Consider the following 72,089-nt stretch of genomic DNA (forward strand, 5'->3'; position numbering starts at 1 on the left):
TGGAGAAGATGATGAAGTTCGCTGACCCCGTACGAAAAACAGCCTAAAGATAAACGAAAAACAATCGGTCAACCATAGAAATGAGAACCAAATGACATTACAGAGACATAAACGACTTACAAATAACCTTCTTTCTTTATCGTAGTCGTCCAGCAAGAAGAAAGTTCAAGCAGAAATGGAGCCGCAAACAAACAATGAGACTGTGTTTTGTTTTTACATTCAATAAAAAACTTTCACGTCGCATACAACAAAAATTTGATGTTATGTTTAAAAACAACGCCGAAGTCCCAAACCATTAGACGTTTTCTCTTAAAACAACGCACCTTTTTTATTAATTTTTTCTTATAAATTGCAAAGGTTACGTCAAATTTGAAGGGGCTTAGACGTAGTATTGGAAGCCAAAAGTTTCTACCTTTTTATTTCTTTTTAGTTATTTCTATTAAACACGAGAGAATTAATAGAACGTCGAGTTCTGTTGGAATTCGACGTTTTATTCTTCCGCCAAAAAGTACCATACTTTCGGATCTTTTTTCTTTTCTACCCTCCCATAGAATGTCGTAGGCTGCCGGGCTGAGACGTGAAGGGAATTGAAGTACTTGGGAGCATTAATTGTGTGCTTAGTAGAACGTCATATTCGATGGGGCTTGGACGTTTTTTTCTTCCGACAATAGCAGAATGTGGCGCTCTTATGATTCTTTTTTCTTTAAAATCAAACATGAAATTTTTTTTCTTTTTACTTCTTCCTTAATCAATTCAAGTTAGCAGTGTACTGAAATTTGCACTTTTAAACCAGTGATCAGTTTTTGATCAATATCAGAACAACATAATCTTCTCTTCTCAACTAGACTGAGGGTTAGTCCACATAACAATGCAATCAACATTCACAATTCACATATCGTTTACTAAAATAAATCTTCATTTCATTTAAAAATAAAACCGAAGTAGTACATAAAACCAGAGGTGACTTAATGCCATGATTACAAAATATAAAAAAAAATTCCACATAGAAAAGTAGTCCCTATTCTTACGAAGAAGGTTCCATTCAATCTTCATCAGTTGACTCATCATCAGAATCTTCAGTTTCAAAGCCAATGTCATTCTTGTTTCCCTTCTTCTCCATTCTGAAAATAACATCTTCAACTCTCTCATCCCTTTCAGACTTCTTCCTAAATTGATCAACAACATATTTCTCAAAATTAGTTTGTGGAATGAAGGCAGTATGATCTGCAGCAGGAGTAGGCGTACTTCCAACAGTTAACTCATCTGTGAAGAACCATCCATTCACAGTCCTTTCCAGCCCAATAGAAAACAGACTTAGTATACCAATTTCTTGTGACTTGTTGCACACAAGTCTGACTTCTTGAGATACATCTACTCCTTGGAGTATCAGCACCTGGCTGATAAATACTCCATATGACAATTTGTGTTCATATTTATGACCTGCAGCGATCATACAGTCTTTTAGTACTACAACCCAGTTGGTTGGGATTCTAGTCTTGATAGCATTCAACAGAAATACATCTTCTATTGACATTCTGTCCTCGACAAATCTTCCAGGCAGCAATAGCCAAGTCAGGACATAAGCAATCAGTTTATCCTCCTTGTTTAAGCCATCATGTAAGTACCGCTTATCCACCGTGTACCTTCGTGGATATCTTAAGCAATTTATATATATAGCTCTCTTTGTTAGCCATTTGTTTGACACAGAATCACGGATATGAGAATCCAAACCTTCAGTTTTCAGTCTAGTAATATGTGACCAAACATTATTGTCAATAGTAATGTTAACACCTTTGACCCTTGAGTGAATGACCCCATTTACAACCCTCAGGTCTGTTTAGAAAACCTCTACCAAATCTGGATAGCAATCTCCTTTCATCTTGACAAAATCAGTAAGCCTTTGATATGCAATCCATTCTTGAAAAAGGAACCCTTCTTTCTTGAACAATTGCAGGTCCAAATACTTGTGAGGAACTACATATTTTATAACTCTCCAGAATAAAAACTTCCCTCGGATCTCTTCATCACTTATCCATCCAGATGGGTTTGCGTTTCTTGTAACCCAGGAAACCTTCTGTTTTCTTCTAGATGATGATGATGAAGAAGCCATGTCTGGATAGAATTCTTGGAACGTCTTTCACAATCTAGTAATTTTTAACTTCTCATTTTCGAAGCTTAAAATATACAATGGTTGTGTCGAATTTTACTAGGCTTTGACATACTAATTGTCAGCCAGAAGACAAAGAGTTTGACAAAAGACAAAGGATACGTCGTATTCTGCGGATATACGACGTTTTCTTCTTCATCCTCGCGCCTCTTTTTTCCTTTTTAAAACCTCTCATAACCTCCCAATACCATTATATTTTAATATAAGATTTACATTTTAAGATAACCTCTCATTAGAAATGCAACGTTCCGGATATTCGAGGTTTTCTTCTTCAGCCTACCACCATTTTTTGTGCTTTTTCCTTTATAAACCTCCCATAACCCATCATTACCTTTATATTTTAAGATAAGATTTACAAATTTTTTTTATATTATATAAGTTTGTTTAAATTTATCTTGTAATATTTACATATTATAAAATATAAGAACGATTTGTCGGTGAAATTTAAAGAGAATAAAATTTTGTTTCTTTAAAATATTGATTTTATTTCATATGGAAAATAATAATAATATTTTATGAGAATTATGTTTTAGTTATAGATCACAATAATTAAAATCATAATAAATATTTTTATATTATTAAAAGTAATTTGAAATGAATGTTTTAGGCTAAAGAAAGGTATGATTATACTAAAAGACTTTGATTGATTTCTAAATTATAATACTTTAAGTTTGAGAAAAAAATTAAGTTGACTGATAAACTAAAGGTTAAGATAGAATATCGTGGACAAAAATTGAGATAGCTCAGTTAGAAAAAAAATATTTAGACAAGTTAACAACGGAGATGCATCACACCAAGTCAAAGATCAAGAAGACACAACGTGTATGGAGAATAGCCAGACAGATCTAGACCAAAAATTAAAACATAATGGGTTGGGTGATGACAAATTTATGAACACCGAAAAAACGGTGCCACAAACTTGTTTAACAATCGGCAAGTGTGACCGAATCGTATCAAGTAATAAAACAAGGTAAGACCAAGTATCGTTTTCCCAAAGGACTCACGGCCTAGTTTAGCTATATGATTTGTTGATTATTTAAGACCTAAGAACAAATTGATTGTAGGTTTAAATGCAAGGGACAATAATTAAATATGTATGCATGAATTTGATCAATGGAGAAGAGGAAAACAAACACTTTAATGAATTAAATGGATGAGTATGTTGTTGGGGTTATCAATTTCATCTTGTTCACTCTCATATACTTTAGGAATTCATCATTCTTTTCATCAATTGCTAATGCCACTCTCTAAATCACCTTGCAAGAAGGCCTATCCTTAATTACGAGTTCATACAATTCCTAGCATTCCTAGTGATTAGTTCTGAAGTGCAGGAGCTTAAAGGCAACCAATATGCTATTGGGAGAAATTCCCCGGATCTAGACTTCCCCGTACGTTCCCGTATCGACAAAATCAATAATCATGGCAATGAATGAGTTAAACAAAGCAAGCATTAAGCAAAGAGGAAAAACCCTAACTAATGATGAAAGAAAGCATAAGTCTTAAAATAAGATGTTAAAACAAATTCCATATATGAGAGTTTCACAAGACTACATTGATTCCCCAACAACAATACAAGGTTTAGTTCACCATATTCATGGTGAAACTAGATGAACAATAATGAATGAAAGAAAGATAGAACCCTAGAAAGAGGAGGAGGTAGCATGAGCATCCAAGATCTTCCTTCAAGGGGTGGAAAAAAGAGTGTTTGCTTCGTCTCTGCCAAAGATACAAACCCTAGGACGTGCAAGTCCTTAAATAGGGCATAAAAATAACATAAAACAAGTCCAAGCCCATAAAAACAAAAGAAAATCGGTCCAAGCCCACTTAGAATGGCGCTCAGCGGTATTTTACCGCTGAGCGGTACTAGCGCATGATCCATTTTGCCCCCTAGCTGCTGTTTTGCCCCTCAGCGGTGATTTCGGCACCTGAAAACTGTCGCTCAGCGCCACTCGGTCACATTTTTTTCTGCATTCTGGTTGACTTTTCAGCATTATGGTTGACTAGTTGACTTTTCTGGTTGACTGATTGACTTTTTTGGTTGACTGGTTGACTTTTCTGGTTTCTGGTTTACTTTTCAGCACTCCAATCATTCGGTACTTCAATTCTTCTTTCAAATCGTTCAATTAGCCTACAAAATAAAGGGAATCTTGTACAAAACCATTAAATTCACTTTCAACTCTCTTATTCACAAAACTAAAGCAAAAATATGAGTTCAAGCTAGTTTCTAAGTCTTAAAGATTGCTTTTGGTATCAATTTTAAGCATAAAAATAACGGTTTTTCAACCGTTATCATAGGGTCAAAGAATAAGGTAGGTTAAGTTTGACGGTAGAGACTGGTTGACCCAAAATGAATGTTCGGAGATTAAGACTTAAGGTCCAGACAAACTAACATAAGTTGAAGGTCGAAATGGGTCGGCCTAAGCCAAAGGTAGGGATGGGCTGACCCGAGCCAAAGGTAGGATAGAGGACTATCTCCTGAATAATAACTAGTATAGAAAATAAAATAAATTGTATTTTTCTTATCAAAGATTAACATCTTTGTAGCAAATATTTCTTTTAGGGTTTCTTAGGTGCCTTAAACATTTATACCTATATATAGGGACACCAAATACATATGTAGACATTTTGGAAGTCATAAATATGCATTTGCAACGTTGAGAGAGGATTCTTTTGGTTCTTAGTTTACAACTCTGATTCTTATCAAAGATTAACATCTTTGTGGCAAATATTTCTTTTAGGGTTTCTTAGGTTGCCTTAAACATTTATACATATATTGTGGTGTTTCCATCTTTGTCTTATGAACCTCCAGAAAAAAATTTAAAAAAGTCGAGACGGACGGGCCAGGACATGAAAGAGATGGATCTGTATATTTAAAACGGACCATCCACGATTATAAAAAAAAACTCGAATTTAAAAAGTCGACGACGATCTAAGATCAAACGAACTCTTAGAAAAACTTGTATTGGCCACATTGAAATAAATTATTTTGAAGAATTTAATAATTATAATTAGTTATTAGTATAAATGATTATGATATCAAACAATACTATGATTAACATTATTAGAAAAACAAATTTGACCCCTCTCATGCATTATTTCTTCGCTTTTTAGTATTTTAACAAACGTGTGATCAATATCCAGCCACGTTGTCATTAATATGACCATAAATAATCATTAAAAACCTCATTTGCATTTCTTAATTTATAACGCTTTGAATCGATTCTTTATTACTTAGAATCGATTATATTAACTTAGCAATATTGAGAGGGGAATTATATGAATATAGAGTGGCACATAAAAATTTTTAACTTCAAACCCTCCAAATCTCCCCTTCTTCGCGGGTGATTGAAAAGTAGACAATTTCTGGGGACCGGAATGTCATTTTGTTTTGAAGGAATCAAACAAAATTTATTGATTTTTTTCTGAATGATGTTTAAACGTCAAATTCGGCGGGGCTTCGACGTTCATATAAGAAGGTGGAGTGTGGCAGTTAATAAGCATAATTACACGATTTACGTCATCAGTTCATCTATAAATATAGCTTGCATTTCACATAATCCCTACCTCCTGTTTCCGTATTGAACATATTAGGATTCATGTTTTTTTATCTCCTTTGCATTTTCTTTTCCTTAGATATCTAAGCATTTTTGTTCTTCATATTGCAATTTGATAACTTGAACTAGAAAGTGGTTCATTCATCGTCATTTCATATGAAGGAGCCCTTTCAAGTTCAAGTTAACAAAATGTTTTTGTAGTACAAAAATGGTTAACATATCTTACTGAAAGGGAAGTGCTTAGGAAAAAGAAATATGGTTCACAATATGTTTAATTTTGAGATCTAAAATAATTATATAAAAATGTTGTTCAACTTCATCATTTAAAATTATATGATTCTTTTTTAAATTATCCATAAGTTGCACTCCTCTGTTAGATTTCAGAGCTATCTTTTTTCTAAGAGAGGATGCAACTTAAGGACAATTTAAATTTGGAATCAATTTACACAGTTGACGTCGAATGTTGAGTACCCGTGATGCAAAGACCTGGAGTTTATTCATTGTTCACATCCATTTTATGTGATAAACGACGTTTTATACCCCCTTAAAACACAACATCTAAAATGAATCTAAAGATATTTATTACTTTTTCACTGAATGATGTTTTAACGTCGAATGCGACTGGGAATTGACGTACATTTGGATCAAAATGTACATTTCGATGAAGTACATCTCACTGGATCAAAATGTATCGTACATTTGGATATATTTTATTTTTCCTTTCTCATAGAACGTCGAAGGCAGCGGGGCAGTAACGTGAAGGGAATTGAAGTATGATGGGAGCATTAATGGGGAGCTCTTAACTTCAAATTAATGACGTGAAGGATTAGTCCACATACATCAAAATCAACATTCACAATTCACATATCGTTTACTAAATTAAAATATTCATTTCATTTCAATCTAAAACCGAAAGAAATACAGAAATCATAGGTGGCTTACTAGCATGATTACAAAATAAAAAACAAAAAACATAGAAAAGTAGGGTCTAAAATAATTATCAAGAAGATTCCATTGAATCTTCATCATCAAAATCTTCAATATGATCTTGATCAAGAGTAGGTGGACTTCCAACAGTTTGCTCATCAATGAAGAACCATCCATTCATAGTTTTTTTCAGCCCAATAGATGACAGACTTAGTATATCAATTTCTTCTGACCTTTTGCACACAATTCTTTCTTCTTCAGATACATCTACTCCTTGGAGTTCCAGCACCTTGCTGATAAATACTCCATATGACAATTTGCGTGCATAATCATCTCCTGCAGCGATCTTGTGGTGTTTTAGTACCGCAACCCAATTGGTTGGGATTCTAGTCTATAGCATTCAACAGAAATACATCTTCTGTTAACATTCTGTCCTCGTTCAATCTTTCAAGCAATAGTAGCCAAGTCAGGACATAAGCAATCATTTTCTCCTACTTGTTTAAGCCATCATGTAGGTACTGCTTATCCACCTTGTACCTTCCTGGATATCTTAAGCAGTTTATATATATAGCTCTCTTTGTTAAAAATCTGTTTGACTCAAAATCACGGATATGAGAATCGAAACCTCAGCTTTCAGTCCAACAATATCTGACCAAACATTATCGTCACTAGTAATGTTAACACCTTTGACCCTTGAGTGAATGACCCCATTTACAACCCTCAGGTTTGTGTAGAAAACCTTTACCAAATCTGGATAGCAATGTCCTTTCATCTGCACAAAATCAGTAAGTCCTTGATATGCAATCCATTCTTGAAAAAGGAACCCTTCGTTCTTGAACAATTGCAGGTCCAGATACTTGTGAGGAACTACATTTTTTATATGTGACCAGTATAAAAACTTTGCTCACGTGTCTCGATCACTTATCCATCCAGATGGGCTTGCATTTCTTGTAACCCAGGCAACCTTCTCTTTTCCTCTTGATGATGACGATGGAGAAGCCATTTCTGAATAGAATTCTAGGAACGTCTTTCACAATCTCGACTTCTTAACTTCATAACTTCTCTGCTTAAAAAATACAAAGGAGACGTTGAATTATAGAGGTCATCGACGTACTAATTGTCAGCCAGAAGACAAAGAGTTAGAAAAAGACATCCAAGTTTAGGGATATTCGACGTTTTCTTCTTCATCCTCCCGCCCTCCTATTTTTCTTTTTTCCTTTATAAAACCGCTCATAACCGCCCTCAATATAATATTTACATTTTAAGATAACCTCCCATTAGAAATGCAACGTTACCGATATTCGAGGTTTTCTTCTTTTTCTATGCTTTCGTCGGTGAAATTTAAAGAGAATAAAATTTTATTTGTTTAAAATATTAATTTAATTTCATATGGAAAATAATAATAATAATATTTTATCATAATTGAATTTAGTTATAGATCACAATAATTAAAATAATAATAAATATTATTATATTATTTAAAATAATTTTAAATGAATGTTTTAGGCTAAATATAAGTATGATTAAACTGAAAGACTTTGATTGATTTTTAAATTATAATACCTTAAGTTTGAGAAAAAAATAAGTTGACTAATAAACTAAAGGTGTTAAGATAGAATATTTTGGACAAAAATGAAGATAGGTCAGTTAGAAAAAAATTGTTGTCAAAGTATAATTATCCAGAAGTATTTAGACAAGTTAACAATAGAGCTGCATCATACCAGGTCAAATATCGAGAAGAGACAGCGTGTATGGGGAATAGTCAGACAGATCTAGACCAAAAATTAAGCAGAATGGGTTGGGTCGAAGATTAAGTGAGATTAAGTTTGACGGTGGAGACTGGTTGACCCAAAATGAATGTTCGGAGATTAAGACTAAAGGTGCCTTAAACATTTAGGGTTTCTTAGGGACTTGGCAATGTTCAGAGAGGATTCTTTTTGTTCTTGGTTCTCTGATTCTTATCAAAGATTAATATCTTTGTGACAAATATTTAATTTAGGGTTTCTTAGGTGCCTTAAACATTTATACCTATACTGTGGCGTTTACATCTTTGTCTCATGAACGATAAATAAAATTTAAAAAAGTCAAGACGGATGGGCAAGATCATCAAAGAGATTTGTCAGAATTCTAGGAACAACAAAAATTTTCTTAGGCACCAACGATATGTTAACAAAAATAAATTTTATTTTTCTTATCATAGATTAACATCTTTGTGGCGAATCTTTCTTTTAGGGTTTCTTAGGTGCCTTAAACATTTATACCTATATATAGGGACACCAAATACATATGTAGACATTTTGGAAGTCATAAATTTGCATTTGCAATGTTGAGAGAGAATTCTTTTGGTTCTTGGTTTTCTGATTCTTATCAAAGATTAACATCTTTGTGGCAAATATTGCTTTTAAGGTTGCTTAATTAGGTGCCTTAAACATTTATACCTGTACTGTGGTGTTTCCATCTTTGTCTAATGAACCATAAGTAAAATTTAAAAAAGTCAAGACGGACGAGCAAGGTCATGAAAGAGATTTGACAGAATTCTAGGAACAAAAATTTTTTTAGGAACCAACTATATGTTAACAACTTTTGACAATATACTATGTCACTATTTTATTGGTATGTACATTTGAAACGGAGTGATCACGACTACCACATAAGCATTTATAAAAAACTCAAATTTAAAAAGTCAACGACGATCAAAGATCAAACGAACTCTCAAAACAACTTTTATTGGCCACATTGAGATAAATTATTTTGAATAATTTAATAATTATAATTAGTTATTAGTATAAATGATTATGATATAAAAAATACTATGAAAAACATTATTAGGAAAATACTATGAATAACATTATTTGCATTTCTTAATTTATAACGCTTTGAATCGATTTTTTATTACTTAGAATCGATTATATTATCTTAGCAAAATTGAGAGTGGAATTATATGAATATAGAGGGGCACATCAAACTTTTTAACTTCAAGCCCTCCAAATCTCAGCTTCTTCGCGAGTGATTCAAAAGTAGACAATTTCTGGGGGGCGGGACGTCAATTTTTCTTATATGAATCAAACTCAAATTAGTTGTTTTTTGAATGATGTTTGAACGTCGAATTCAGAGGGGCTTCGACGATCAGACGAGATAATCAGTAAGCATAATTACACGATGTACGTCATCAGTTCATCTATAAATATTGCATCCATCACGTAATCCCTTGCTTCATGTTTTCGTATTGAACATATTAGGATTCATGTTTTTTATCTTCTTGGCATTTTCCTTTCCTTAGATTTTGAAACATGTCTGTTCTTTAAATTTCAATTTGCTCGGTTGAATGTCAAAGTGCCTCATTCATGTCTTAGTTCATATGAAGGTGGCCTTTGATATTCAAGTGAACAAAATGCTTTTTACAGTACAGAAATGTTTAAGTTATCTCACTGAAAGGAAAGTACTTAGGAAAAAGAAATATGGTTCACAATATGTTTAATGCTGAAATAATTTTATGATCTAAAATAATTATATAAAGAAGATGTTCAACTTCAACATTCAACTACGTATGAATCGTTTTTTAAATTGTCTTGGAGTTGTCTTCTACCATTAGATTTCAAATCTATTAGATTTTTTATGGTGGAAACAACTCCAAGACAAATTAAATTTATAATGTTGACGTCGAATGTTGAGTGCATTCGATGCGAAAGACTGCTCAATGACATGTCTACGTTTAGTCAGCAAGGAGTTCATAAGAATCCAAAGAGATTTTTTACTTTTTCAGTGAATGATGTTTGAACATCTAATTCCGCGAGGCTTCAACATTCAGAAAGTTAATGTCAAATATTTGTGCTCGAGGACGTCCTATATTATTATTCATCATAGAAATGTCTACGTTTAGTCAGCAAGGAGTTCTTAAGAATCCAAAGAGATTTTTTACTTTTTCAGTGAATGATGTTTGAACGTCGAATTGTGCGGGGCATCGATGTTCAGGAAATTAATCATGTGTATTGCTTTTAAAATGATTTAATTTTTAATTATTCATTAGCACGTCCGACTCTATGGAGCAGTGGGACATTAATGGTGTGTCTTTCAACCTTTTTGTTTGTTTTTCTATCACTCTTTCAAGCTCTTCATCATGACGCACTCTTTCAAGCTCTTCGCCATGACAAAGAATCAAACCACAAGGAAATTACTCGCTTTGGTGGACTTGAAAGAGATGATAACGAAACAGAGAAGAAAGTGTTACAAGATATTTGGTGGATGAAGGTTGTAGCGTTATGAAAGGGTGCGAAATCCAAATCTCTCAACCTTTTTCTTTGGATTTCTATTACTCTTTCAAGCTTTGCACAAAGAATCAAACAACAAAGAAATGACTCGTTTTGGTGACCTTGGAAGAAATAATAGAAAACTAAAGAAAAGAAGTTAACAGATTGTTAGGAGAAATTTTATGAACGGTGTACAGGTTATCGAAGTCTCCGAAATTGTATTTATAGAAAAAAAAAAGAATAAATGCTTTTGTTATAGAATTAATGCGCCAAACTACTTCAATGCCAATCACGTTAAATTAGGAAGTGGTTCGTCGTTAATATATAGTGGGACGTCCATTTTGAAAATATTTGACATCCTTTGTAGGGTCTGTCTTTTAAATGTTTTGAAGGAGTTTATGAAATTTATGAATGTTGTAGCGTTTTGAAAGGCCTTAGAGTTGTTACAAGTTAACACAGAAACCTTGGAGTTGTTAAAAAAAAATCTATAAATGGATGTCTACATAAATAATTACTGTTGGGAAAGGCCTGATATGGGCCTGAGATGGGCTTCAATAATAAAAGACAGTCTACTTAAATGATATATGGGAAAATGCAATTTGCTGCTAGAAACAAAGAGGTTGAGGTCAATTTCTTCAGACTTCCAAAGTGTCTTTTTGGTTTAATTCTTTTTTCTTTTAATCCAACAATAAACGTCGGATTCCTTGGGCAAATGATGTATTATTTGTTATCCGAAGGCAAAGGTCGCTCTATTTTTTCTTTTTCCTTTTTATTTGTTGGTTTAAAAGAAAAACAAATTATTTTTGGAAAAAAACATCGAATTGGTTAAAGAGTTCAACATTTTTTGGTTGGTTTAAAAGAAAAAAGAAAAAAAGAAAAAAAAGAGGGACTGAGGTTATTGTTAACGTTGTCTATTATGTTATGTGGCTTGATATGTGCCTTCCTCCGCTTAATAAAATGTTGAAGCCATGAGTACAATGACGTTTTTTCGTTTGGTTTAGAAGAAAAAATTAAAAACATAATTTCTGGAAAATACAACGTCGAATGCGAAGAAGAATTGGACATTATATGGTTAGTTTAAAAGAAAAAGAAAAAATAATAAAAAAGGAACTAAACAACAAAACGTCTAAACCAGTATAAAACTAACATTTTATGGGTTGATTTAAATGAAAAATAAACAAATAACTGCTAGCTGTAATATACAACGTTCTTTTGTTGTTACGGTAGACGTCATACTAATTAAATCAATATTTAGTATTTATTTATTTTGTATTGGACGTCGACTGCTTCCTTAATGACGTTATGTGATTAAGACAATCACGTCCAACCCCAACTTGTTCGAAGTTCTATATTACTGCTAGAAGCAAACCACTATTTTGTTATTTTTTTATTTTAAATTGAACGTCAGATGTTTCTTAAGTTGACGTTATGTGATTCTAAGGTCATTGTTTACATTGATGTTAGCCTTATTTGACGTTAATACAATTTAGATTACGTCGATATGTTTCTTGTTTGATGTTAATACTTTTTAGACGGTGCACTATTTTAGTAAATGACGTGGAGCGAATCAATTTATTTACGAACATGCCACCTGTCATTTTTAACGTTGCATATTTAGTGCTACGACGTTGAATGCGTGACGTTATACACTGTTTTTGCACTAGTGTATACTTATTCACACAACGATCCTCCTTCCATACTAAAATAAAATCCAATGTAAAAAGATAAAGAGAAAAATAATACACATTATATTCTTATAGTGGTTTGTCTAGTTCTTAATCAACTAGTTGAATTCCACTAAGTAGGCTAATATTGCAACTTGTAATGCGAGTATTATTTGGGCTCATAGCCACTCTTGGCTAACTTCTTTAGTATTGTTTAGGCTCATAGCCACTTTTGTTCAACCCTTTAAGTATTTTCTAAACAAGTACCTCCTCGTTAAACTTGAGTATTCTTCCAACTCTTAACCACTCTTAGTTAACCTCGTTCGAGTATTTTGTTTTTCAACAAGAAACTTCTGGCTTAAACGAGTATTCCTTGAACAAAAGATACTCCTAGCTAATAATCAAGTATTCTTTTACCAAAGAGCCACTCTTGGCTAAGATAACTAGGTTGTATGAGAAGTGATCAAGGATCATAGGATTGCGCACTAGAGAGGGTAATTGTTTGTTAACGTATATCAAATTTAATGCTCTTTTCTAGCTTGATATGTAAACACGAATAATATGCAATGTTTATATAATATGCAATGTAGTATCTCCTTTTCTAAAGTACACCAGAAAACACTAAAGGGGGTGAATAGTGTTTTCAAAATATTTTTGCAAGGCAACGTCTAATGACTTGTAATGAGAGTATGCAGAGGTGTACTATGTTTAGGCGTTGGGTTTATAAGATAAGCAAATAAGAATTCTTTTAGACGATGACATAGGAACCTTAACAATACTTTTTAAGAAAGGAAAACAATAAGGCACAATTTTTATATTGGCTCACTCAATCTTGAGCTACATCTAATTCCCCCTTAAGAGCTCTTAAGAGGTTCCATTAATCTTTTTAAGATTACACGTGTTTAACCCACTCTTGGTTGAGTATTCTTACACCACTCCTGGTCCCTTAGACAACACGTCTAGTTTGAGTTTAACTCTCTAGGATTTATCCCTAGACAAATGTCTAGACCAAGTTTACCCATTCCTGGTTGAGTATTCTTACACCACTCCTGGTCCCTTAGACAACACATCTAATTGAGTTTAACCTCTATAGGATCTATCCCTAGACAACTGTCTAGACCGAGTTTACCCATTCCGGATTGAGTATTATTTGCCCCTACTAGCATTCCTAGACAACTTATCTAGTTGAAAGTGTTTTAATTCTACTAGAATTTACAACAAATCCATTACGAAATTCTTACAAGATACAGATTAGAAACTCTTAATGAGAGGATACAATTTCAATAAAATATAATATGAAATCTTGTTTAGTTACAGACTTGAGTAACTCTCTAAGAGGTGATAAAAGTATTGAAGCGTAGCCTGATAATTGATGAGGTTGTTCCTTTGAGCTGAAGAACATCAGATGGTGTATCCTTGAAGCTTAGTAGTGTAATATTTCTTATGCTTGCTCCTTTCTTCTTTTCTTCTCTCTCTTCTTCTACTTTTACTCTTTTCTTCATTCCAAAAGCTTCAGACATTGAAAGTTTGGAGATGTAGTAGAAAGTGAGATATGATGATAACTTTTTCTTCATGTTTTCTTTGCTAAAGCTTGCTTTCATCATTTTCCTTTGAGTTGAAGATCATCAAATGATATAAGAGTTGAGATAGATTAGAGTTGAAATGTTATTATCTCCTTTGAGAATACTCTCTTTCTTTCTCATCTCTCACTTCTTTTCATTTCTTCCTCAACTTTTCATATCTTCATCACACTTCTTAGTTTGAAGACAATTAGACCATAGAGTTGATCATTTTTTAACATACTTTCCCTTTCCTTTTCACTTCTTTCTTTTTCACCTCTTCTCTCTTCTACATTTTTTAACAATAACTTTCTTTTGGGTTGATTTTCTTTATATATTACATCGTCAGATAAAGGTTAGAAACTAAGTTGATTTTCAAGATAGGCTTAATAGACTTTTTCAGTAGCTTGTTCAGGCTTAAGTGTACATTGTAGAGCAGTAGAGCTTTTTCTTGTAGCCCGAGGCAAAACTTGAGCTTGTATAATGTGACAGAGCAAATGGCTTCAAGGAAACATTTTCATAAAGTTCTTCTTCTCTCACAATGTCTTTTTATTCGATGCTATGATTTTAATCATATTTTTTTACTTTATTGGTCTTCACGAATATCAAGAAACAAAGTATACAAGCTGATAACGGTTGAAAATACTATTATCTGTGACGCAATTTTGATACTAAATGCACCCTTTTCTACTTAGAAACTTGCTTGAGATCATTTTTTTCTGTTAAGTTGTGTGAATAAGAGAGTTAAGGTTGAACTTGATGATTTTATGACTAAATTCCCTTGTTTTGGAAGGAAATGAGATAATATGGAAGTAGAGCTGAAGTGCCAAGGAGATGGAGCTCGAAAAGGGCTGAAAAAGCACCAAAAAGTAGGAAGGATCGAAGCTTGAGCACCAAAGCCTACCGCAGCACGCCTGGGCGCCCTTTTTGGGGCGATGAGCACCACTTTTCCTGAAGAACCATGCTTGTTTACCCCCAAGTGAAGCTGAGCGTCAGTTTTAGTACCGCACACCGCCTGGGCACCCTTTCTGGGGCGTTGAGCGCCACTTTTCCTGAACCACCCCTGCTTGCCCTCTAAGTGAAGCTGAGCGCCAGTTTTAGTATTGCAACACGTCTGGGCGCCCTAAGTGGGGCACTGAGTGCCAGCGAGATGGGCTTGGGCTTTGTTTCTGTTTTGATCCCACTCTATTTATAGGACCCAAACGCCCTAGGTTTTATATCTTTGGCAGAGGAGGCACAATAACACACTCTTCCTCTCTTTCAAGGCAGATTTGGATGCGGGAGCTTCCATCTTCAACTTTTAGGGTTTTTCTATCTCATTCTTCTCCATTGTACATATAGTTTCTCCATGACAATGGGGAACTAACTTCTATTTGTTGTTGGGGGATGATGTAACCTTGTGAACTCTCATGTATTTGAATTGATTCTTAATAATTTATGCTTCTTTCATTAACTGTTAGGGTAATTCTTCTATGATCAATGCTCGCTTTGTTTAACTCATTCATAGCGTGATGTATGAATTGCATGAGTGTCGGGAGGTTCCTTACAATTCAGGTTCTTGTAGAATTATTCCCAAGAGTAGTATTTCTCAAGGATGGGGGGTATGAGTCTTGGTCATCTTAAGCTCCTGATCTTCAGAATTAACTATTAGGAATGTTAGGAATCATATGAACTAGTAATTAAGGATAGGCTTTCTTCACCGAGGGATCGGGTTTTAAGTAATTTAGTGAGTGACGTTGACTTTAATGAAAGAAGAAGAATTCTTATATACATGAGAGTAAACTTGGTGAAATCTAACCCCAACAACATATTCATCTCATAACCTAAACCTCATATGTTCATCGTTGTTCGACTCTTCAATTGATCAAAACTGCATTCATATTTAATTTTTTGTATTTGCATTCTAAACCAATGATTTCATTCCTTTTAAGTCTTAATTAATCGAGTTATCACACAACTGCCTAGTGCCGAGAGTCTTTTAAGACGCGATACTTGGTCTTACCATTTTATATTACTTGTACGATTCGGTACACTTGCCGAAGTCTCAACACAAGCATTGAAGTACTTTTTCGTATTAAATGTTTTGAACGTTGACAAGCATTCAGTAGTGTAGCGTGCTCAAGATATTTTATCATTTGTCATTTCATTAATAAATGCATCGTTTGGTAAGACAAATCACATGTATATTCATCAGATGATATCATCAAATGTTTTTTCAAAGGCTAAAGCATTTTAATGGTCATTCATCAGACGATGTTTTCTTTAGAAAGATTTACTTGATATAACACTATATTAAATAAGAATTTCTTTTTAACCTTAGTGTTATATAAGAGACATACTTTTGTTTTCATAAGACGTTAGCTTATTTTGCTCATATAGTCTAATGAGCGATTTCAATGAGAGACACTTTCTTTTAAACGTTTATATTATGTGAGTATTTGTATAACCTTATGTTTATGTTCAATTTAGGTTACTGCTTTGATGCTAGATTATACATGTGTTATTTAGTTCACACGGTATGAGGTATAGATACTCTATCAGGAGTTTTATATCGTTTAGCGTAGGTTTTTGAGCTAGCATTTTGGTTTAATGGGATGACTATCATTTATCCCGATGTGCTATGTTCTATATATAGTTTTGATAATGTTTAAAGTATGTATTTGCATTAGAGTTATTTTCATGGTCAGAATTACTTTCATATTTATTATGTATATTTTGTCCTAATGATTCAGATACACGATTTTGTTGGTTAAGCATTTGTCTTTTGGGAAAACCCAATATTTTGAATGCTTCTTTTCATAACAATATTTAGTTGAGTATTGTTTGATAAACTTCAAAACATGGATTGTTGGACATTCTAATTTTTTCTAAACATTTTCTTCTTTTTTATTAAGTTGTTTTATATAGACTCTAAATAAAGTAGTTGTTGTGAAACTATTTATGTCTAAACATTGTTCAATACAATTAATACACTCCATGTAGCAACTGATAACAGTTGAAAAACTGTTATTTTCATGATTAAAATTGACACTAAAAGCAACCTTTACACTTAGAAACTAGCTTGAAATCATGCTTTTCTTCATGTTTTTAGAAATAAGAGAGTTGGACAGGTTTATGCTTGATTTCAGTGTTTTTGTGCAGGTTTTAAGGTGAATTTGGTGAAAGAAGTGAAGAAGGAGAGAGATGAAATCAGAAAAGACAACAAAAAGTGCAAAAAGGAGAAGCCGAAGTCACCGCTCAGCGGCAGTTTACCGCTGAGCGGCACTCAGGAGCTTGCTGGAGGTCCGCTGAGGGGCAAAATGGCCGCTGAGGGGAGAAAACAAGTCACGCACTCACCGTTGAGCGGTAGTTTACCGCTGAGCGGCACTCTGGAAGTCACGTGAGGTCCGCTGAGGGGCAAAATGGCCGCTGAGGGGAGAAAACAAGTCACGTACTCACCGCTGAGCGGTATTTTACCGCTGAGCGGCACTTTAATGGGCTTGGACTTGACTTTTTGTAATTTACGAATGATATATAAGCTTTAGGGTTTCCTAGGGTTAGGCATCTCTGGCTGGAACAAAGCAAACACTCTCTCTTCCACCCCTTTGAAGGAGGATCTTGGATGCTGAGGCTTCCTCTTCACCTTTTTAGGGTTTATTCTTTCATTCTTTCATTGTAATTCATCTAGGTTCACCATGAATATGGTGAACTAAACTCTGTATGTTTGTTGGGGAATCAATGTAATATTGTGAAACTCTCATATATGGAATCTGTTTTTACATCTTTTAATTAAGACTTATGCTTTCTTTCATCATTAGTTAGGGTTTTTCCTCTTTGCTTAATGCTTGCATTGTTTAACTCATTCGATGCATGATTATTGGTTTTGTCGATACGGGCACGTACGGGGAAGTCTAGATCCGGGGAATTTCTCCCAATATGATATTGGTTGTCGTTAAGCTCCTGCACTTATGAACTGATCATTAGGAATGCTAGGAATTGTATGAACTCGTGATTAGGGAGAAGCCTTCTAGAAAGGTACTTTAGAGAGTGGCATTAACAATGATGATTTGAATGTTGAATTCCTAAAATATATGAGAGTGGATAAGATGAAATTGACCCCCAACAACATATTCATATCTATATTTCATTGAAAGTGTTTATCTTTTGCTTTTTGCCATTGATCAAAATTCATGCATACATGTTTATTTTCTGTCTTGCATATTAAACCCCAAATATTTCGTTTGTAAGTCTTAGTTAATCAAGAAACCACATAACTAAACTAGGCCGTGAGTCCTTTGGGAAGAACGATACTTGGTCTAACCAAGTTTATTACTTGAACGATTCGGTCATACTTGCCGATTGAAAACAAGTTTGTGACATCATAATTTGGTGTTCATAAATTTGTCCATCAGCAACAAATGTTCCTTTTTGCTTTACATAACATCCAAAGAGATAGATATACTTATCTTTTCTCGGGCAGTATGTCTTTCCTTGAATTTATGTAAAGTGTAGTACTATACAAAGTAAATAGTTCTTCTAGAGTTTACAACGCATGGTTAGAGTTCATAAGGTCTTGGTCTTTTGCTCCAACAACTTATCATTTAAGAATCATCTTAAAGGTGGTGTGTTCTTACTTCATTTCCTTCCTTCAATCCATTTTACATTTCCTTTTACAACTAGTTTTTCTTAATTTGTCTAGTGAATGTACCAACCAAACTCATGTGTTCTTCATGCTTTCTACATTAATGAACCTTTCTATATAGGTCTTGTGTTCTCCAACATCCTTTGATTTGATCAATATACTCTTATCTTCTTAACAAATATGAAGTGTGAAAATTTATTATCTTTTCTCTTATACATATTTTTTATGATTTTTGTTTTTATGATTCTTGTTTATTTTCCTTTTTTTTTAATGCCCTAGGCATAGAATGTATGCACCCATGCATGAAGTTGTGTTGATATATTTTTGTGTAATTTTTGTCTTGGCTCTTTGCTTTTTGTTGACTTTCCAATTAAGGGTATAAATTTTCAAGTAAGTGGATTGGTTCGATTGTTGTACAACAAGGTCATATTCATAAGGATTTGATTTGATAAAACAATAATCTATGATTTATTTAAGTTTGCCAATAAAACAGTGGTAAAGGGTTGACCATTTTATAAATAGTTTAGTTGATAACAAGGATAAGTGATGTTGATTAAGATGTTATGATTGAACTTGATTTATTTCACTTTACTGAATTACTCTTAATTCTTTATAGGTTACTTTATTATTCCTATAAGTACTCTTTAATGTAATTCTAAACTCATCCCTAAAGTTTAGAACCTAAGGTTATCAAACCCAGTGTGATTCCTCACCCTTGGTTGAGTGATTCCTTGCATTAATGAACAAGACTCTTTAAACAAGCTAAAGTCATAGATACATTCCTTGCATCTACCAAGAATTAGGAAATTTGATTGAATATACACTCAAAACCAACATACAAATAATAGAGGGATGCTCTGTTTTTATAGAATTTGAGTGTGTTGCTCTAGTTCCCATGATGTTGATTAGTCATGAGGTTTCCTCCCTAGGTGGGTTTCCTCCATGCTTGAACTTCTAGCTTGGTGTTCAACAATGGAGCTTTTCTTCCTCGGTATTCTCTTAATGCTCAACTACCAATTTTGAGCTTGAAGTTTCTTTACAGTGAAGGTTTCTTCATGTGTGGCTTAATGTCAATTTCACTCCTCAGCCACAAACTTAACATTTGAATCTTTTAAAATCGCCTTATGGTGCTCAACATCATCTTTGGGGCACAAAACCAACTTCTTAATTCCCTTCAATTTACCTGCAAATACATTAGTTGAAGTACACAGGAAAACACTAGAGAGGTGGTGAATATCATTTTCAAAATATTTTAACAAAAAAGCGTCTAATGGTTTGTAATAAAAGTATACATAAGTGAATTATGTTTAGACACTAGGTATGTAAGATAAGTAACTAAATATTCTTTGAACAATGTTATAGGAAATTTAACAACAGTTTTAAAAGAAGAAAACATTAAGACACAATTTTTATACTGGTTCACTCAAACTTGAGTTACGTTTCGTTCTCCCTTAAGAACTCTTAAAGGGTTCCACTAATCTTTTCAAGATTGCACGAGTTTAACCCCTTCTTGATTACAAGTATTATTACACCACTCCTAGTCTCCTAGTCAACACAAATAGTTCGAGTATTATAAACCACGCTTGGTTCCCTAGTCAATCTGACTAGTTTGAGTATTATAAATCACTCATGGTTCCCTAGTCAACCTAACTAGACTGAGTTTAGCCTCTTCAAGATTTATCCCTAGACAACTATCTAGGTGGAGTTTACCTACTCTTGATTGAGTATGATTAGCCACTCTTGGCATATGAGTATTATCAATCACTCTTGGTCTCCCAGTCTAACCTTACTAGTACACATGTTTAGCTCAAGGTTACAAACACACTTGGTGTTTGTTTACAAATACAGATTGAATAAACTCTCACAGAGAGGATTACAACAATATGAATCAATTTGTGACTTCATGAGATTTCTTCTCTTAAGTTGAAAAGCATTAGACGATATGAGCTCATGAAGTTCTTTTTCTCTCTTCTTTTTCTCTTTTTTGTTCTTCTTTCTCTTCCTTTTGTTTTAGAAGCATCAAATGTTATAGGCTTGAAGATAAGATGAAGAACTAGATTGGATGATCACCTTCTCTTTATATTTTATCTTATTTGAGCTTGCTTTCATCACATATGTTGAATTGAAGAGTATCAAACGATATAAGCTTTGAGATGAGGTAAAGTTGATGAATGATGATCTTTCTTGAACATACTCTTTTTCTCTCTCTCTCTCTTTCTCTCTCTCTCTTCTCTTCTTTTATTCCTCTATTGTTCACTTCTTTTATTTCTCTGCTTCAACCACCCTTCTACATCTTTTTCAATAGCAGTAACTTTCTTCTCTTCAATTGATCTTCTTTATATAGGCCTTTTTGAAATATGATCGTTGGGTGATGAGTTGATTTTCAGGAGAGCAGACAACCTTTAGGTGAGAGGTCAAACTTTAGTCTCTTTATTAGATGTATAATGCTTTATTAGAGTTTTCATTGAAGAGTAACTTGTACAGATTTATCATAGTAGAAGTCTTAAAGAAATTTATTCCGGAATGTTTTTTTCTTCTCTCAACGTCTTTATCCAATGTGTGCACATGTTCTGATTAATCTATTATGTATTCCTCTTCTGCATAAATAACAAGGACAAGGTATACAAGAAAAGTAGCATTTTTATAGTACATGAATTAAATATTTTGAATGTTTATAGACGTTAATTTGTATTGCTTGTTCAAAACATCTTATCATACGATCTTTGTCCGTAATTAATGCTTCGTTCAAGCATATTATATAAGGAAGGTTGGATGATCTATAACACTTTTGACAATAAACAACATAAGACATTAGATTCTTATGAAAATTTGTTTTAGATGTATATTGTAGTGCGATTTTCATTAGACGATATTCTTTATGGATACTTTCACTTACAACACTGTTTTTTTATGTAAGACATTTAAGCTTCGGCGTTATTACGATTCTCAAGAAAAGATATTTCAATTTAAGAGTTTGAGTGCATATCTGATAACAGTTGAAAAACTGTTATTTTCATGCTTAAAATTGACACAAAAAGCAACCTTTACACTTAGAAACTAGCTTGAAATCATGCTTTTATCCATATTTTCAGAAATAAGAGAGCTGGACAGGTTTATGCTTGATTTCAGTGTTTTTGTGCAGGTTTTAAGGTGAATTTAGTGAAAGAAGTGAAGAAGGAGAGAGATGGAATCAGAAAAGTCAACCAGAAACCAGAAAAGTCAACCAGTCAACCAGAAAAGTCAACCAGTCAACAAAAAAGTCAACCAGTCAACCAGAATACGGAAAAAGTCAACCATATGAGTTTTGGGCCAGTTTTCTGCGATTTTTATGATCTGTTTGGGCTTGGACCCGTTTTCTATTATTTTTATGCCCTATTTAAAGACCTAGATGTCTTAGGGTTTGGTATCTTTGGCAGAAACGAAGCAAACACTCTCTCTTCCACCCCTTGGGGTAGATTGGGAGATGGTGACAGCTTTCCTCTTCTCTTTCTCGGGTTTTTCTATCTCTTTCATTCTTTCATTATTGTTCATCTAGGTTCACCATGAATATGGTGAACTAAACCTTGTATGTTTGTTGGGGAATCAATGTAATCTTTTGAAGCTCTCATATATGGAATTTGTGCTTGCATCTTAATCTAAGATTTATGCTTTCTTTCTTCATTAGTTAGGGTTTTTCCTCTTTGCTTAATGCTTGCTTTGTTTAACTCATTCAATGCATGATTATTGATTTTGTCGATACGGGAACGTATGGGGAAGTCTAGATCCGGGGAATTTCTCCCAATAGTATATTGGTTGCCTTAAGCTCCTGTGCTAAAAAAACTAATTATTAGGAATGCTAGGAATTGTATGAACTCGTAATTAGGGAGAAGCCTTCTTGAAAGGTAATTTAGAGAGTGGCATTAACAATGATGACTTGAATGTTGAATTCCTAAAATATATGAGAGTGGATAAGATGAAATTGACCCCCAACAACATATTCATCAATATATTTCATTGAAAGTGCTTGTCTTTTGTTTTAGCCATTGATCAACCTCATGCATACATGTTTATTTTCGTCTTGTGCATATTAAACTCCACTTATTTTGTTCTTAAGTCTTAGCTAATCAACAAATCACATAACTAAACTAGGCCGTGAGTCCTTTGGGAGAACGATACTTGGTCTTACCGAGTTTATTACGTGAAACAATTCGGTCATACTTGCCGATTGTTCAACAAGTTTGTGACATCATATTTTGGTGATCATAAATTTGTCCATCAATATCTTACTATTTTGAACATATTCCGAAAATAGTTCCCTTCATGAAAATTTTTTTTATCTCTCCATGAGTACAAATCCTTAAGTATATTATCTCTAAAGCTTTCACATAGGCTTTTCTTATTGATTAGACACTTCCTATAAATAATGTGTTTAGACGATATAGACTATAGAGAAACGTTGTTGCATATGTTCTTAATTTAAGAAGACTTAGTATTAGCACTTGGGCAATTTGTGTAGCTTCTCATATAAAGCCTTAGGTTTTCATTTAATTTGAGCAAGTTTTTAGACATTTCAGGTCAGGTAGGCACTCCCCCTCCTAAAAAGATATTTCATTTAATGCTTATTGTTAAACTTCAAAACTTGAGTTGCTAGATGGTCTAGTCTTTGTAAACAATCTTATCTTAATATCAGTTTTCATATTTTCTAACTTCTTTGCTCCTCATTCTATAAAAGTCAAAAAGATGTTGTTTCACTAGGATTTTCTATCAAATTCATACAACATAAGCATGTAAATGATATATAATTTTAAATAAATTAGACACTTATAACTTTTTTTTTCTTGTCTTTTGTGTAGTGTGAACTTAGACTATGAGATGTTATGCTTGAACCTAAGTGTTTGGATATTACAATGTAATCAATCATATCAAGTGTGAGTCATCATAAATGTTGGATTTGAAGAACAACTCAAGAAGTTGTTCTGATAATGATGTTTGATAAAGATTATGTTGAAGATGTATTGTTTGTTATAACTTTCATTTCATGTGTTTGTAAGTCGTGCACATTAAGGTAATCACAAGATATTCAATTTAATACAACCTAATGTTAACCTTAAACACAAAAATTGGTTTTCAAAAAAAGGTTTTAAGTATGATTTTAATCGACTAAGGTTTTGTGTTTCTTGATGTGTTTTCAAAACAAGATAATTAATTATTAGTTTTGATAATAGATTAAAATAGATAACAAAAAATGTATTTTTAACTTGTCTTAAAGAATAATCCATTAACAACTGTAATAATTGATTAATATTGTTTTAAGTTTTTTTCAAAAATAAATAATGATCGAAAATAATTGATTAAATGTTTAAGTCATTGATTAAAACATAGAATATTTATAATTAATATTCATTGAGAATAATCTATTAAAACCTTAAAGTAATCGGTTAAATGCATATAAATAAATTTTTATGTAGTGTTTTGAAAACTCTATGAATGGAACCCTTGATTCACTCTTAAGACATATTTCTCGTATAATTATTTCTTTTGTGTAACTAGTAATATACTTTCATCTCTATGTTGGATTAATTCTAGATTATTTTTTCTTAAAACGTATTTCAAGAGTTGAATTATTGTTTTCTCATATGTTTCAATAATTGGTTAATTGTATTTAGAAGTTTATTTCATTGAGTTGAATGAGTGAATATGTAATTTATTGTGATTTGAATAATATCATTTTAATGTGTAATCTTTCGGACTCTTTCAATGTCTTTTCCATATTATTATTGTATTAAATTTTTGTGTAATTTTTTTCAATCTTAATTCCACAACTGCATCCACTTGTATAATAAGATTAGTTTTCAAAAGCCTTTAAAAAAATCTTTTAAAAAAAAATAAAAATCATTTTACTCTGAGTTAATTTAGCTTACCTCGTATTCTTTTCCAACATAAAACACAATCACAACAATATTTTCTGACGATGATAATTTGTCCCTCTCATAGAATCCTTCACACATAGTTCTTAATTCCAATATTTTAAAAACAAACTACACATAAAAGAACATATTATATGACTAAATTAATTGTATTGTTTTTCTTTTCTCAACACCACAATCAACTCTATTAATCAAGAACCAAATAATATATATATATATATATATATATATATATATATATATATATATATATATATATATATAAAGCATCATATCTATTTACTTTAACACCACCACTACATTAAAATAATATAAAATATTTAAATATAAACAAATTCTTTTCTCTCTAAACCAAAAAAAATAAATGTATGGATTTCCTTTTCCTTTTCCTAATATTCCTCTTCAGTTCAATTCAGGAGTAAAAAGGCAAATCTCTTATTAATTCCCTTTTATTTTCCTTTTTTGTTGTTTAAACCATCCAAGCACACAGATAAGTGTTTTCCACTATCTTCATTGTTTTTTTCCTAACAGGCAGAAAAGAAGATGAAAGCTGCAAACGGAAACCCCAAAGGAGTGGCTCTCATAATCGGAGATAACAACGTTAGAGGTTCTCTTCAGTTTCTTCAGCACCCCAATGGTCTCTCTTTCTCTCTTCATATCTCTGAGTCTATATTCAGTTTGGAAAGATGATTTGCTTATTGGTCTTGTTCATTGTGATTGTGTAGGGACCACTCATGTCACAGGGAGAATAACAGGGTTGTCCCCAGGATTTCATGGCTTCCATATTCATGCTTTTGGTGACACCACCAATGGCTGCAACTCCACTGGTTCTCTCTTCTATTCATCATTGTTTATCATCAAACTTGTACAATTCCTCTTCCACCCACCTTTTCTAGCAAAATTCAAAGGAAGGTTTACAATTGTAAACTTCCAAGACTGAGAAAGAAGAGTTAAAAAACAAGGGTGACAGAAATCCTGAATTCATTTTGAATTGACTTGTTTTGTGTGTGTAGTTGGGTTATAATTCTATTATTGAACCTACTAGAAGAAAGAAAGAAAAAATAGTTTAATTTGAATATGGAGAGTCTTATGAGTTTTATTTTTTCCGTTGAAATCCAATCATGATTTGTTGTATAACTAGAAGATGTTAACCTTTGTAATGTTTCTTTGCAAGTTATATATATAGAGTCATTTATGATTTGTTGGTGACGTAATATTAACTTAAACTTATGAAATGAAGTCATTTTTTTTTCTTTCAAATAATCTAGAAGCTAAACATGCAACTTTCTGGTTAATTTTTGCTTTGACTTCTTTGCATCAGGTCCTCATTTCAATCCATTGAAGAAGGATCATGGGGCTCCTTCAGATGATGAGCGTCATGCTGGTGATTTGGGCAACATTGTTGCAGGGCCGGATGGTATTATCTGCTTTCTTTTTCATATTTATTTTGGTATTTCTGACTAGTTTTCAAGAACTGTCTGCTGGGAAATTTCCAAAGGGCTTTCTGTTTTGCAGGAGTTGCTGAGATTTCTATTAGAGATACACAGGTAAAGAATTTAAATTTAGTTTTGTTTGGTGTTACTCAATGTTATTTTCGTAATTTGTTCTCTTTGTTCTTTTAGAGAATCATCTAATGTGATTTGATTTGATTTACCCCTCTATAAATCAATCACATGTTCAAATGCACTCACATTATGCAATGTTGGTTTTCCTTTGTATTGTTTCACTTGGTTGATAATTTTATTTATGAAATTTGAATGGTACTAGAACACTTAATTTTCCCTTTCTCCCTATCAATATGTAGATTCCACTAACTGGAGTTCACTCCATAATTGGGAGGGCTGTTGTTGTGCATGCTGATCCTGATGATCTTGGAAAGGGTAAGATTTTAAAATTTGGCCCCAAAACTTGCTCACTGGGTTTGTTCTTGTTCCAACTTTGAATTCTAGCTTTTCTTTTCCCCTAGTCATGTTGTTTTGTATTGTAATTTCATTGAAGTAATCTTCCTATGATAGAGATTCAGTACCCTTCATGCTTGATATTGTAAGCTTAATGTGAGAAATACTTGTTGGGCAATTAAATTGGCAAGTGAGTTCCTAGAACCCATCCATTACTCTGATTTCAATCTTTGAATTTATCGATGTGAATGATGAGTTGGCCCTTTTAAGAAACTAAATTGAGAAATAAAAGGAACTTACATGATACAAGTTTAAAATAACGAGAGACTAGATAGAGTTCTGAGAGTGTTATATTCTATCATTTCTTAATGAGAAATGGTACCATAAATATTTTCCTGTTGAGCCTGCATAATATTTTCCTAAATTTTAGAAACTTAAGATAAATATTTAAACAGTTGCACAGTTAGAGAATATAAATTGTCTGCACCCAGCTTGTTACAAATGAGCCTAATATGGGGAACTCCTAAGAGACCGATGTCAGTTGGCTGGTCATATTGGGGCTCATGTAATTAGTGACAATATACTAGAGAGTACCTTTCCTCTAATGAAATGACACGCCAATGTTCTTTCATAAAAATGGTATAAGAGGCTGTCTAAATAGCTTCATTTAAGAGATCTCTACAAATTTTAGTTCTTAAATTAGTTGATTAATCCATATTAGCTTACATGTAACCAAGATCATAGCATGATATTCTACTTCTGCACTAGATATAGCTAAAACCTCATACCTATTACTTTTCCAAGAACAAGATGGCCTCCAACAAGATCAAAATATCTCAAGGTAGAGAACATTTATCAAAAGGGAACCTAACCCAATCAGCATATGTATGACCGTTGTTCTTTTTAATAGCCTTGATCAAGAACCCTTTTGCCTCAATATTCGAATGGCTGCATCTCAATGTATCATAAAAGAACTCAAAGTTAATTCCTGTCTTGTTCGTGGACTGTTCATTACTGTAGTTTTTTTCTCTTGATCCACTGCATATAAAAGCTGAGGGTTTCTTTTGGAATGGTTATGTCTATATGAAGTAACTTCTTGTCCTGCAAAAAAAGAGTTGGAATTATTTTTATGGATGTATCATTTAATGTTGAAAAATGACAAGTAACATTTGTTTGAGCTAATGGCTAGAGAATGGACACATGATTTTTTTTTTTATGTTGGAATTTCTGGAGTTCAGGATGGACTAAAATCTCTTGATCTAGACTATGGATTCGCTGTTTTGTTTTTCTAACTTACCATTTTTTGAGTTTTCTTTTATCATGAAACAGGTGGGCATGAACTCAGCAAAAGTACTGGGAATGCTGGTGCAAGAATAGCATGTGGTGATACTCACTTTCCTTCATACTGTTTCTGGACACTAACCAACTATAATCTTTTCCACTAGTTTAATCCATTGCATGCAAGTGGCTTGGTTCCTCTGGTATGAATTGTTTTTCATGTCAAACTACAAAATAGACATGACTTTTGAAACACATTCTTTTAGTCATGATGATAAAAACTTCTCGGGTCATACTATGATAAGTTACTATCTATTTCCTACTTGAAATGATTGTACATATAGCATTCTTATGTACACATTATGAAAGTCACTAAGAATTTGTTTGTATAAACTTATCCATAAGGATTTATAGAAGAAGAAAGTTGTAACATCCCAAAAATATAGTTGTAAACTATATTTAAGAGTTCTTACATTTACAATAAAATAGAACAGTTACAGGAAATAAAGCTAACTTATAGTTATCCTAAAATAACTATAAATTAAAACTTTACAGAAACCTACACTGAAACAAACCATAAGAGCATACCAAACGGTCATACAAGAAGTGTATCAACCGAATGGTCCTACACTGAAAACGAAAACAAGAACAAGACCGAACGGTCTTACTCGTAACGGAAACTATCATCTTCTGCCAACGCCTGCTCCAGAGAACATTCCTCCCCTTCTGCTCACGCCCAAAGGGTGATCATTGCAATGACAAAGATGAACGAACGGACAACATGACAAGACAGGAAATAAGGGTAAGCTAGTGTAATTTAATTAGCTATGTAAACATACAATTCATACAAACATATAATACAATCATACATCTACAGAAATCATACAAGCATGTTATAACCAACCACTTTTACTCTAACTATCCGGACTGTATGAATATGTAGCTACGACGTTCTTGCACTCGTGGAAAGGTAAACTGGAAAGCTCATGAATACCATAGCTGGAAACCCAAGCCGCCACACGAGGTTAGCCCTTCATCCCTCACTGTAGCTGGAAACCGCAAATTACACATGAGTTTAGTCCGTTAGCTAGAACCCCAAGCTATACGCGACCAGTCCTCCTGCTATTCTCACCACATGCGCCACCAATCTCTACTTGAGACTCGGTGACCATTAGAATGTCAGGATAAACGTCAGCTTAGTCTAACCATATTCATACTTTCACCACATTGAAACCAACAGTGAGACATTCTTCCTTGGAATTCTCTTTCATATCACATTATAAATACCATACCTCAATTCCAACATTTTTCCTCATCCATAACACATTTAAATAACATCAAACCGAATAGTAAAACAAACATCACCCTTGAGCACGACCGAACGGAAAGATCAACAAACCTTATGAACAAGACCAGACGGTAAACCCCCCATATGTGAACATGATCGAACGATCATTTAAAGAGTAAGACTCAAGCATGAGCCGAACACGATTTTAGTATCGAACACTAGAACAACCACATACTAAAGTTAAACCCGAGCACTTGAATATTAGACCGAAACACTTGTAATTTAGAACGAACATTATTGTCTTGGACCGAATGCCATTGGCTTAGGCCGAACACTATTGGCTTAAGCCGAACACCATTAGTACCTAATAAAAATACATGACTGAGTATTATGACGAGACATAATGCTTAGTACAAGACCGAGTACTACTGAGACCAAGCGCTTATAGTACAATACTGAGCACTACTAAGACAGTACATGACCAAGCGGTCAATAATAGTTAAAGCTTATGATAGATCGAACGCTGTTTACAATCAAATGTTATGTCTAGATCAACTGTTATATTCACCTGAATATTAACACAAGACTAATCGGTCATTAACTAAGATCCACAAAAGTAGAACTCAATTAAGATCGAGTACCAGAGAAAAGTCGAACGGTCAATTAAAGACCCTCAGCGAACTACATAATTCTACAGAATAACTGCAAAATTATGATCAACACCAATCCTTACCAATTTCACTACAATCTTCCAACTTCTAATCCTCCAAACATATATCAAATACTTCATTTACACTTGATTAAGATTGATTAAACCTTTCTAACATCATCAAGAGAGTTTTATCACAGATTTGAGATTCAATTCTGCAGAATCATGAACTCAATGACCGAGAATTAGATTTCCTATACAGACCAAACTCAAACCGAACACATTTCCCCAATTTTCACTACCACACTTCCTTCCAATTTCACTCGGCCACTGAACCATAATCATGCAGAAACACAATCATCATGAATACAGCATCAATATTCCACACGAAAAGCACCGAACACCAAATCATTCAATTTCACATACATGCAACCTCATCAAACAACATTTTCATACATTAAAACTAAGTAATTAAATTATCTAGCTTAACAGCTCTACCACTTCAGAAATTTGCTCTTAACAACAGAAAATCTCAAGAACCTGCAGTTCACCGATTTTCGGTAACGGACCAACCCAAAATACCAGAAAAGTGATCAGAATTAAGAAGAAGCTGATGAACACATGCAATCAGAAATGTGGCTTGCATGTGTCAGAAAGTTTCAGAATCATACAAGAACCCCAGACATTGAAACTTACCCGTTCTAAATGAGACTTTGATCGGTGAAAATTGAAGTTCTTGATACCAGGGGTGATTAAGTGTGGTCTGATGATTGAAAAGATGAAATCAGATAAAGAATTTCTAGAGAGAAGGAGGAGAAAAGGTAGAGACTTGAGTTTTAGAGAGACACAGATTCTGAGAAAACTGAGATGAGTTGTGGTTTGGAAATTTCTATAAAATGTTCAATCTCTTTTATTTGAGACATATGTCTCTCTCTTCCACCTGTCATTTTCGGGGTTTGACAAAAGTAAAGAAAGAAATGTGAAATATGTTAAAATTAACTTCTGCATAAGTTAAAAATAGATTTTTGGGAAGAAGTTAATATGAGAATGTTTCTATAAATTAGCTTATGTATATGCTAAACTTAGTTTGTGGAGAATTTTCTTTTGTCCCTCGTTGTTTACTAAGAAGTTTATTTATATATATATACTTTAAATATGATAGGTTAAATTCATCATGACAAGAAAGGTAGTTCGAATATCATAGAGTTCAGTTTGATTTTACATAGTCTGCTACTTGTTGCTTTGCTTTGTATGTTGAAACCTGACAAAGGCTAATCGTTGATCAGGTATCATTGGGCTCCAGTCATCCGTTTAGGATAGTTTGCCTATAGATGATTCTCATATGGGTAATAGAATATAATTTGAATTTTGTATGAAATTTCAGTTAAACTGTAACTTCTTTTTATAGTAACTTTTATGATAAATTAAAGTTTGCTACATTGTTAGTTTGTTACTTGTTTGTATGCTCTAATTGGTGAGAGATGGTTTTAACAAAGTGAAATTGAATATAACTTAATCCAATAAAATTAGTTTCTAAGAGATTTACAGATACTTATATTTAGTTTTATCTCCTATCAGTGTAAAAGTTCTTTTATATACTTATATTTAGTTTTATCTCCTATCAGTGTAAAAGTTCTTTTATATACATTCTCATGTTGAAGATTTGACATCTTATACTTATATTTGAATATTTGACATCTTATACGTGAAATTAGATGAAATTATAGAAGAATATAATAACGAGTGATATGAGGACATAAAATGAGAGAAATGATAAGAAAGAATAATTTTATATTGATATGATGTTAAGGAACCTACGTCTAGTTTTAACTAATAAAATTTTACTGAGAATTGTTTCAATATCTTTAATATCAAAATATGAATATTTTTTTCTAGTGACATGAAATTATTCCAGATGTAAAATCTTTTCGAAGACTTATAAAAATAATCAATGTTTCGATTTCATATCTGTTGAGTAGCATATTTAGAATCAAATATTTCAGAGTCTATATTACGTCATAATTTTCTCATTAAAAAGCGTTTCAAATGGTGAAAAGAAAAAAAAAGTATATTTAAATTATTTTTGACATCAACTCTTAAACAATTTGAAATTATTGAACAATATCGAACACTACCAAATTATATAAAAACATATTACATTAAACATCAAACTAAAATTAATAGAAATTCAACTAAGAATTAAAAATAAATGGAAAACTGTGTTATGGATGGCCCAAAAAGAATAAGAACAGAGTTTATGTAGGTATGTCTTTCAATATCTTTTAAGTCAAAATCCTCTTAGAGATTTATGAACTAAAACACTTTTCTTTGTTTTTAGAGAGATGTTGAAAATTATTAGAAATTACTTGTAATTATGTATGACTTGTTATTTTTAAAATATATATATAAAGTCTTTTAAACTGATGTAGAACTAATGTAGTGTTTAATTGAATAAGAAAATTTAATAAGAATAATTTAATTAATTATTTCCAGTCATAATTAATTATTCATGAAACTTGTGTTTGAATCAAAGTCCAGATAATCGATAACTAGTTCAGGTAATTAATAATTAGTTCAAATAATCTATGATAATCATCTATCATAGTCAATTATTATGTTCTAAAACACTTTCAAAAAAAGGGTTTAAGTTTTTGTAAATGCATAGAATGAGCATTAGATGCATAAACCCGAACAAGCTTTAATGCATAAATTACAATCATTTACACATAAAATAAAAACAACTCATAATTTTGTTTAGTGCATCATCAAAAACTAAATGTAACATTGCAAAAAGGTCTTTAAGATCCTTGACCAATAATCTCTCTTTAACACTCCAAATTTATAGAGCTTTCATGCTAGAAACGAATTTTATTGCGAAAAATGTGAAAAGATGGTTACTATTATTCAGAACTATGCAATTTATGAATTTAAGTTCAATCGTTAAAAATTATAAAATAAAATAATTTCAAAATCATAAAATAATTAAATTATTTTCATAAATTTCTAAATTTGTGATTCCTTAAAGAATCACCAAAACATATTTCGTTATAAAACAATTATTTTCTTGCATAAAAATAAATAACCATTTAATTTAAATATTCTGTTCCAGACAAACTTTTACCAAATAAATTTATCAACTACGAAATATTCATTACACAAGCCACATTCAAATACACCTAAACTCAATTTAGTCAAATATATTGTTTTAATATGAAACCCAAATCATTTTAATCTTATTATTATATTTTCAATAAATAAAACTACAAGCAATTGGTAATGCAGAAGGAGTATATAGCACTTCTAGAATTTCAGAAACCAATTGAATGTATAACCTTCTAAAGAGTTCAGGATTGAATTGTTATGTAACGTTTCTAATGGAGCCAGTAGTATCCCCTGCTACACTACTTATGTTTAAAGGATTAATCCCTTTATGTAAAAAAAATGCACTTCAGGAGATCTCTATCAAATATCAGATGGAAGAGAGGCCATGATTCTGTCCAAAAGCAAGGTGAAAAGCAACACAAACAAGTTTATTTACAGAAACTAGGAGACACATTGCACAGAATTAGAGTTAACCCCAAGTAACCAAATGAAACTCTATTAAAGTAGCGATGTAGTTGTCGTACATTGAATTCAAAAGACAGAAACCAGTCCTGGAACAACCACCATTAGTCAATGATTTCACTGGCTGAATGGAAGCCTGCAAGAGTATGCAATATAGCTTCCACTGCAGGGATTCTGGCGAGAACACGGTTCTACATCTATCTACCCTCTCAACCAAGTGTTCCTGTAGGATGAATTGTCTCGCAGAGAGGCGTCATGGGGTTTGTACTCCATAACATAGCTGTGAGGAAGCTTCAAGTGACGTTTAATTGAATCTCTCAGGGCCATTACAGCCTGTAATGTGAAAGCAGGAACAATACTAAGAACATGCATGAATGTATAAAGTATAAATAAATAGGTTCAGTTAAAATGCCTACCTGATGGTCAGAAGCATTGCGATTCCAGACACTCAATATATCCTCATTGAAACGAATACTTAGTACTGCACCGCATATGTTATCCCCATAATCCAATTGGTCACCCACTAAGGCAAGAACCTGCACTTAGTCATGTAATGCTATTAAAAATTAAGTATCCAACTATGCAAGAAAAATATATTTGCAATCGATGCTGTAGATCATGAAATCAATTTCTCCAAGAGATTCCAAATTGTAACTTAGCTGGTCAATAGTTTGTCATTAAAATTTACAAAAGTGTAAGGAAAAACCTCAGAGCAATAAAATCATATGTAAACCAAATAAAGGGCATATGGTTTGTTAGGTTGTCCCTACATACTGTATATATTAATGGTGTGGAAAATATACAAAATGTATTTTGGAAAAATTCAAGTAACAAGTAGAATTAATCCAGGCCTAGCTACTCATCATTTTTCCACTATAAGAAACATGAATGAAAATTATAAGAGCAACCAAACCAGGAATCCCCACTCCTTGATGCTTCTAAAAGGATTAGGATTCAATATTTCAATCAAGTTCAAAATTGAATTGGCCTTCTATTGAATTCCATTTTGCACATAGGGTAGGCTGAATATCTATGAACCTCCAGAAAAATTGAAGAGCTTAACAGTTATATCACAACACAAAGGGGACAAACAAAGCAAAAGAAATCATTGAAGGCTGCCATTTTGGTAAATGTAAGCAGAAATTGGTTAACACTATATTCAATATATCAAATCTTCCCCACAAGAAATACATAGGTCTACTGGATCCAATATGTAGTCCATACTGGTGTCGTCCCAGAGCTGCAAGAACTAGAGGAACTCACTCTTTGAACTTAGAAAAACAAGTTTTCTTTTTCTTTTTCATTTTCATTATTCAATTTTTAAAAAACAAACTACTGAGAGAGGCTTCAGAAACATTTCCCTATCCCCAAACAAATTTGTTGAGCTTAAATCATGGAAACCTCAAGAGAATGCACTGTGAACAACCCTGTGGAATCATGCTTTACAAATGGAGAAAATTTGTAACTCATAAATTGGAATCAAAACCTGGGTTTCTGTTTTCAGTATCAGGTTAAAATAAACAAAAAAGAAATAGAGGTCCATAAATCATTTCAATGAGCAGAATACTTTACAATTTTAAGAGAAATGCTAGCAAGACACAGTCTATTATAGGCTGATATTTATAGGAAATCACAATTATGGTACGTCTCACTTCTTATTTAATGAGTCTCCCACATACTTTTGTAGTTTCCAATAAATTTAATCAAGTGTTAAAACGAGTGTTACTGGCTTGACACTAACATCCCCCTTATTTCAATGGAAAATCCAGACACCATCAACCACAACCAACACTTATAGTATTAAGTGGGATCAACTACATGTATCAAACCATGCCATGAGGATCTATCAAAAACCAAACTTTCAGTGAAACTATTTGATGCAAGTACAAAGTTAAATAATCACTCAATAAATAAAAGATGTTATTATTTCCCACAGTCAATTCAGATATTTTATCAAGATACAAAATACCAGAGATGAAAATATGTGCACTTACCAGGTCCTCCCAAAAACGACCCGAGACAACCTTTTTGAATCGTATAATCCATTTACCACCATTGCAGTTAGCAGAGTCCTGCAGAAAAAATAAATGTTGTGTCACAAAATTAAAACATATCTAACAGACACTTACCCCAGTTTTCCTCCCACACCCTCTCAAAAGAATGGAACAGCTTGTAAATGCTCCATCAGAAAGAAAATGCAACTTCGGCTACGAATTTTAAGTATATACCTCCCATAAAGGGCGAATTCCTTCCTTGAAAAGGTGCAAATCTGTGGGACTAGGCAAAGAAGCAGGCCGGGCAAGATGGCAATAGCAGACCCAAAATCCTTCAACCTATTAACATACAATCACAGAACCACAAAAGTAAGGATATATGTTATGAAGTATGAACTAATATTTAACTAGAACTCTAAACAAAGAGAAGACTCACCGTACTAAATTCAACAATTTTCTTTATGTTGTCCTCATATGAGGTCTGGTTTCGAACTCCAGGTGTTCGACGAGTGTACCAGAAGACAAATTTGTTCTGCACACAAAAATCACCACAAACATAAACTATATCAACAACCAAAAATGTCGAGTAGCACTAAAAGCCTCCAAGAAAGAGAAAGGATAGAGCGAAATAAACATAACTTTGAGACATAATCAACAAGCATGTAAAATTAAGACCCTGAATCAAATTTAAAGTGCAACATTGATATATCTGCTTCAAAGTAGAAGCACCCAACACAGCATCCAATCAACTCCTCCACATTTAGAACTAATAATAAGATTTTTCGATAGCGGTAAGAACGGTTCAGTTGCGAAGAAACAAAAAATTGAAGTGAGGGAGAAAAACCTTCAGAGGGTGAAGACCAGCTTTGAGTTCACGAGATTGTCGTTCTTCGGTTTCTTTGTTGCTTGAATCAAGTGCCGACGCCAATTGAGAAGAAGAATCTAACGTTTGATGAGCGTTTTCGGGGTTATTGGCGCTGTTGTTCTCTGATTCCTTCTTCTCCGCTGTGAAATCCATAATCGTACGCTGCTTCCCAAACCCTAATCCCCTTTTCCCCTTTCTGTGTTCAACGTTGAGGTTCTGAGATCAGATAAATGAACTTCGGTTGGGTTTTTTAAGCTTTATATCTAGTTGCAGTTCAGAAATAATTTAACCGTTTTTTTATTTATGTTTTACTCAATTTTGTTTTACTGGGATAAAAATATTTGTATGGTATATGTCGTAGATTTCATTGTGTTTTGTTTGACGGGTCATGTATTTTTATTTTTGTGATATTATTACAAGTTATTAGTAATTATTTGTGAGGATTTTTATTCATTTTTTTTCTGTACTGAATAAATAATTATATGGTATATTTTTTTAGAAAAAGAAATAAAAATTATTTAGTATTTATTTATTTTGAAAAAAAAATACTTTGTGATTTTATATCTTTTTATAATAAATTATTTGAAATAACTCAGTAGAATAAAAAAATTACATTATTATTTATTTCAGTTGTTCTTATTAATATTGTCAAAATGGATACCAGGAGTTAGTCACTTAGTGAGTTAATCGAATTTGGTTCACTTATTAGTGAGTTAAAAAAATTTGAATTTGATTCAATCCATCATAAGTTAGTAGATTAAACGGGTTGACTCACTGAGTGACTTAATTACAAGTTTTTTTTTCAAATCCAAAAAACAAATACAACATCTAAAGACAAATCAAAATTGAAAGAAAAAAGTAGGTTTAAACCCTGCCTTGGTCCTCATTTTTGTATGAAAATCTCAGTTCGGTCCTCATTTTTTCATCATGTGCTGATGTGTGATGTGACATTATTCACTGGAGTGTTTTGATTAAATAAATAGTGGTGACGTGACATTATTTACTTCTCTTTATTTAATATTTTTAAAACCAAGTTTTATTTATTTTTATTTACTTTATAGAAGACTTTTTTTAAGTTTCACCACCTGCTAGAACACAATTATTCTTCAGAATTAAATTAGTTTATATTTAATTATTTATTTTATTTATTTGATAATTTTTATTTAATATTTTAATTTTCAAGTTTTACATAATATTTTAATATTATCTTTTTTCTTTAAATATAAATACATAAATATTAATTTTTATAAAAAACTATTTAAAATAATTTTTTATTGTAATCATTAGATATATAATTTTATTACATTGAAAAGTTAAAAATATAATATATATATATATATATATATTGAATTTATTTAAATTTAAAAATAAAATAATTTAAAAAAATTATAATAAACATATTTTAGTTTAAAAAGAAATGTTTTCTCTCAAATAGTTATCTAAAAAATATTAAATAAACTATTATTTTTATATAATAATTTGATATAATATAAACAATTTTGTATATTAATATTCAATTAAAATACACATAATTTTATAAAAATTTTAAAATTAAAAAACTAAATTTATAATAATTTAGTTCAAAATAATGACTAGTGAATATAATTAAATTGGATTATTAATTAAATTAATATATATTTTAATATATTATTAATTAAATTGGATTATTAATATATTATCTTAATATAAAAAATTGAAAAGAAAATATGGTGATGTGACTTTAAGGATATTCACTTTAGGGATTTCAACACATTCTCTCTGCACGTAAATGAGGAACACACATTAACATATTCTCTCTGCACCATGTGGTCTTAATTTAACGCCGTCTGAGACGAGTTAACAGTTAGGGTAAAATGTGTTCATTTTTACAAAAAAATATGACCCAATTAAGACAGATGAAAAAATGAGGACCAAATTGAGACTTTCATACAAAAATGAGGACCAAGGGAAGGTTTAAACCAAAAAAGTATCATATAATTCAAATGTAATTCAAAATCAAGTACAAAAAGTGAATAAATAAGTTTCTAATATTGATAACTTTTGTGTCACTTATTCCATTTATAAGATTAGAGTCTTGGATGGATAAATTCATAATATTTTGCTCTCTTGAAACATCTTTATCTTTATCTCATCTACAATACAATAAAAAATGTTAAGTAATAATACTGAAACACAAAATAATAAATAATTAAATAAAATTAAGTGGGTTTGTGAGGCAATCCAGCTCACCACGGGTTCAACCCGGGTAAGTCAAGTTCTAAGTAGGCCGAGTTAAAAATTGGTCCCTATAAAAAAATTACATTTTTTCAAATCCAACCCTACCCGAGTTGGCCCGCGGGTTCTAACCCATTTTGACAACATTAGTTCTTACCTGATTTGGATTTTGAGTTTGACAAGACACGTGACTGAATCCTGAATTGTGGACCTTGAGAAAAACCCTCTTGAATCAAACATACCAATTGCAAGTAATGAAGAATACTTAAGGAAAACACTAGAAGAAATATACCTTGATGAGAATCTTATCCCTTAACCTGATGATGTTTACAAAACTTATCAAACACCAAGAGGACTATCTTAGAAAGCATCCACTACTACAAAATTATACATAGACAACGCTTTTTTTGCTCATACTTAAGGGAAACACTAGAAGAAATATACCTTGATGAGAATCCTATCCCTCAATTTGATGATGCTTACAAAAGTTATCGAACACCAAGAAGACTATCTTAGAAAACATCCACTACTACAAAATTGTACATAGACAACGCTTTTTTTTTCTCATAGACAACGCTTTTTAGGCATTGTCTATTTGAGCATTGTCTATTAATAGACTGATAACAGTTGAAAAACTGTTATTTTCATGCTTAAAAGTGATACTAAAAGCAACCTTTAGACTTAGAAACTAGCTTGAAATCATGCATTTTGTTTATATTTTCAGAAATAAGAGAGCTGGACAGGTTTATGCTTGATTTGAGTGTTTTTGTGCAGGTTTTGAGGTGAATTTGGTGAAAGAAGTGAAGAATGAGAGAGAGGACATTAGAAAAGACAAGAAAGAGTGCAAAAAGAGAAGTCGAAGGCACCGCTCAGCGGCAAACTACCGCTGAGCGGCACTCAAGAGGTGGCGTTGGAACCGCTGAGGGGCAAATGGCCGCTGAGGGGAAGAAAGAAGACGCGTAACCACCGCTGAGCGGTAAATGGCGCTGAGCGGCATTTTTTGGGCTTGGGCTTTTGTAATCTTTTGTAACTCTAGATTAATATATAAGGGCTTGCACGTCCTTTAGTTAGGGATCTTTGGCAGAAACGAAGCAAACACTCTCTCTTCCACCCCTTGGGGTAGATTGGGAGATGGTGACAGTTCTCCTCTTCTCTTTCACGGGTTTTTCTATCTCTTTCATACTTTCATTGTAATTCATCTAGGTTCACCATGAATATGGTGAACTAAACCTTGTATGTTTGTTGGGGAATCAAAGTAATCTCTTGAAGCTCTCATATATGGATTTGTTGAGTACATTTTTGAATTAAGACATATGCTTTCTTTCATCATTAGTTAGGGTTTTTCCTCTTTGCTCAATGCTTGCATTGTTTAACTCATTCTAATGCATGATTATTGGTTTTGTTGATACGGACACGTACGGGGAAATCTAGATCCGGGGAATTTCTCCCAATATTATACTGACAATATTATATTGGTTGCCTTTAAGCTCCTGCACTCATGAACTAATCATTAGGAATGCTAGGAATTGTATGAACTATTTGATTAGGGAGAAGCCATCTAGAATGGTACATTAGAGAGTGGCATTAACAATGATGATTTGAATGTTGAATTCCTAAAATATATGAGAGTGGATGAGATGAAATTGACCCCCAACAACATATTCATTCATATATTTCCTTGAAAGTGTTTGTCTTTTGTCTTTGTCATTGATCAATTCATGCATACATATTTAATTTTAGTCTTTGCATATTAAACTTCAATTATTGTGTTCTTAAGTCTTAGCTAATCAACAAATCACATAACTAAACTAGGCCGTGAGTCCTTTGGGAGAACGATACTTGGTCTTACCAAGTTTATTACTTGAAACGATTCGGTCATACTTGCCGATTGTGAAACAAGTTTGTGACATCATATTTTGGTGCTTACAAATTTGTCCATCAAGTTTTTGGCGCCGTTGCCGGGGACTCGTGGTTTAACTGGTTAATTTGTGTGATTATTGATTATCTTTGACTTATTTTTTTTTTATTTTATTTTAAATTTCGAATTTTTATTTTATTTTTCTGTTTATATTTTTCAGTTTGTATTTTATTTGATTTTATTTTATTTTTTTTCTGTTTTCTGTTTTTCTGTTTTCTGTTTTTATTTTCTGTTTTTTATTTTTCGGTTTTTATTTGATTCTATTTTATTTTTTTAGATTAGATTTTATTTTATTAGATTTTATCTTTTTATCTTTTTAGGTTAGATTTTATTTTATTCTTATTCTATCTTTTAGGTTAGGTTAGATTTTATTTTATTTTATTTTATCTTTTAGATTAGATTTTATTTTTTAGATTAGGTTTTATTCTATTTTATTTGATTCTATCTTCATTCTATCTTCTAAATCTTTTATCTTCTTATATCTTTTCAATCTTTATTTTCTTCTATATCTTTTTGTGCTAACAATTGTTTTAGGGTTTTGTGCCTAATGTCTGCAGAATGCAATTTGGTCAAGAGTTTAACTATAGGGGCACTCAATTCTACCAAAGTAATCTCAACCAATGGTGGGAACCTCACTCAAGCATGGATCGAAGCCAATTTTGGCAAGCTGCTGGACAATTTGAGAACCAACCACAACAACAATGGCAGCAACAACCCTTTCTATCAGGAAGTTTGGATAGGTTGGAGGACACCCTTCAACGATTTTTGAAAAATTCCGACTCTACTCAGAAAAGCATTGAAGAATCATGTAAAAGAATGGAGATGCAACTTCGTCACATTAGTCAGATATTAAATGATGATGTTAATACTGATGTTAACCTTAAGGAGGAAGGGCAAGTCAGTATCACTGAAAGTGACAAGATTCTTGATGAGGAAAAATTAGAGGGAGATGAGGAAAGGGTAGAGAGAAAAGAGAAAGAAGAGTTGAGTGAGAAAGATAAAGATGAAGAAAAAGAAAAAGAATTGGTTGAGAGAAAAGAGAGAAAGAAAATTTGTGTGAAGATAAAGAAGTTGAGGAGAAAAAGAGAAAGGAAGAAAAAAATAAAAGAAGAGAAAAAGAGAAAATTTAGGGAGAGAAAAAGGAAGAAAAAGAAGATGAGAGGAAAGAAGAAGAAATCACATGAAAAATCACATCCTCATCTAAAGAAGAATCATAGGAAGGAAAAGAAATTTAAGTGCTTTATGGAAATCTTCAAGAAATTGGAGATTAAAGTTCCTATGATTGAGACATTGCAACAGGTTCCTGGTTTGATCAAATTTCTGAAGAAGTTCAGTAGAAAGAAGAAAAAGAAGAAGGAACATGAGCTTTACTGGGTCAAGCTAATGACGTTAAAAGAGCGCTTGCTGGGAGGCAACCCAGTGGATTTAAAAACTTTTGATTTGGTTTTGTAATTTTTAATTTGTGAACATTATTTTTGTATTTATTTTGTTGGATATAGCATCTACTGAAGGATGCTAGGTGGTTAAGCATCTACTGAAGGATGCTAGGTTTGTAACACCTACTGATGGGTGTTGGTGAGAAGATTTTGCACCTACTGATGGGTGCTGGTAAGTTTGAAACACCTACTGATGGGTGTTGGTGGATTTTGGGTCAGGCTCGTGACGTTAAACAAGCGCTACCTGGGAGGCAACCCAGTTGATTGATTGTTTTCTGTTTGTTTATTTTTAGGATTTGCATAAGCATTTTTAACATTGAATTGCAGGGAACCTATGAGGGGTATGCTAGGAAGGCACGTAGGTCAAGAAAAGAAGGAGAAGGGCACATCACGAAAGTGCCGCTGAGCGGCAATTACCGCTGAGCGGTACTATCGCAGATGGGCTTAAGTTCCCCTTAGCGGAACCCGAGCCCATTGGGGTGTTTTTAAACCCTAAGCTGCGCGTTTTTACAGTCTTTCAAGTCCTTCTCTGCACAAACACTCCCACATACTCTTCTCTTAGGTTTTCTACATCTTTTCACTCTTCCCTCTTTAGAAAATCTCTCTTTCACTCACTTTTTCACTAGTGTGCCATCAAAGTTTGGGGTTGGAAGAGAGTATTCTAGTTTGGAAGCATTCTCATATCATTTAGCATCTCCACCCAAGTAAGTAAAATGCATTTTGTTCATTCTAGGGTTCTTGAATTTGAATGTGATTGTCAAAGCATGAATATTTAGGGGTTTTAGTTTCTATGCATGATTTGATGATATATTTGATGTTTGAACCGATTAAACTGCTTGATTATGAACTGGAAAACTAAAAATTGCATTAGGGTGGAGTTAGGACAGTTTTAAAAAGAGATTTGCAAAAATCTGCAGATCACCGCTGAGCGGCATTTACCGCTGAGCGGCACTCTGCCAGATTTGGTTTTTTCTGATTTTTGCATGTTGGAATGTGGCGCTGGTGGCGCTGAGGGGAAATTCTGGCCCTCAGCGGTGGTTTAGCTTCGACAGGAGTTATGTTCTATGTTTTACTAATGATTAACATCATGTTCTGTGGTTTTGCTTGTGTTTTGAATGTAGGAATGGCATCCTCATCAGGAAAAAGATTGAAAACCATGGCAACCAAGAGAAAGGAAAAGGAACCAGAGCAACCCCACTCTAGCAGGTTCCTCTCTAGGAAACATGAGAAGCACTTTAGGGTGGTTCAGGACAGGAGACTTCTAATGGAGAGAAAGGTTGGAATGATACCTAACTTTGCTCCTCAATTTGGAGAGCAAGTGTTAGGGAATGATTGGGGAAAGCTAGCCACTTATCCAGCACCTGCCAACATAGCTGTGGTGAAGGAATTTTACACCAATGCAAAGAAGATTGGTGATTATCCAGCTGAGAATTATTTGGGCTATGTTAGAGGCCATGCTATCAGGTATGATCCTGACTCCATCAATAACTTTCTGGATACTGTGTGGGCTGGTGAGCAATGCCAGTTTGCTCTTAGCATGGAGGAAGGTGCTGACTTTGAGGATGTTGAGAGAGTATTGTGCATACCTGGAGGACACTTCCAAAGGAATAGATCTGGCTCAGTGGTTAATATTAGGAGGACAGATTTGACTCCTCTTGCAAAGTATTGGATGGCATTTTCTCATGCCAACATTCAGCCATGTTCACATATTACTCTCAGCAGGGCACTCTTCATCTACTGTGCTATCAGAAACTTGAATGTTAATATTGGGCAGGTGATAGCTGATGAGATTAGTGTGTGTGCTAACACCTCAAACAACAAAGCACCACTGGGACATCCTTCTTTGATCACTCACCTTTGCAAGCTAGCTGGGGTGGACACTTCTGTTCCACCATTTGAGAGGCCAAGAAAAGCTATAGATGAGGCCTATTACAGACAGTACTGTGGAGGTGAGGAGGCAGCCCAGCCAGTGCCACCACGCCAGGCTCGTAGAGAGAGAAGGTCAGCACAGAGCAGGACTTCTGCTGATACTCATGAGGCAGAACCATTCCAGATGAGGGACATGTATATGTCTCTTATAGGTGCTCAGTTGCAGTCCATCCACAGAGGGCAGGTGGCCACGGCTGAGATGATAGTGGGGATGTATGATACCCCTCCAGCACACAGGTGGACTATGGATGAATTCCATAATGTGGTAGCTTGGCCAGAAGAACCATGGCATGGAGGAGCTGAAGCAGCTGAAGCAGCTGAAGCTTCAGCCCGAGACATGGATGAAGATGAAGCTGAGGAGGAGGATGCATTTGATGAAGATGATGATGAAGAGGAAGAGGAAGATACAGAGAGCTCGGACTGATGAGGAGCTGAGATAGCATTTACTGATGAATGCTATCATATGATTATGCTTTTGTGGTTTAAGTTTTCTGAACTTATTTGTTTTTGTTTTTAGATTAGGGTTTGATGTACTCTATTGAACACCTGGTTTGTTATGATGGTTTGCTATTAACTGTGATTGTGTGATAAGTAATGCTTGATGATGCTTATTGATTGATTGATGTTGAGATGATGTGCACATTAAAATGCTTATATAGGTGATTCACAAGCTTTGTGAACAAATGCATAATATCATGATTGTGATTGTGAAATTAAGCAGGATGTGCATGTCAAATGTGAATGAGCTTATATGTGAGGTTTTGAGCTCCAGAGTTATTATTGTTGAATGCTATTACTTTGAAAGCATGAATGATTTTGCCCAGGTTTTCTATGATTGAATCAATTGCTTGTTTTGCATCATATGATCAAGGCCGTGTTGTTGAAACCCATTTTATTGGCCAAATTCATAAAGTTAGCCTACTAAAAGAGAACACGTTGTGTTCTATCCTTTGAACCCTTAGCCTTAAATATACACTGAACACCCTTGATTGAAAATCTTTACCTTGAGTTAAGTAGAAGATCTTGTGTGGTACTGTTAAATGTTCAAGTTTGGGGTTATTGGGGAAACATGAAAAAGGAAAAAGCATTGAGCTAAGAGCTAAAAAGTAAGAATATGCAAAGAAAAGAAAAGAAAAAGAAGCAAAGCTCAATGCAAATGCAAAAGCAAAGGCAAAAGAAAGTTGGGAATGAATAAGAAGATTGTGTTGTTATTCTCTTAACTCAAGGATTTTGTGATCCAGAAAAACCAATTTTCTTGTTAGCCCAGCCACATTATAAGCCATTGAAAAGTCCTTGTGATGATGCATGCTTGTGAATGTATTTGATTGTGGTTAAATGAAAGGCAAAGTTGATTCATGTGACATTGTGATAGTGGAGTGAATGAGTGAAACACTTTACCTCTTATACACTTGTGTGTTGAGTGAAACACTTTACCTAGTGAGGAAAGATTCCATAAGCACATGAACATCCATGCTTAATTGATTGATCATTCATGAAAAATAGCATTTGTTGGAACTTAAATGACTTTGTGAACACTAAAGCATGTGCACATCTTGAATTAACTCTTGGTCATAAGTTTGAGTGAAGTTATTACTTATCTTGAAAAGAGGATTTTGAATGAGTGAACCATCATATGAATTGGTTGGAGATGGAGTTACATTTTGTTTGCTTGAGGACAAGCAAAGTTCTAAGTTTGGGGTTGTGATAACAGTTGAAAAACTGTTATTTTCATGCTTAAAAGTGATACTAAAAGCAACCTTTAGACTTAGAAACTAGCTTGAAATCATGCATTTTGTTTATATTTTCAGAAATAAGAGAGCTGGACAGGTTTATGCTTGATTTAAGTGTTTTTGTGCAGGTTTTGAGGTGAATTTGGTGAAAGAAGTGAAGAATGAGAGAGAGGACATTAGAAAAGACAAGAAAGAGTGCAAAAAGAGAAGTCGAAGGCACCGCTCAGCGGCAAACTACCGCTGAGCGGCACTCAAGAGGTGGCGTTGGAACCGCTGAGGGGCAAATGGCCGCTGAGGGGAAGAAAGAAGACGCGTAACCACCGCTGAGCGGTAAATGGCGCTGAGCGGCATTTTTTGGGCTTGGGCTTTTGTAATCTTTTGTAACTCTAGATTAATATATAAGGGCTTGCACGTCCTTTAGTTAGGGATCTTTGGCAGAAACGAAGCAAACACTCTCTCTTCCACCCCTTGGGGTAGATTGGGAGATGGTGACAGTTCTCCTCTTCTCTTTCACGGGTTTTTCTATCTCTTTCATACTTTCATTGTAATTCATCTAGGTTCACCATGAATATGGTGAACTAAACCTTGTATGTTTGTTGGGGAATCAAAGTAATCTCTTGAAGCTCTCATATATGGATTTGTTGAGTACATCTTTGAATTAAGACATATGTTTTCTTTCATCATTAGTTAGGGTTTTTCCTCTTTGCTCAATGCTTGCATTGTTTAACTCATTCTAATGCATGATTATTGGTTTTGTTGATACGGACACGTACGGGGAAATCTAGATCCGGGGAATTTCTCCCAATATTATACTGACAATATTATATTGGTTGCCTTTAAGCTCCTGCACTCATGAACTAATCATTAGGAATGCTAGGAATTGTATGAACTATTTGATTAGGGAGAAGCCATCTAGAATGGTACATTAGAGAGTGGCATTAACAATGATGATTTGAATGTTGAATTCCTAAAATATATGAGAGTGGATGAGATGAAATTGACCCCCAACAACATATTCATTCATATATTTCCTTGAAAGTGTTTGTCTTTTGTCTTTGTCATTGATCAATTCATGCATACATATTTAATTTTAGTCTTTGCATATTAAACTTCAATTATTGTGTTCTTAAGTCTTAGCTAATCAACAAATCACATAACTAAACTAGGCCGTGAGTCCTTTGGGAGAACGATACTTGGTCTTACCAAGTTTATTACTTGAAACGATTCGGTCATACTTGCCGATTGTGAAACAAGTTTGTGACATCATATTTTGGTGCTTACAAATTTGCCCATCATAGACCACGCTTCTAAAGAAGCGATATCTATTGACAACCACCAATAAACATTGCTTATTTGAAAAAAGTGTCCTAATAGACAACGCTTATTTGAAAAAGCTTGTCTATTAACAGACACCAATAGACAATGTTTATTTGAAAAAGCGTTGTCTACTTACAACCACTAATATATAATGTTTTTTCAAATAAACGTTGCCTATTGGTCTGAATATTTTTTTAAAAAATAATTTATTTAATTTCTTAATAGACAACACTTTTTCAAACAAACACTATCTATTAGTTCAATTTTTTTATTTAAAATAATTTATTTAATTTTTCAATAGACACCATTTTTTTCAAAAAAACATTATGTATTGGTTCCAATGTTTACAGAAAACATAAAATATTAAGAAAAATATGAAAACAACAAATATCACAAAAAGAAGGTTTGCACTTCAGTGTATCAATAAAATATTATTATCAGTACAATATTCTTAAATACATCAAAATAAACAAAACATATGAAAACAAAAAAAAAACAATAAATAACAAAGCTAATAGATATAGCTTTCTAACATGTTTTCAATAAGTCACTATTTTTTAAAATGTTGGTAGTTAGACATAATTCCGTAAGTTGCATAATTCCATCAAAAATTTAGTTTAAACCACTCAAAATCTAGTATGTATCATGATTTCATTGGTGAACTCACTCCTACTACAACAAAGAAAAATAATAAAAAATTAGTCAATTAAAATTCTACTACATATTAATTATATAGACAATCAAGATCCATAGTTTTTATACACACATAGTAAAGATAAATGCAAACTATACTTAGGAAATAATAAGAATAAATGGGGAAAAACAAAAGCAACAAGAAAGCATGATAAAAGATTCATATAAAAAACTATGGAAACACCAGAAGTTCAATTGATAAAATTCCAACTAATTATTCCAGGAAGGACTCTTTCTTAAGAACAACTATATGAATAATGACAACAAACTAGGGCTTGATATATATGTTGTCTTGTTTAGCATTCATAACTAATGAACACATCTTCTTTCTAGAGTTTCATCTAAACAATCAACAGTTACAAGATTTAACTTTGATTGAGATAGAAATATTATTACAATCATATAGAAAAAGTTTGAAGGACTTCCCTTCCTTATGCTAACAACTTTACTATATCTCAAACAGGAAACAATAAGATATATGCAGAATTGGATTATGACATAGTTGATGAACATTTAAATTTCCAATCAAACTTCAACTCCATGACTGGTAAGTTGTTTTAATATGGAGCAATACAAAATTTTTTTATCAACAATCTATTGATATGTGATTAATTTTATAGATGAGTAGAAATAAATCTTTCAAAACGTAAGAGGTTGTCAATTACAACAAAGGAGGAATGTTCTTTTTAAATGGATATGGAGGCATGAGAAAAACATTCATGTGAAAAACACTATCATTTACTCTAGGATCCAAGAGAAAAATTGTCTTGATTGTTGCATCAAGTGGAATAACTTCTCTTTTGCTACTAAGTGGAAGAACAACTCATTCAAAATTTAAAATCCTAATGCTTACTACAGAAAACTTAATTTGTAACATTTTCCAAGGATCTAAGTTGTCACAATTATTAAAACGGGTTAATTTAATCATCTAGGAAGAAGTACCAATGACATACAAATTTTGTTTTAAAGTACTTGATTGAACTTTAAATGACATAATGAAAATAAAAAACAAATATGACAATTTTTGGTGGAAATGTTATTGTGTTTGGTGGAGATTTCAGCAAAATACTCCCAATTGTTCTAAGAGGAACAAGATCAGATATTGTTCATGATATTGTTAATTCTTCTTACCTTTGAAATCATTATCATATGTTATCTATGAAAAAAACAATATACATTTATCACAACCTAAAACAACTAAGACAACAAAAATTAAAAAATATGCTAATTGGATAGTCAAAGTTGAATATGGTAATTAGCTTAACCAAATGATAGTTTAGTAAAAATTGACATTCCACCATAATTTTTTATCTTGGATTTTAATAATCCCATTAAATCTATGGTCAACAACACATACCCCTAACAAAAAATTACTTAAATAACACTACGTGCAATCTAGATCAGTTTTGGCTAACATAATATAAATTATGAATGAGATTAATGAATATATTTTGTCCTTAGGTATGCTCTTCATATTAACATCACGTATTTAAACATATGAATAATAGTATATATACTTACTCAATATACAGTTATAGGTGAACACAAAAAATACTTCAATTCTTATAGCATTGTCGACACGGAAGAAATGATATGATTGATGCACATAACCAAATTACCCAAAAATTTCTAAATACATTGAATACATCAAGTCTACCAAATAATGCACCAATTATGCTTTTTCTGAGGAACTTGGACTAGGTTGAGAGATTATGTAATTGTTAGATATATTATATCTTTTATCTTTTAGTTAGTTTGTTATTATTTTTTATTTGTATTTTGGGCTTAGCCCATATTTCCTCTATTATAAATAGAGAACCCTATGTGTGTATTTCACACAAGGGAGATTAATCCAAATATAGTTTTTCACTATATTCAACATGGTATCAGAGCAAGTTCTCTGATCCTCTTTTGATGGTCTCTGTTGTCTGCCGGCAGCCCCTAAAATCTCAGTAGGCAGTCCATTTTTTCTTCTTAAATCTCTACCACAGTCAGCACCAATCCAGACCTAGTGTTCCACTGCTGTCGCCGCCACTTTCCGCTGTCGTCGCTGCTAACTCCGGCCACCGTCGCCGTCGCTGCCGTCGCCGCCACCACCGCGACCGCCGTCACAGTTTTGACCGGTGACCAGCGGATCTGAAGCGTCTCCTCGAGCGACGGCCAACCTTGTCGGAGTGATGACCAGACTCCTCACCACGCGCCGCTTCCTCTCGGCCAGTCTCGCCCGCGTGTTCTGCACGCACCGCCTTCCCGGTGTCGGAGTTTCACTGCGTCATTGCAGATCGTCTCGCTGGAGCTTCTTGAGTGTGTTTTGGTTCCTGTTTCTTCGTTTTGCTGGCTTGGGCTCATACCTACGGTTTTCTCCCTCAGGTTTTTGGAACCCTAAGTCCCTTTGATGTCCGTGCCGTTTGCCGCTGTTTGGCCGTTTGCCGCTGTATGCTTCCAACCACTGTAGGCCCCCATCACCTCGTTAGTTAGTGATGGCAGTCCCTGTAGTTTTGTCGCTTCCAACCACTACAGACCCCATCAGACAGTGATGGCAATTTAGTCCGTGTAGTTTTATAGCTGTCAACCGCCGTTGCAGTCGCTACCGTCTCAAATAGATGCAACTGCGACAATTCTTCTTGGGCTAGAGTTTAGCCCGATCTTCTTGTGATACGCGGCTAAGTATCACCACTTGGGAGTTGTCCAGCAACGAATTTTGGACCTCCAACATGTCTTTGGGTCTTTGATGCCTTTGTTTCAGCTTTGTAGCTTAATATTTTGTTTTGTTTTAGTGGTCCAACAACTGTGATATTCCACATTTCCGTCGTTCACACTAAGGGGGAGTACGTTTCCAAGACACTGCAAGTCACACACACACACACACACACACACACACACACACACACACACACACACACACACACACATATATATATATATATATATATATATATATATATATATATATATATGGGTGTAGTCCCTGCAGTTTTGTAGATTTCAGCTACTACTGTTGATCCCATCACCCAGCCATCATTGATGAGGATTTAGTGTAGTCCCTGCAGTTTTGTAGCTCGTAGCTTTCAGCTACTACTGTTGATCCCCGTCACTCATCCATCATTGATTGGGAATCAGTCCTTGCAGTTTGTCATTGTCCACCACTGCTCTGCTTCATCCACTTTTGAAGTTGAAGTTTCACAAGCTGCTGTTAATCCATCTATGTTTGCCTCACACTCTTGAAGACAAATCAACTAGTTCAACAGTGAGTTCCTCTATTCCAAGCTTAGTTCATACAATTTGTATGCTCCAGCTTGAGGGGGAGTGTTAGATATATTATATCTTTTATCTTTTAGTTAGTTTGTTATTAGTTCTCATTTGTATTTTGGACTTTAGCCCATATTTCTTCTATTATAAATAGAGAACCCTATGTGTGTATTTCACACAAGGGAGATTAATCCAAATATAGTTTTTCACTATATTCAACAGTAATGACAATATATTAGTAGTAAGTAGACTAACCAAGCATGTTATTGGAGCAAAGATAATTATAAAAAATAAAAGAGTTCATGAGATATATATACCTCAAATGTCAAATGTCTTTGTAACCATCATAGTCCCTGTGGCTTTTCAAGTTTATTAAGGCTTTGTTCGTTTAGGTGAATTTGAGAGAGATGATTTGGGGGAGATGATTTGAATGGATTTAAGTGGATTTAAAGGTAATTTTTTAGTTGTTTTTTTGAGTGGATTTTGATAATAGTTGAAAAACTGTTATTTTCATGCTTAAAAGTGATACTAAAAGCAACCTTTAGACTTAAAAACTAGCTTGAAATCATGCATTTTGTTTATATTTTCAGAAATAAGAGAGCTGGACAGGTTTATGCTTGATTTAAGTGTTTTTGTGCAGGTTTTGAGGTGAATTTGGTGAAAGAAGTGAAGAATAAGAGAGAGGACATTAGAAAAGACAAGAAAGAGTGCAAAAAGGAGAAGTCGAAGGCACCGCTCAGCGGCAAACTACCGCTGAGCGGCACTCAAGAGGTGGCGTTGGAACCGCTGAGGGGCAAATGGCCGCTGAGGGGAAGAAAGAAGACGCGTAACCACCGCTGAGCGGTAAATGGCGCTGAGCGACACTTTTTGGGCTTGGACTTTTGTAATCTTTTGTAACTCTAGATTAGTATATAAGGGCTTGCACGTCCTATAGTTAGGCATCTTTGGCAGAAACGAGGCAAACACTCTCTCTTTCACCCCTTTGAAGGAGGATCTTGGATGCTCAGGCTACCTCTTCCACTTTATTGGGTTTATTCTTTCATACTTTCATTGTTATTCATCTAGGTTCACCATGAATATGGTGAACTAAACCTTGTATGTTTGTTGGGGAATCAAAGTAATCTCTTGAAGCTCTCATATATGGATTTGTTGAGTACATCTTTGAATTAAGACATATGCTTTCTTTCATCATTAGTTAGGGTTTTTCCTCTTTGCTCAATGCTTGCATTGTTTAACTCATTCTAATGCATGATTATTGGTTTTGTTGATACGGACACGTACGGGGAAATCTAGATCCGGGGAATTTCTCCCAATATTATACTGACAATATTATATTGGTTGCCTTTAAGCTCCTGCACTCATGAACTAATCATTAGGAATGCTAGGAATTGTATGAACTATTTGATTAGGGAGAAGCCATCTAGAATGGTACATTAGAGAGTGGCATTAACAATGATGATTTGAATGTTGAATTCCTAAAATATATGAGAGTGGATGAGATGAAATTGACCCCCAACAACATATTCATTCATATATTTCCTTGAAAGTGTTTATCTTTTGTCTTTGTCATTGATCAATTCATGCATACATATTTAATTTTCGTCTTTGCATATTAAACTTCAATTATTGTGTTCTTAAGTCTTAGCTAATCAACAAATCACATAACTAAACTAGGCCGTGAGTCCTTTGGGAGAACGATACTTGGTCTTACCAAGTTTATTACTTGAAACGATTCGGTCATACTTGCCGATTGTGAAACAAGTTTGTGACATCATATTTTGGTGCTTACAAATTTGGCCATCAAGTTTTTGGCGTCGTTGCCGGGGATTCGTGGTTTAACTGGTTAATTTGTGTGATTATTGATTATCTTTGACTTTAATTTTGAATTTCTGTTTTTATTTTTTCTGTTTTTATTATTTTATCTTTTTAGATTTTATTTTTATCTTTTAGGTTAGATTTTATTTTTATCTTTTTAGATTAGATTTTATTTTAATTTCGAATTTTTATTTTATTTTATTTTTCTGTTTATATTTTTCAGTTTGTATTTTATTTGATTTTATTTTATTTTTTCTGTTTTCTGTTTTTCTGTTTTCTGTTTTTATTTTCTGTTTTTTATTTTTCGGTTTTTATTTGATTTTATTTTATTTGATTAGATTATATTTTATTTTATTTTATTTTATTTTCTGTTTGTATTTTATTTTATTTTATTTTATTTTATGTTTTTATTTTTCTGTTTTTATCTTCTATCTTCTTATCTTTTCAATTATATCCTTTGATTTTTTTTCTTTTCTCTATCTTTTTGTGCTAACAATTGTTTTTAGGGTTTTGTGCCTAATGTCTGCAGAATGCAATTTGGTCAAGAGTTTAACTATAGGGGCACTCAATTCTACCAAAGTAATCTCAACCAATGGTGGGAACCTTACTCAAGCATGGATCAAAGCCAATTTTGGCAAGCTGCTGGACAATTTGAGAACCAACCACAACAACAATGGCAGCAACAACCCTTTCTATCAGGAAGTTTGGATAGGTTGGAGGACACCCTTCAACGATTTTTGAAAAATTCTGACTTTACTCAGAAAAGCATTGAAGAATCATGTAAAAGAATGGAGATGCAACTTCGTCACATTAGTCAGATATTAAATGATGATGTTAATACTGATGTTAACCTTAAGGAGGAAGGGCAAGTCATTATCACTGAAAGTGACAAGATTCTTGATGAGGAAAAATTAGAGGGAGATGAGGAAAGGGTAGAGAGAAAAGAGAAAGAAGAGTTGAGTGAGAAAGATAAAGATGAAGAAAAAGAAAAAGAATTGGTTGAGAGAGAAGAGAGAAAGAAAATTTGTGTGAAAATAAAGAAGTTGAGAAGAAGAAGAGAAGGGAAGAAAAAAATAAAAGAAAAGAAAAAGAGAAAATTTGGAGAGAGAAAGCGTAAGAAAAAGAAGATGAGAGGAAAGAAGAAGAAATCATATGAAAAATCACATCCTCATCTAAAGAAGAATCATAGGAAGGAAAAGAAATTCAAGTGCTTTATGGAAATCTTCAAGAAATTGGAGATTAAAGTTCCTATGATTGAGACATTGCAACAGGTTCCTGGTTTGATCAAATTTCTGAAGAAGTTCAGTAGAAAGAAGAAAAAGAAGAAGGAACATGAGCTTTACTGGGTCAAGCTAGTGACGTTAAAGAAGCGCTTGCTGGGAGGCAACCCAGTAGATTTGCAAACTTTTGATTTGGTTTTATAATTTGTAATTTGTGAACATTATTCTGGACATTATTTTGTTGGATTTAGCATCTACTGAAGGATGCTAGGTGGTTAAGTATCTACTGAAGGATACTAAGTTTGTAACACCTACTGATGGGTGTTGGTGAGAAGATTTTGCACCTACTGATGGGTGCTGGTAAGTTTGAAACACCTACTGATGGGTGTTGGTGGATTTTGGGTCAGGCTCGTGACGTTAAACAAGCGCTACCTGGGAGGCAACCCAGTTGATTGATTGTTTTCTGTTTGTTTATTTTTAGGATTTGCATAAGCATTTTTAACATTGAATTGCAGGGAACCTATGAGGGGTATGCTAGGAAGGCACGTAGGTCAAGAAAAGAAGGAGAAGGGCACATCAAGAAAGTGCCGCTGAGCGGCAATTACCGCTGAGCGGTACTATCGCAGATGGGCTTAAGTTCCCCTTAGCGGAACCCGAGCCCATTGGGGTATTTTTAAACCCTAAGCTGCGCGTTTTTACATTCTTTCAAGCTCTTCTCTGCACTAAGACTCCCACATATCTCCTCTTAGGTTTCCCACATCTTTTTACTCTTCCCTCTTTAGAAAATTTCTCTTCCACTCACTTTTACACTAGTGTGCTATCAAAGTTTGGGGTTGGAAGAGAGCATTCTAGTTTGGAAGCATTCTCATATCATCTAGCATCTCCACCCAAGTAAGTAAAATGCATTTTGTTCATTCTAGGGTTCTTGAATTTGAATGTGATTGTCAAAGCATGAATACTTAGGGGTTTTAGTTTCTATGCATGATTTGATGATATATTTGATGTTTGAACCGATTAAACTGCTTGATTATGAACTGGAAAACTGAAAATTGCATTTGGGTGGAGTTAGGACTGTTTTAAAAAGAAATTTGCAAAAATCTGCAGATCACCGCTGAGCGGCATTTACCGCTGAGCGGCACTCTGCCAGATTTGTTTTTTCTGGTTTATTGCGTGTTTGAATGTGGCACTGGTGGCGCTGAGGGGAAATTCTGGCCCTCAGCGGTGGTTTAGCTTCGAAAGGAGTTGTGTTCTGAGTTTACTAATGATTAACATCATGTTCTGTGGTTTTGGATTTGTGTTTGAATGCAGGAATGGCATCCTCTTCAGGAAAGAGATTGAAAACCATGGCAACCAAGAGGAAGGAAAAGGAACCAGAGCAGCCCCATAATGGCAGGTTCCTCTCTAGGAAACATGAGAAGCACTTTAGGGTGGTTCAGGACAGGAGACTTCTAATGGAGAGAAAGGTTGGAATGATACCTAACTTTGCTCCTCAATTTGGAGAGCAAGTGTTAGGGAATGATTGGGGAAAACTAGCCACCTATCCAGCACCTGCCAACATAGCTGTGGTCAAGGAATTCTACACCAATGCAAAGAAGATTGGTGATCATCCAGCTGAGAATTATTTGGGCTATGTTAGAGGCCATGCTATCAGGTATGATCCTGACTCCATCAATAACTTCCTGGATACTGTGTGGGCTGGTGAGCAATGCCAGTTTGCTCTTAGCATGGAGGAAGGTGCTGACTTTGAGGATGTTGAGAGAGTATTGTGCATACCTGGAGGACACTTTCAAAGGAATAGATCTGGAGCAGTGGTTAACATTAGGAGGACAGACTTGACTCCTCTTGCAAAGTATTGGATGGCATTTTCTCATGCCAACATTCAGCCATGCTCACATGTGTCAGATATCACTCTCAGCAGGGCACTATTCATCTATTGTGCTATCAGAAACTTGAATGTTAATATTGGGCAGGTGATAGCTGATGAGATTAGTGTGTGTGCTAACACCTCAAACAACAAAGCACCACTGGGACATCCTTCTTTGATCACTCACCTTTGCAAGCTAGCTGGGGTGGATACTTCTGTTCCACCATTTGAGAGGCCAAGAAAAGCTATAGATGAGGCCTATTACAGACAGTACTGTGGAGGTGAGGAGGCAGCCCAGCCAGTTCCACCACGCCAGGCTCGTAGAGAGAGAAGGCCAGCACAGGGCAGGACTTCTGCTGATACTCATGAGGCAGAACCATTCCAGATGAGGGACATGTATATGTCTCTTATAGGTGCTCAGTTGCAGTCCATCCACAGAGGGCAGGTGGCCACGGCTGAGATGATAGTGGGGATGTATGATACCCCTCCAGCACACAGGTGGACTATGGATGAATTCCATAATGTGGTAGCTTGGCCAGAAGAACCAGTATATGGAGGAGCTGGAGCAGCTGAAGCTTCAGCCAGAGATATGGAGAAAGATGAAGCAGAGGAGGAGGATGCATTTGATGAAGATGATGATGAAGAGGAAGAGGAAGATACAGAGAGCTCGGACTGATGAGGAGCTGAGATAGCATTTACTGATGAATGCTATCATATGATTATGCTTTTGTGGTTTAAGTTTTCTGAACTTATTTGTTTTTGTTTTTAGATTAGGGTTTGATGTACTCTATTGAACACCTGGTTTCTTATGATGGTTTGCTATTAACTGTGATTGTTTGATAAGTAATGCTTGATGATGCTTATTGATTGATTGATGTTGAGATGATGTGCACATTAAATGCTTATACAGGTGATTCACAAGCTTTGTGAACAAATGCATAATATCATGATTGTGATTGTGAAATTAAGCAGGATGTGCATGTCAAATGTGAATGAGCTTATATGTGAGGTTTTGAGCTCCAGAGTTGTTATTGTTGAATGCTATGACTTTGAAAGCATGAATGACTTTGCCCAGGTTTTCTATGATTGAATCAATTGCTTGTTTTGCATCATATGATCAAAGGCCGTGTTTTTGAAACCCTTTTTATTGGCCAAATTCATAAAGTTAGCCTTCTAAAAGAGAACACGTTGTGTTCTATCCTTTGAACCCTTAGCCTTAAATATACACTGAACACCCTTGATTGAAAATCTTTACCTTGAGTTAAGTAGAAGATCTTGTGTGGTATTGTTAAATGTTCAAGTTTGGGGTTATTGGGGAAACATGAAAAAGGAAAAAGCATTGAGCTAACAGCTAAAAAGTAAGAATATGCAAAGAAAAGAAAAGAAAAAGAAGCAAAGCTCAATGCAAATGCAAAAGCAAAGGCAAAAGAAAGTTGGGAATGAATAAGAAGATTGTGTTGTTATGATTCTCTTAACTCAAGGATTTTGTGATCCAGAAAAACCAATTTTCTTGTTAGCCCAGCCACATTATAAGCCATTGAAAAGTCCTTGTGATGATGCATGCTTGTGAATGTATTTGATTGTGGTTAAATGAAAGGCAAAGTTGATTCATGTGACATTGTGATAGTGGAGTGAATGAGTGAAACACTTTACCTCTTATACACTTGTGTGTTGAGTGAAACACTTTACCTAGTGAGGAAAGATTCCATAAGCACATGAACATCCATGCTTAATTGATTGATCATTCATGAAAAATAGAATTTGTTGGAACTTAAATGACTTTGTGAACACTAAAGCATGTGCACATCTTGAATTTACTCTTGGTCATAAGTTTGAGTGAAGTTATTACTTATCTTGAAAAGAGGATTTTGAATGAGTGAACCATCATATGAATTGGTTGGAGATGGAGTTACATTTTGTTTGCTTGAGGACAAGCAAAGTTCTAAGTTTGGGGTTGTGATAACAGTTGAAAAACTGTTATTTTCATGCTTAAAAGTGATACTAAAAGCAACCTTTAGACTTAAAAACTAGCTTGAAATCATGCATTTTGTTTATATTTTCAGAAATAAGAGAGCTGGACAGGTTTATGCTTGATTTAAGTGTTTTTGTGCAGGTTTTGAGGTGAATTTGGTGAAAGAAGTGAAGAATAAGAGAGAGGACATTAGAAAAGACAAGAAAGAGTGCAAAAAGGAGAAGTCGAAGGCATCGCTCAGCGGCAAACTACCGCTGAGCGGCACTCAAGAGGTGGCGTTGGAACCGCTGAGGGGCAAATGGCCGCTGAGGGGAAGAAAGAAGACGCGTAACCACCGCTGAGCGGTAAATGGCGCTGAGCGACACTTTTTGGGCTTGGACTTTTGTAATCTTTTGTAACTCTAGATTAGTATATAAGGGCTTGCACGTCCTATAGTTAGGCATCTTTGGCAGAAACGAGGCAAACACTCTCTCTTTCACCCCTTTGAAGGAGGATCTTGGATGCTCAGGCTACCTCTTCCACTTTATTGGGTTTATTCTTTCATACTTTCATTGTTATTCATCTAGGTTCACCATGAATATGGTGAACTAAACCTTGTATGTTTGTTGGGGAATCAAAGTAATCTCTTGAAGCTCTCATATATGGATTTGTTGAGTACATCTTTGAATTAAGACATATGCTTTCTTTCATCATTAGTTAGGGTTTTTCCTCTTTGCTCAATGCTTGCATTGTTTAACTCATTCTAATGCATGATTATTGGTTTTGTTGATACGGACACGTACGGGGAAATCTAGATCCGGGGAATTTCTCCCAATATTATACTGACAATATTATATTGGTTGCCTTTAAGCTCCTGCACTCATGAACTAATCATTAGGAATGCTAGGAATTGTATGAACTATTTGATTAGGGAGAAGCCATCTAGAATGGTACATTAGAGAGTGGCATTAACAATGATCATTTGAATGTTGAATTCCTAAAATATATGAGAGTGGATGAGATGAAATTGACCCCCAACAACATATTCATTCATATATTTCCTTGAAAGTGTTTATCTTTTGTCTTTGTCATTGATCAATTCATGCATACATATTTAATTTTCGTCTTTGCATATTAAACTTCAATTATTGTGTTCTTAAGTCTTAGCTAATCAACAAATCACATAACTAAACTAGGCCGTGAGTCCTTTGGGAGAACGATACTTGGTCTTACCAAGTTTATTACTTGAAACGATTCGGTCATACTTGCCGATTGTGAAACAAGTTTGTGACATCATATTTTGGTGCTTACAAATTTGGCCATCAGATTTGTGGGTAATTGAGAGTGGATTTGGAAGTAAAGTTTGTGAGAATTAGTGTAAGATTTGATTGAGGTGATAGATTTCAAAAATTAGTTTAATTAGTAGAAATTGAAGATTACCAAAATGCCCCTGGTTATTAAAGTAATATAAAATGTTATTTGTTAATGTTATATTTAATTGTAAAAATATTTATAAAGAGACAAAAATTATAAATAATTTTTAAAAATAAATAATAAAAATTATAAAAATTATAAATGTAGTAAAATAAATTTATTTTTAAATATAATATTTGTTTGTAATATATTTTTTTGTTTTTATAATAAAATGTCTCTTTTTTTTTCATAAAAATAACTTAGCTTCTATATTTATAATAATTTGTTTCTCTCCAAATAAATAGAATGAAAAAATATTCCTTATAAAGTAACTTTGTAATATAAAGAGTATTTTATTATTTTTATTTGAATTTTTAAAAAATGAAGATTTATCCCCATAAAATTTAAATTAAAAACCTATAATTAAGAAAGAAAATTTATCCCCCACACATCCCCAACCTCCCGCCACCCCCCACCCTCAACTTCTATCACCACTGCATCCTAATACTCATCCACCAGAAAAATATTCCTCAACCGCCGTACCCTCCCACCACCCAGAACTCCCTCCCCTCCGCGCCTACAAACCCCACACACCCAGCCCGAAACCCGGTCAGCGGATCCATCGCCACCCACCGGTCCCTCCCTACCTCGTACCGCTCAACCGACCGAATCCTAGTCCCAACAGCCCCAACATCGTATGCCGCGACCCCGTCAGCGACAAGAATTTGGAGGAGGAGGACCAACCAACGTGGAAGCAGAAGTGCTTATCCCAGAGTGAGAAGAAGAAGTTGTAACCGAATACAACACTTTGAGGATAGTTGTGATATTTCAGTTACAATCCTTCCAAATCTCTTCAAAGTTGCGGGTGATGAAAAAACACGATATCTCGCAAAATCATCTCTCGCCATCACTTCTGAACAGTAAAATCTGTTCAAACAAATGAAGCGTTAAGACAATTCTAGTTATTCTGTCATGACGATAAACAAATCTCTAACATCATAACATCAGTAGGATTGTACCTTCCAACACCACTTTTTAGTCATCATGACTAACTATATGTTGCACTATCTAAAGTTCAAACCAAAACTAGAATGAAGATACTAATTCATGACAATCAAAAGAAACCTTTAAATCCTACAACCACGGTAGTTTTCAAATAAGTTTTCCAGAATCTATACTACGCACCTAAGTTTCATGTAACCTCTGTTATGCCATTCTAAAGTGAACAAAACAATCTCAAACGAATGTTCCTATTTTCATTTCTTCATTTATGCATATAAAAAAAATAAAAATGATATATATATTCATTACAAAAGTTAATGCTTAGATATACAATCTACCATTGTTATATAAGGACAAAAGCCACAAATTTAATTATATCGGATTAACTAAGAACTACAATACATATTAATAAATTCTTTCGCAATACTTAAACTCAACCACTTCAAATTATGGTTGTTATTACCAATACTATTAAAGAGATATAGACAATTAACTACCACGATTCTATCATATCGATCAATCTTTCATATAACTAAATTAAACAAAATTTCAAATTCAAAAACAGATCTAAATTTTCCAAGTAATGCATTAAAAAACAAACTTATAATAAAACATCAAGTTCTCCTCGTATCTCCTCCACAAGTTTGGTCTTCCATCAAAAGCTACATCCATAACATTATAACTACACGACAATCATTAAATTTAAGCCATCTAGGTGCACCTTAATGACCAACACAAATGTAGACACATACTACACTTATATATGGGCTTTCGTGACTGCACCACACTAATTTCTCTTTGCACCCTTCCTATATTGAATTTATCTTTCAATTTCAAATTTTTCAATCATAATAACTGACCAAATGATTTTGACATAACAATTTTCATTCACAGTCAAATACTTATTTCTACATTATTGTTACTGAAAACTTCAAATTTTAAAACTAAACTTTAATATGATTACATTGTACCATATTTATAATCACTATTTTAAATTGATATATTTAATTACTAAATCTAAACTATGTAAAATTAAATAATATTTATTTTATTGTCATTTTAAAGACCATATTTATATTTAGGGTTAAATATGCTTTTAGTCCCTCAACTATCAAGCGATTTTGTTTTTCGTCCTTCTTTCAAACTTTGTACGCTTTGATCCATCTTCTTAAGGAAACCATAATTTTTGGTTCTCCAAAACAAACGGCGTAAAATCCAGGTGAGGTGGCTAACGTCTAGTCACGTGGAATGACATGTATCCTTTCTAACATTTGGCACGTGTGTTTACATTTTAAATGACATGTGTTTAGTGATTAAATCAGATGATGAAGATTAGGGTTTTTATACTTACTAAGTATTGGGATCTTCTTATGCGAATCAAAATTGGGGTTGATAACTTTGTTTTAATGTTGAACCTAAGTCGCGATTAGGGTTGGGGTTCCATCAATTTGGTTTGGCGATTGTTGTGGCTCCAGTGTTTGTTTGCATTGCGTGTGAAAGAAAGGTGATTCCAAGAAGGTAATTTTGTTCTTTTCGTTTTCGTTTAGTGTGACTCCATTGCTTGTTGTGCATTGTGTGAGTAAAATTTTCATTTTACAATGTAGGATTAGCAATGGTTTTTGATGTTTTTGATGTTTCTCTGCATCACATGGGGAAGTTTGTTTAACCCTCGACAAGTGTAACCGAATCGTATCAAGTAATAAAACTGGTAAGACCAAGTATCGTTCTCCCAAAGGACTCACGACCTAGACAGTTATGTGATTTGTTGATTATCTAAGACTTGTAAAATCAATTCTTTGAGATTTTAAATGCAAATTACTAAAAGGTAAATATGAATGCATGTATTGATCAATGGAAAAGAAGAAACAAAACACGTGAGTTGAAATATATTATGAATATGTTGTTGGGGTTTATCAATTTCATCCTATCCACTCTCATGTATTCAAGAATTCATCTTTCTTCATTAATGTTAATGCCACTCTCTAAATTACCTTAAACCCGATGTCTCGGCGAAGAAAGCCTAATCATAATCACTAGTTTACAATGTCTTGTCTCCCTAGCAATTATTCATGCATTATAAAGCACAGAAGCTTAAAGGCAACCAACCATCATATTCCTGTGTCTAGGTTTATACTACTATTGGGAGAAATTCTCCAGATCTAGAAGTCCCCGTATGTATCCATATCGACAAAATCAATTATCATGCTATGAATGAGTTAAACAATACAAGCATTAAGCAAAGGAGAAAAACCCTAACAATTAATGAAAGAAAGCATATACATTAAAGAACAAATTCAATACATGAGAGTTTGAAAAGGATTACATTGATTCCCAACCAACAAAAGAAGTTTAGTTCATCATATTCATGGTGAAACTAGATGAAATGCAATGGAAGAGTGAAAGATAAAACCTTAGAAAGGTGAGAAAGGAGTTGTAACATCCAAAATCCTTCTCCAAGGGGTGAAAGAGTGTGTTTCTGCTTCGTTCTAGCCAAAGATACTAACCCTAGGAAGACTAAAGCCTTATATAGACTTCTAAATATTATAGAAAAATAAGCCCAAGCCTATAAGAATGTCGCTCAGCGATAAGTGCGTGACTTCTATTCTGACCATCAGCTGTAGTTTTTCCCCTCAACGGTGACTGTGGGTCTTCAAAGTGTCGTTCAGCGGTAAATGGCACTGAGCGGTACTTGCGGCTTCTTCCTTTTATGCACTTTTTCTTCCTTTTATGAATCCAACTCCTAGCTCCTTCACTTCTTTCACTCAATTCATCTTAAAACCTGCAAAAAACAAAGAAATCAAGCATAAAACCTGTCCAACTCTCTTATTTTTAAAACTTCAACAAAAACATGATTCCAAGCTAGTTTCTAAGTCATAAAGGTTGCCTTTAAGGTCAAATTTAATTATAAAAATAACAGTTTTTCAACTGTTATCACAACCCCAAACTTAGAACTTTGCTTCTCCTCAAGCAAACAAGATGTAACTCAATCTTCCACCAATCCATATAATGGTTCACCACATTCAAAACTTCTTTTCTCAAGACAAGTAAATACTCAAATTAGCTCTTCACAAAGAATTTGGTTAAGATGCACACATGCTTTAGTGTTCACATAATCCCATATGTCGCAATCGGAATCGCGACAGGACGACGATCCAAAAAAAGGAACGCGATTTGGAAAAAAGAGAGATTTGGAGTCGTCACCATAGTTTATTTTGGAAAACTACGGAAAAAGCATAAAATGATAAGGCATGGTTTACGAAAATGAGATTCTAAGTTCGGGAGTCGTTTACGTGTAGGGAAGGTATTAGCACCCTACAACGCTTGCCTAAGGCAGTACCTTTAACTAAATACGCGAATATGATGTGGTTTTCAAAATGTTTAACTATCCCCTAAAATAAAACTCTAAAAAAACAAAATATATTTTTTAGTTTTTTGGGCCCGGCAAGGATTGACCTTGCTCCTACGTATCCTCATTCAAAATGAGAAATCAGGGTTACGTAGTTCTTTTAGAAACTCGAAAGCTTGTTTGAGAAATTGTTTAGAAAATTTGTTTGGAAAATGATTATGGATAAATTTGGATTTTTGGGAAAGTGAACCTGACAAGGTCCAACCTTGCTCCTACGTATCTCCACTTTTGATGGAGAATCAAGGATCACGTAGTTCTGGCCGCGAAATTGTTTGTTGTTTGAAAATGTGGATGTTTTTAGTTTCTGAAGATTTTATATTTTTTGGTATATTTATAAAAGACAGAGAGAAGGTTTTTAGCACAAAGACGATGCGCGCGATCACACATGTGCTTAACCTTTAAAATATATTTTTTTTTGTATTTTATAAAATAAGCAGAAAAAAGTTTTTAGCACAAGGACGATGCGTGCGATCACACATGTGGTTAACCTTTAAAATATTATTTTTTTTGGTAGTTTTATAAAATAAACAGAAAAGGTTTTTAGCACAAGGACGATGCGTGCGATCACACATGTGCTTAACCTTTAAAATATATTTTTTGATTTTTGTTATTATTTTTTATGAAAGAAAGAGAAAATGTTTTTAGCACAAGGACGATGCGAGCGATCACACACGTGCTTAACCTTAAAAATATATTTTTGATATTTTTTATATTTGTAATTTTGAATATTTTATCTTTTTTATTTTTTTAAATTTTATGTAAAATGAAACGAACAAGTCTAATAGATATAAATAAAACAAAAGGGGTAGGGGGCTATCATACAAAGGGGTTATATATAATAAAACCTAACAGTCAAACAAATAATAAAAGCATAATAAGCAAAACAAAAATAAAAGCATAAAAATAAAATAAAAGCAAGAGAACATCCCGATAAGAATAGGGGTGCAGAGATAAAAACCAGAGGTGTGGAGTGAAATTGAGGCTCTTTATTTTGGGCCGAAACCCTTTTTTTCAACTTTATATCTGTCAGGGGTGTAAAGATGAAACTAGAGGTGCATCCCGAAATAGTGTGCTAAGGCCCAATTCTTTTTTTTATTTTTATTGGCAGAAATAAAATGGGCTTAAGCCCAAACAGAATGGGGGTGCGAAAGTGAAAACAGGGGTGTCTAAACCACTTTTCTTTCTAATAACGGACTAGGCATGAGCCCAAGTGAAAAGGAGTGTGAAAAGGAAAGCAGGGGTGCCAGGAGGAATATCATTCTTTTTTTTTGTATTAGAGTTTGGCCCAATTTTTGTCCAGAAATCCCTAGGGGTTCAACATCTTCCCCTTCATTTCCAACACTCATACTCAGCTCTCTAGAGACCCAAGGTCTCTTTCCTCTCTCGGCAGTCCACCGCCGCCTTAGCCAGAACTGGCCACCGCGCCATGATAACAATTGAAAAACTGTTATTTTCATGCTTAGAATTGATACTAAAAGCAACCTTTAACACTTAGAAACTAGCTTGAAATCATGCTTTTGGGTATATTTTTAGAAATAAGAGAGCTGGACAGGTTTATGCTTGATTTCAGTGTTTTATGCAGGTTTTAAGGTGAATTTGGTGAAAGAAGTGAAGAAGGATAGAGATGGAATCAGAAAAGACATAAAAAAAATGCAAAAGGAGAAGCCGTAATTACCGCTCAGCGGCAGTTTACCATTGAGCGGCACTCAGAAACCCACGTTGGCTCCGCTGCGGGGTGAAAAGGCCGCTGAGGGGAGGAAAACAACTCACGCACTTACCGCTGAGCAGTAGTTTACCTCTGAGCGGCACTATTTTGGGCTTGGGCCTAATTTTTTGTATATTTTAGAATAGTATATAAGCTTTAGGACGTCCTAGGGTTTGTATCTTTGGCTGATACGAAGCAAACACTCTCTTTTCCACCCCTTGAAGGAAGATCTTGGATGCTCAGGCTACCTCCTCCTCTTTCTAGGGTTCTATCTTTCATTCTTTCATTATTGTTCATCTAGTTTCACCATGAATATGGTGAACTAAACCTTGTATTGTTGTTGGGGAATCAATGTAGTCTTGTGAAACTCCCATATATGGAATTTGTGTTTTAACATCTTATATTAAGATACATGTTTTCTTTCATCTTTAGTTAGGGATTTTCCTCTTTGCTTAATGCTTGCTTTGTTTAACTCATTCATTGCCATGATTATTGATTTTGTCGATATGGGAACGTACGGGGAAATCTAGATCCGGGGAATTTCTCCCAATAGCATATTGGTTGCCTTTAAGCTCCTGCACTTCAGAACTAATTACTAGGAATGCTAGGAATTGTATGAACTCGTAATTAAGGATAGGCCTTCTTGCAAGGTGATTTAGAGAGTGACATTAGCAATTGATGAAAAGAATGATGAATTCCTAAAAGTATATGAGAGTGGAGAAGATGAAATTGATAACCCTAACAACATACTCATCCATTTAATTCATTAAAGTGTTTGTTTTCCTCTTTTCCATTGATCAAAATTCATGCATACATGTTTAATTACCGTCTTTTGCATTTAAACCTACAATCAATTATTTACAAGTCTCAAATAATCAACAAATCATATAACTAACTAGGCCGTGAGTCCTTTGGGAGAACGATACTTGGTCTTACCTAGTTTTATTACTTGATACGATTCGGTCACACTTGCCGATTGTTAAACAAGTTTGTGGCGCCGTTTTTCGGTGTTCATAAATTTGTCATCACGCCACCGCCTTCCACCAGTCTTGACATCGCCAACGACAGCAGGTGCGCTCGAAACCACCGGCGGCCACGGCGTTACCACCCTCTCTTTCTCTTCTTGTTGTCGGTGCACTCACGCCTCCTTCTCACAACCGACCGCCATGGATCACGGCCCAGGACATCTCATATGCCGCTGCTCGTCACCAGGATCAAGACGGCCACGACGCGACGCTTCTTCTCTCTCCGTGCGGTGACAGTCGTCCACTGAGCTAATGTCGCCGCTACCGGGACGCGTTCTCTCCTACACCGACGAGGTCTACTGCCACCGGTGCATGAGTGGTCTCCTTCACCGCGGCTCAACCCTTCTCTCTTGCGAACCACAACGATTGGACGCCCTAGGCTTCGCAGTCGAAAAACACCGCCGGTGACCCCCAAATACGCCTGCTCTTCACTTTTCACCACACTCCCGCCAACAATGGGATTTCCTATTTCTCCTTCTTCTATTTTCAATTTCGGTGTGAGGATGAAGAATTTTGGGGAATTTGATGGTAGTGATAATGGAATGGCGATGCGTGTTGCTCTCTTTTTCTGTTGTTTTCTGTTGTAGGTGAGTGTTGGATCATGCTGGAGGTGAGTGGATGTCAAGATGGCTGTGGCAATGGGTGAATATGGATGATGGTTGATGATTGGGTAAGGGGAGTGATAACAGTTGAAAAACTGTTATTTTCATGCTTAAAAGTGATACTAAAAGCAACCTTTAGACTTAGAAACTAGCTTGAAATCATGCATTTTGTTTATATTTTCAGAAATAAGAGAGCTGGACAGGTTTATGCTTGATTTGAGTGTTTTTGTGCAGGTTTTGAGGTGAATTTGGTGAAAGAAGTGAAGAATGAGAGAGAGGACATTAGAAAAGACAAGAAAGAGTGCAAAAAGGAGAAGTCGAAGGCACCGCTCAGCGGCAAACTACCGCTGAGCGGCACTCAAGAGGTGGCGTTGGAACCGCTGAGGGGCAAATGGCCGCTGAGGGGAAGAAAGAAGACGCGTAACCACCGCTGAGCGGTAAATGGCGCTGAGCGGCACTTTTTGGGCTTGGGCTTTTGTAATCTTTTGTAACTCTAGATTAGTATATAAGGGCTTGCACGTCCTTTAGTTAGTATCTTTGGCAGAAACGAGGCAAACACTCTCTCTTCCACCCCTTTGAAGGAGGATCTTGGATGCTCAGGCTACCTCTTCCACTTTATTGGGTTTATTCTTTCATACTTTCATTGTTATTCATCTAGGTTCACCATGAATATGGTGAACTAAACCTTGTATGTTTGTTGGGGAATCAATGTAATCTCTTGAAGCTCTCATATATGGATTTGTTGAATACATCTTTGAATTAAGACATATGCTTTCTTTTCATCATTAGTTAGGGTTTTTCCTCTTTGCTCAATGCTTGCATTGTTTAACTCATTCTAATGCATGATTATTGGTTTTGTTGATACGGACACGTACGGGGAAATCTAGATCCGGGGAATTTCTCCCAATATTTTACTGACAATATTATATTGGTTGCCTTAAGCTCCTGCGGTAATGAACTAATCATTAGGAATGCTAGGAATTGTATGAACTATTTGATTAGGGAGAAGCCATCTAGAATGGTACTTTAGAGAGTGGCATTAACAATGATGATTTGAATGTTGAATTCCTAAAATGTATGAGAGTGGATGAGATGAAATTGACCCCCAACAACATATTCATACATATATTCCATTGAAAGTGTTTATCTTTTGTCTTTGCCATTGATCAAAATTCATGCATACATGTTTATTTTCTGTCTTGCATTTTAAACCCAAATATTTCGTTTGTAAGTCTTAGTTAATCAAGAAACCACATAACTAAACTAGGCCGTGAGTCCTTTGGGAAGAACGATACTTGGTCTTACCAAGTTTTATTACTTGAACGATTCGGTCATACTTGCCGATTGTGAAACAAGTTTTTGACATCATATTTTGGTGCTTACAAATTTGTCCATCAAGTTTTTGGCGCCGTTGCCGGGGACTCGTGGTTTAACTGGTTAATTTGTGTGATTATTGATTACCTTTGACTTTGATTTTGAATTTCTGTTTTTATTTTTTCTGTTTTTATTAGATTTTATTTTTTTAGATTTGATTTTTATCTTTTAGGTTAGATTTTATTTTTATCTTTTTAGACTAGATTTTATTTTATTTTCGAATTTTTATTTTATTTTTCTGTTTTCTGTTTTCTGTTTTTTTTATTTTTTTATTTTTAGGTTAGATTTTATTAGATTTTATTTTTATCTTTTAGGTTAGGTTAGATTTTATTATATTTTATCTTTTAGATTAGATTTTATTTTATTTTTTTTTAGATTAGGTTTTATTCTATTTTATTTGATTCTATCTTCTAAAATCTTTTATCTTCTTATATCTTTTCAATCTTTATTTTCTTCTATATCTTTTTGTGCTAACAAATCTTTTCTAGGGTTTTGTTTTCTTGTGTATGCAGGAAGGTCAAACCAGTACTAGTTCAATAGCACAAGGAGTATGGAGAACAATAATGCTAGAAGAACTCTTGCAGATTATACTAATCTTGCTGGACCTCAACACTTTAACAGCATAGCTCGACCTAGAGTCAATGCAGCCAACATGGAGGTCAAACCAGCATTAATTCAACTGGTAAAGAGTAATCAATTTACTGGGTTATCACATGAAAGCCCATATGAGCACCTTACAACATTTAATGAGATCTGCAACACGGTCAAGATCAATGGGGTGCCAGATGAAGCTATCAAACTTAGCTTGTTTCCTTTCTCATTGGGAGGCAATGCTAAGCTTTGGTTGAACTCTTTTCCAGAAGAAAGTTTCACGGAGTGGGAAGCAGTGGTTACAAAGTTTTTAAACAAATATTTCCCACAATCTAAGGTGATTAAGGGCAAGCAAGAGATATCTTCATTCAAGCAGGGCATGGAAGAATCACTTGGACATGCATGGGACAGATACAAAGGATTGTTACGTAAAACTCCTATGCATGGTTTCAGAGAAGAAGAAGTAGTCCTAACTTTCCTTGGAGGGCTTGGTTCACAAACCAAGATGATACTGAATGCTTCAGCTGGAGGCAATATCAAATGGAAGACTCCAGAGGAAGCAACTGAAATTATTGAAAATATGGCTACTAGTGACAACGAACTCAATATTGAAAAAGGAGACTTTCATCAGAGGGAGTTGTTACCATTACATGATGCTCTGCTAGAACAAAATAAAACTCTCTTTCAACAGCTTGAGGAAGTAACCATGAAACTTTCTCGAATACCACAGGGAATACAACAGGTCTCAATGGTTCAAGAACGACAAAAATGGCAGATGCAAGTTACTCCAGTTGAGAAAACAACAAAGCTTGAAGAAACTTTCCAGAGATTCTTGAAGACAAATGCGTCCTATTGTCATAATGTGGATGTTGCATTTAAAAAAATGGAGGTTCATGTTGAGAGAATAGTTGACGAAATTAAACAGGATAATCTTGGAAAGGAGTGCAAAACTGTTGTGACTAGAAGCGGTAGAGTGTTAGAGGAGAGACAAAAAGAGAGAGAGGAGAAAGAAAATGAGAGTGAGAGTGAAAAAGAAACATGTGAGAGAGAGAAAAAGAGAAAAGAAGAAGAGGAGAGGAGAGAAAAAAATGAGAGAGAAGAGAGACAGAAAGAAAAAGAGTATGAAAAGCCACTTCCTTATCCAAAGAGTTATTCAAGGAAGGAGAAAGAAAAGCAGTTGGAAAGATTCATGGAACTCTTTAAGAAGTTGGAGATCACTATACCATTCTCTGAAGCATTGCAACAGATGCCAGCATATGCAAAATTTTTGAAGGAACTTCTCACAAAGAAACACAAGTACATTGAGAAGGAAACTATCAATATACAGGGCAATTGCAGTGCAATCATACAGAAACTACCTCCTAAACTTAAAGACCCAGGAAGCTTCACCATTCCATGTACCATAGGAGATGTGAAAGTTGGAAGAGCATTGATTGATTTGGGAGCTAGCATTAATCTAATGCCGCTATCCATGTGCAGAACAATTCAGGGGTTGGAAATTAAACCAACCAGAATGGCTCTTCAATTGGCAGACAGGTCTCTTAAATATCCATATGGAGTGGTTGAAGATGTTCTAGTGAAGGTTGACAAATTTGTATTCCCAGTAGATTTCATTGTGATGGAGATGGAAGGAGCTAGTGATGTTCCTCTTATTCTGGGGAGACCTTTTATGAAGACTGCTAGAGTTTTGATTGATGTGGAGAATGGTAAGCTTAAACTGAGAGTTGATGATGAGGAAGTTACTTTTGATGTATCCAAGGCCATGACGTATCCAAATGATGACAAAGCATGCTTTCAATTTGATGAACTTGATGAAGTTTGTATGGTTCAAGAAAGAATGGTGCGTAATATTTCACCATTGGAAAAAACGCTCATTGATGCATGTGAAGATTTGGATGAAGAAGAAGAGAAATTGATTGATGAATGTCTGATGGACTTGGAAACATTGAAAAAGGGTCCAGAGGAAGATCCAATATTTGAAACAATTGATAAGGAAGAAACAATCAAAGCACAGTCGCCAGAATTGAAAAGATTGCCATCACATTTGAAATATGTGTTTCTAGAAGAGGATGGAGCAAAGCCAGTCATCATCAACAACTCTTTATCTTTACAAGAAGAAGAGCAGTTGATAGAAATTCTGAAAGCCAACAAAGAAGCAATTGGGTGGTCAATATCAGATCTCAAAGGTATTAGCCCAACTTATTGTATGCACAGGATTTTTATGGAAGAGGACTATAAACCAAGTGCTCAACCGCAGAGAAGGTTAAATCCTGTCATGAAGGAGGTGGTCAGAAAAGAAGTGTTGAAACTGCTAGAAGCTGGTATCATCTATCCAATCTCTGACAGTGAATGGGTGAGTCCAGTACAGGTGGTTCCAAAGAAAGGAGGGATGACAGTAATTTATAATGATAAGAATGAACTTATTCCTACTCGGACAGTTACTGGCTGGCGCATGTGCATTGATTACAGGAAACTGAATAAAGCTACCAGGAAGGATCATTTTCCTCTTCCCTTCATGGATCAGATGCTAGAAAGGTTATCAGGGCAGGCTTTCTATTGTTTTCTGGATGGATATTCTGGATATAATCAAATTGTGGTAGATCCAAAAGACCAGGAGAAGACGGCTTTTACTTGTCCTTTTGGTATCTTTGCATATAGAAAGATGCCTTTTGGATTATGTAATGCTCCAGCTACGTTTCAGAGGTGTATGCAGGCAATCTTTTCTGATCTTTTAGAAAAATGCATTGAAGTATTCATGGATGACTTCTCAGTTTTTGGAAATTCTTTCCAAAGATGTTTAGCTAATTTGAACACTGTCCTCAAAAGATGTGTTCAGACAAATCTGGTTCTGAATTGGGAGAAATGTCATTTCATGGTAACTGAAGGGATTGTACTGGGGCATAAAATTTCTGCTAAAGGAATTGAGGTGGATAAAGCCAAAGTAGAAGTCATTGAGAAACTGCCTCCCCCAACAGATGTAAGGGGGATTAGGAGTTTTCTTGGTCATGCTGGGTTCTATAGAAGATTCATCAAAGATTTCTCAAAAATTGCTAAACCATTGAGTAATCTTTTGATGAAGGATGCGCCTTTTGTGATGAACGAAGATTGTCTGAAAGCTTTTGATATATTGAAGAAGAAGCTAGTGTCAGCTCCAGTAATTGTAGCACCAGATTGGAATCAAAATTTTGAATTAATGTGTGATGCAAGTGATTATGCATTGGGAGTTGTTCTCGGCCAAAGGAAGGAACAAAAGTTTCATCCAATCTATTATGCTAGTAAGGTGCTGAATGATGCTCAATTGAATTATGCTACTACAGAGAAAGAGTTTCTTGCCATTGTATACGCTCTAGAGAAATTTAGACCCTATCTTATTGGGTCTAAGGTGATTGTCTATACAGATCATGCAGCTATCAAATATTTGTTGACAAAACCAGATTCTAAGCCACGTCTGATT

General features: G+C 34.3%; 2 protein-coding genes across 4 annotated transcripts; one reads left to right on the plus strand and one right to left on the minus strand.

The window, feature by feature from the left end:
- The first annotated feature begins 25,107 nt into the window (after positions 1–25,107).
- CSD3 (copper/zinc superoxide dismutase 3) lies at positions 25,108–31,211 on the plus strand. Of its 3 annotated transcripts, none has more exons than XM_088111888.1 (7): positions 25,108–25,282; positions 25,371–25,472; positions 25,967–26,062; positions 26,161–26,192; positions 26,450–26,525; positions 27,873–27,926; positions 28,377–31,038. In XM_088111888.1, exons 1-7 carry the CDS (start codon positions 25,189–25,191, stop codon positions 28,493–28,495), a joined length of 573 nt encoding a protein of 190 aa, XP_087968014.1. In that variant the 5' UTR covers positions 25,108–25,188; the 3' UTR covers positions 28,496–31,038. The 3 variants fall into 3 exon arrangements, with proteins under 3 accessions (XP_087968014.1, XP_087968015.1, XP_047166766.1); XM_088111889.1 differs by lacking the exon at positions 28,377–31,038 and adding an exon at positions 31,045–31,211 and having other exon boundaries at positions 25,109–25,282; positions 27,873–28,024; XM_047310810.2 differs by lacking the exon at positions 28,377–31,038 and adding an exon at positions 31,045–31,211 and having other exon boundaries at positions 25,110–25,282.
- Positions 31,212–33,267: 2,056 nt separating this feature from the next.
- Positions 33,268–36,421, minus strand: NCBP (Putative cap-binding protein). The gene is made up of 6 exons (XM_047310809.2): positions 36,161–36,421; positions 35,753–35,848; positions 35,551–35,655; positions 35,317–35,394; positions 33,739–33,858; positions 33,268–33,655 (listed from the first exon to the last, which is right to left on the minus strand). The coding sequence occupies exons 1-6, from the start codon at positions 36,332–36,334 to the stop codon at positions 33,524–33,526; spliced, it is 705 nt and encodes a 234-aa protein (XP_047166765.1). The 5' UTR covers positions 36,335–36,421; the 3' UTR covers positions 33,268–33,523.
- Between the last annotated feature and the right edge of the window lie 35,668 nt (positions 36,422–72,089).

The sequence above is a fragment of the Vigna umbellata genome, chromosome 4 (assembly GCF_029865625.1).
Source record: "Vigna umbellata cultivar VRB3 chromosome 4, Vumbellata_1.0, whole genome shotgun sequence".
Taxonomy (NCBI): domain Eukaryota; kingdom Viridiplantae; phylum Streptophyta; class Magnoliopsida; order Fabales; family Fabaceae; genus Vigna; species Vigna umbellata.

What these genes read in the sequence shown, in the direction of transcription:
- NCBP (XM_047310809.2), bottom strand. Translation starts at nt 36,334, where the DNA reads ATGGATTTCACAGCGGAGAAGAAGGAATCAGAGAACAACAGCGCCAAT. An exon ending in GTCGTTTTTGGGAGGACCTG is followed by an intron (nt 33,859 to 35,316) that starts GTAAGTGCACAT and finishes GACTAAGTGCAG; the next exon opens with GTTCTTGCCTTAGTGGGTGA. An exon ending in GCAATGCTTCTGACCATCAG is followed by an intron (nt 33,656 to 33,738) that starts GTAGGCATTTTA and finishes TTCACATTACAG; the next exon opens with GCTGTAATGGCCCTGAGAGA.
- CSD3 (XM_088111888.1), top strand. Translation starts at nt 25,189, where the DNA reads ATGAAAGCTGCAAACGGAAACCCCAAAGGAGTGGCTCTCATAATCGGA. An exon ending in CATTGTTGCAGGGCCGGATG is followed by an intron (nt 26,063 to 26,160) that starts GTATTATCTGCT and finishes TCTGTTTTGCAG; the next exon opens with GAGTTGCTGAGATTTCTATT. An exon ending in TCCTGATGATCTTGGAAAGG is followed by an intron (nt 26,526 to 27,872) that starts GTAAGATTTTAA and finishes ATCATGAAACAG; the next exon opens with GTGGGCATGAACTCAGCAAA.